Here is a 72,089-nt window from a genome sequence, read left to right as displayed (position 1 = left end):
ACCTGAATCTTGATCGTAACATCACGGAAAGCTCTGAAGTTTTCGCCTCAAAGATGAATCAAGTGAGAGGGCAGCAACCAAACTGCTACGACCATCAGAGCACCTGTTGGACTTAGAAGATGAGGAAAACTTGAGGTATTAAAATTCACAGAACCTACCTGCAAATTTGATATTCATACGCTAATGTGGTTTTAACGAGAACAACAAAATTGCATTATCTGCTAATGCTACGTAACGAGAACCTCTACAACTGTGGCCTGTGCAGCTACTCCTAATTCTTTGACTAAAACTAAAGTTTCATGCTGTTTATACACGACACTCGACAGTACAATGATTTCATCGCTTTGAGAACACCACCAAGATCAACATGGACATAGACATCATGATTTTAAACCGGAGGTTTCCCAAAAGTTTTGTCTTTCAGCAGCTGCAGCTCCACCGCCACCCTGCTGTAACTGATCTCTGAGCTCTTTCAGAGCCTTGTCTCTCCGCTCACCCATCTGTCGCAATGAATATGTTTCCAAGGTCATGTTAGTCCCAAATATAATGGCAAGAACAATTTAGCAAGGACTGAGAATTTTATTTTAAGTTGACAAAAACAGTGAAAAGAAAACTAACGATTACCCTTTGAAGCTTTCGTGTTTGAGCACGAGCTTCCTGTAGACAAAACTCTAATTTCAAAACCCTCTTTTTCAGTTCCTGATCAACTCGTCGTTGTTTCTCCAACTGTCCAGAAAATTGTTGAACTTCATTACAGATCTATTAACGAGGACCTTATAAAAAAACTGGAGGAAAAGAAAGCACGTGATGGATGTACCTGTGATTCACACTCCTTAGTTTTGAGCTTCCAATGAGCAGACATTACCCTGATTTCATCTTTCAGTTTTGCTATTTCTTCATCCTTCACAACTAAAAGCTTATTGATCTCTTCTTCTACAATATTCTTTGGAGATACCTCATCCAATATTTTCCCGCAGCTCACCAGGCCTTGTTCAGCCCCGCTTTTGCGACAGCTTGCATAATATCCTGCTCCATTCTCAAACTTCATCTTTCAGTTGCTTCTGGGAACACTCTCTAGCTTAAGATCCTTCGGGCAGATTATCTAATTGCTCTCCTAGCCTAATTACACGATCATCTTGCTCTTTTAACGAGCAGTTCTTTTCATCTAATTCCTTCAAAAGTGCTAAACACTGAAGCTGTGCCGATTGAGCTGATGCAGCACTAATATCCGCAGTTGCTTGAGTGGCTGAAAGTTGTGATCTCAGACCATCCAATTCGGTGAGGTACTGCATTCCATTAATAACATTATAGTCAGGGAAATGTGTGCACCAATAAAGTTCACAACCTTAACTACTGAAAACTATGATATGAAAGTAGTTATCTTGGTAGCTTATAAATTGATGCACTGTTCGGAGACAATAGCCAAGGGATGTTCCAAAATACAAATATGTCGGCTATCGGTTACACAATCATCAAGGTAAACTCATAAATTTACAAAATCCAACTATTTTCCAAATCTGTTTGACAAAGCTCTTTATAGCTAATAAATATGGGAGGTTTAACAAGACACTCCCGGTACTGTTCACTTTTAATGAAAAACCACATTTATACCTTTCCCTGGTACTATTCACTATACCTTTAAAAAGGGCTTTTCATTAAAAGGGAAGTTTTTTTGGACTTTTCGTTAGTTTTCCTAATAAATAATGGTGACAAGCCGACTCAAAACTTCACAATACGAAGACATGCAAAACAAGCTTCAAACTAACAGTTATTTACTTGAGTTATTTAACTTCCACACGTCTTAGGTTGGTACTCTCTACTTCTTAATGTCTAGTTATACATAAAAAGTATGTTATACCTCAGTCAGAAATTAACTAAATAAAGTTGAATTTGGATTTCTGCTTTCAGGACAAAAGTTACATGTTATGTCGATGTGTTCTGTTTATAAATGCAAGTACTATGCGCCAGCCTACATGTATATATGCAGAGACTACAAAAATAAATTAGCCAATTTACTAATTAGTTACTAAACGCAATTGTAATGATTTTACGCAGGCTGAATTATTTAACGTGTTGATATGGAAACTGAAACTAATTTGGCTTCTTTGAATTTGAACTTATTAAGACTTCGTCCATTTACAAGGCAAAAATAAAAGACGCTGTGTGTGCGTGAGTGTTATGGGAAGTAGATGCTTATGAGCACAATTTTAATCCCATTGGTTTCTCATTTGTAATGTATCACCGAAGGGAAAACAAATGCAGGCTTCTACTGGAAAACAGTAAGCAAGCCAGCTAGAGAAAACTAAAATCTAAAAACGAAATGGCCACCATACATGCTATAAACAAACCATAAGTTTGTACAGTTCAGAAAAGTAAATTATTAGGAGGGCGAACAACCGTTAGTCCTATATTCTAACACTCCCTCACTTTCCTAGCATACTAAGAAAACCTACTTGAATTGTTAAAGCTACCAAAAAAGAGGAAGCAAATTATACAAAAACATAAAGCCAAGGTCACCTTTTCTCCAATGGGCTCCGCCAAAAACAAAGAGGCAAAGCCAAAAGGCATCCTCAACAAGTCCGGCTTATTTGACAACTTCAAAACAATAAGATGCAATGCAAACAAAAATAATCAACTCGGGATAGAAAATCTAACCACCTTAATTAGTCAATCATGTCCTTAATTAGCCAAGCAATTAAAAAACTAAATGCAAAGTTATACATAATCAAGAAGCAGGAAGCGAGTGGAACCTTCTCGGCAGCAGATGCTGAGACCTCAAGCTGCTGATTTCTCTGTTCCAATCTCTTCTGCATTATGCTAATGTCCTCTTCCAAGTGTTTGGCTTTTGTCTCTGCTTCCTGTAATTAGTACAAACAAACCCAAATGACCCCACAATTAAAAAAACTCCTAAAGAAAAAGAGAAATGATTTCCGCACTCTCCTTTTCTCTTTCTGCTCTTGAATCAATCCAACGACCGCCAATAAATAAGGGCGAGCAGAAGAGAAAAAGGATGTGCAAAAATTAATTCCAAAAACTCGTTTGGATGTGCTTTTAAAATAACTGAAAACGCTTTTAGAGAAAATGTTTTTTGGTTCCAAAAGCACTGAAAGTGCTTTATGCAAGAAGCACTTAAAGTGCTTTATGCAAGAAGCACTTAAAGTGCTTTATGCAAGAAGCACCGGTTATGTGCTTCTTTCAGGAAGCACCGGTTATGTGCTTCTTTCAGGAAGCACCGGTTATGTGCTTCTTTCAGGAAGCATTAAGTGTTTTTCAGAATTTACTTGCATTTTTCGTAATGATTGATTCCAAAAACATTTTCACCAAAAACGCTTTCATTTCAAAAAACATCCAAACAAACTCTTAAAAACCATGTCATATAAAACACAAAAAGAATATTGAAATTAACAACCACCACATGCCTGTCTTGTGAGGGTTTCTTTAACAAATGATTGCTCCTGAGACGCTAACCGGCTCCGAACATCTTTCAACTCCGATGCCAACGACACCACATTCCGGCGAAAACTCTGCTTCCTCTCATTCAAATCTTTCAGCAACGGATCAAAATCATGGACCGACATCGGTGACAGTGATGAGGAAGATGAGGAAGGTGAGCACGGCCTTGATTTCTCCGAAATTGACATCGTAAATTCGAAATCTCTTCAGCTCACGTCAGATTAACGGTGAAGATCCGTGTTGCTTGAAGGACAGAAGATCACAGGTTTAAAGTCTTTGCAGTGAAAGAAGCTTATCCTCTTCATAGCTGCATGTGAAGAAGTCGTTGTGCATTAAATTTTTATGGCCTCCATGAAATTTAAATTTAAAAAAAAAATTGAATAAAATAAAAGAAGTTGTAGCTTTGAAAGAATGGTTTCACGGATTTAACCTCAAAAAAACTGAAAATATAATTAAAAATAATAATTAAGAAAGTTCTACAAGCATCGTTTACTTGAGAAAATCCAGTCCAAGAAAACTGCACATATTTTTCTAAAAAAACAAATAATCATGCAAATAAAACACCTCCTCTCACTATCAACCAAATTAATCATGCCAAAGATGTGTCAACTTCAACTAATAAATATTATTGAATTTAAGAGAGAGAGAGAGGATAGAGAGAGAGAGAGAAGGAGGCATCAACTGTGTCTACTGAATTTAGAGAAATCTGACCTCAAAGTCTCCAATTTGAATACCTTCATCTCTAAATTTCTTCAGAAAAAAAAAAATTAAATTTCTTTATTAAAAAATGAACCCAACACTCAAAAGGTAGAAGCAAATTTAAATTTATGGCTGACCCACAAATTCAATTTCCCCAAAAAAATCAACTTTAAATAAAAACAGTGAAAAAGTTCTAATCTTTTTATAATTAACTAATAATTTGACTACTTCCTAACCTCTGCATGCAAATGGATCCCCAAAAACATCCTAAAAATCCCGAAAAACAGATCCAACAATCTCAGCAAAACATCAACAACACCAACATAAGACCACAAAGAACATCTTTTTCTAGAGAGAGACGGAGAAAGGAGAGAGAGACAGAGAGAGGGGTACCAGGTGGTGAGCCAGACCAAATTCGAGTGAAGAGAGCTGCTGAGCAAAAAACCCACTAGGAAATCTGTCTTCTTCCCAAACAAATGACACAGACAGAGGGACAAGACCTGAGTGCTCTGTTAAATCCAAGGAACAGAGAAGGTAGATCCAACGGACGGTCAAGATTCAGCTCTCGGATACCATCCGACGGCTAGAAATGGAATCTAATTAGGCACCAATAATCCCGTAAAATTAGCGTTGCTTAATTATAATTTTTTTGTCTTTATCCAGCGGGAGTTGCTGCGTTTTGAGCGAAACGACAGAGGCTGATTTGGTTCGGAGTGTCCGAATCTTGGGTTCGTAAATATGACGATTCCCGAAGCCATCGCTTGGTCCTCGTAGGTTTTGAGTTTTGACGCACTGCGCGGCAAATCCAAATTTTCGCCACGGCTAATGGGTTCTCGCCACGTGGGGAATCTAGGAACCCTTTCGGATCTTGCTGTTTGTTTTAAATAATGATGGTCTCGGTTCGGATTGCGGCCCATGCTATTGTGGGCTCTATGTACTTTTCTTTCACCGTCGACTTGTAGATTGGACGGTCGAAAATTAAAACAAGTGTGTAGATAGTATTACATTTTATTTATTTTTTAATCAATACAGTTCACTAACATTTGCCTGATAGCTAGGGTGTTATGTCCGAGGTTCAGAATTGCTTTCTTTCTTTAGTGTGATTTAAAGTAGGATATCGCTTGAATTTTAAAATATGAAGCCAATTTTATATTTATCGTAGTCAATTTGTTTTCGCAATTTAATTTAATTTTAATTTTTATAGTATAAGATTAGATATCTGATAATAAAAAATAAAATAAAAAAGATTAGATAAGTCTTTTTAATATAAAAAACATTGCTTTTGAAAAATCTAATTTGATTAGATAAATTGATCCTCATAACACGTATACTATGGATAGAATTATAGCTCTAGTAAATTAAATTATCTTGGTTAGGGAGGAGAACCAAGTTGATGGCAACTAATAAAGTTAGATGTTGATATAAATAAGGGAATCCTAATTCTCGTCGGATCCTCTTTGTAAGTATTCTGGGAATTTGTGAATTATATTCGTTCATCGTACATTGTGTGGTCAGAAATTATTTTAAATATTTTTAAAACTGACAATAAAATGTATGATAATTTAACTTTTAATGTTATTTTAATCTATAAATTTTTTTACCTTTGTTATTAGGACCCCCTGAGTTTAAAATCCTAAATCCGTCACTGATTGTAGTTAGAATTATAGATGTAGTAAATTAAATTATCTTGGTTAGGGAGGAGAACCAAGTTGATGGCAACTAATAAAGTTAGATGTTGATATAAATAAAAGCAAGGTCAACATTTAACATGGAATGATAGGGATCATGAAAATGAAGCATGTTTGTGTTAGGTAACTTAGGTTAACTAGATTTTGATTTCGTTGCACTCAAGTTAGATATTTTTATTAAATTACATTTTTTGAAAGTGTTTTTAAAATAATTAAAAATATTTTTAGATTAATAAAGTATTTTTTATTGTGTTTGACCAAAAAAGGTGTTTGTGCGTTCAAAAAAGCTCACGAAGTGCAATATCGCTTATTTCAAGAAGCACTTTAAGTGCTTATAAAAGTGCTTCAAGTTTTTGTGCTCAAAATTTTTACTTCTAATAGGAATTCTAGCATAAACGACTTCTAATAGAAGTGCTTTTTTTTTTTTTTTTTTTTTTTTTTTGAACAAACGATATTTTCTATACTAAGGGGGTGGGGGAGGCTAAACCTCAAACTGGGTTAGCAATAATAATGTGGTTCAAATTCATTTTTGACGAGAATCAAACCTAAATCTTCTCACTTACAAATGAAGAAAAATACTATTAGACCGTAGTACCAAATTGAGGTGCTTTCTAAAGAAGTATTTTCAACCGACGCTAAACCAGTGACTTCTTGAAAAAGAAATTCATAAAATAAGTTTTTCGGCCGATGTAGGCCCAAGTCAAGTTGTAATTTATATGCCGGAGGAAGAAGAACAGAGCTTGACCTGATCCGGGTCCATCTTGTTGAAATACGGGTTTTCTTTTCCACCCGTTTCTTCGGAGGACTCTTTGTTTTTGGTCTCAATCTAATCTTGACCGTCCAATAGAATCCAACGGTCAAAAAGTGAACGCAGAGAGAGAACAAACCTCTCTGCATTTCTTCACGGCAGAACACAAACGCTCACATTGGATACAATCTCGGCTTCCTAGTCTTCTCCGAAATCCTAAGGTGTTAATCTACTTCATGTCGCTCTTTCCCCTCAGGTCAGTGATCAATCTTTCCTGAATTGTCGTTTACCATTCGAACAATTTTTACTTTTTACCGGAGTAAATAGTAAAAACTTTTTCATGAACTCTTGCAATGTTCATAAAGCTCCATCCTTTAACATTTTCCAAGAGAATCCCCACCTGGGTCTGCTCGAATGCATATATTTCTGCATCTTCCTGCGCAAAAACAATCGAAATTTTCTCGGGAAACAATCAGGACCCAGAATATTCATCCGACCTTGAACAAAATATCCAGTCTTTGAGGAATAAGCTTGTCCCGGATAACTTAATCCGGGTTCTGGATAACACTGATGATTTGAGCTCAGCAGTGAAGGTGTTCAAGTGGGCTTCCCTGCAAAAACGGTTTAATCACACCGCCGATACGTATTTTCGGATTGTTTTGAAACTGGGTTTGGCTGGAAATGTTGAGGAGATGGAGGGGTTTTGTCAAAATATGGTGAAGGATCGGTGTCCGGGTGCTGAAGAGGCGCTTTTGGCCCTGATTGATATGTTTGTCAGTCATTGCAGGTTAAGTGAGGCAATTAGGGTGCTTGTGAATTTGAAAGCAGGTGGCTTTAGGCCTTCAATACAGATATTTAATGGTCTGTTGGGTGCTCTTGTCAAAGATAAGAGAGATTTTCGAGATGTCTTATTTGTGTATAAGGAGATTGTGACGGCAGGAATCGTGCCAACGGTTGATACTTTGAATTATTTGTTAGAGGCATTGGTGGAGGCCAACCGCATTGAGTCTGCTCTGGATCAGTATAGAAGAATGAAGAAGAAAAGGTGTAGTCCTAATAGTAGGAGTTTTGAGATTCTTATAAATGCCCTTATTGCGAAAGACCGAGTGGATGAGGCTGTTATTGTTTTGAATGAAATGGTTGATCTTGGTTGTCAGCCTGATTTGAGTTTTTATTCCTTCATTATACCTTTGTTTTGTCAGGAAAATAAACCGGATGAGGGAATTAGATTGTTCGAAATGATGAGAGCTTCAAATTTTACACCGGATTCATTGGTTTATGAGGTTCTGTTGCAGTCTTTATGCAAGAACCTTAGATTAGATGATGCGATAAAGGTTTTAGAAGAAATGATGGAAACTGGATTGACACCACCAAATAATGTCTTTGTGGATGTAGTAAATGTGTTTTGTAAATTAGGGAAGGTAGACAACGCGATGAAATTCTTGGAGAATAAGAAAATCATGGAAACTTCTGCCTGCAATGTCCTGCTTGAAGGTTTCTGCAGTGTTGGTAAATTTCTTGTGGCGGAAGATCTACTAGTGGAAATGTCCGAAAGGAATGTGACTAATTGTAATTCTTGGAATATTGTTATCAGATGGCTCAGCGAGAACGGAAGGATTAGGGAAGTGATGGAACTTCTAGGCAGAATGGTGGTTTCTTCTTCTCTTCCGGACTCTGACACATACTCCGCTCTGGTCGTTTGCCACTGCAAAATGAGCAACTATAGAAATGCTCTGGATATATTTCATCAGACTCGTGCCAAAAGTTGGGTTTTGGATCGTACATCTTACTCTGAGCTTGTCAAGGGCCTTTGCCTAGAAGAAATGACTCATGAGGCTACTGAAGTGTTCTGTTACATGTCTAGTAATAGATGTTTCATCGAGCCTTCCTCGTTCAATATGTTGATCAAGGGTTTGTGTGAGACGGGAAAGGTTGAAGAAGCAATAAGGATGCAACAATTGGCCTATTATGCCGGTACTTCTTCTACCAGTTCAACTTACTCAACTGTTATGCTTGGATTGTCAAAATTAGACAAGGTAAAAGATCTGTCGGTAGTTTTCTCAAAAATGCTAGTGGGAGGTTGCAATCTTGATTTGGATGCCTTCTGCGTGCTCATACAAACCATGAGCTTGCAGAATCGAGTAAAAGAATGCGTATTGCTTTTTGATATGATGGTCGATGGGGGTCTTATACCTGATTCAGAGAGACTATTAAATCTACTCTCCTGCATAGCCAACCATTCTCAGTTGCACATGATTTCAGGTTCACTAAATAAACTTATTTCTGATAGTGAAGTTCTAAATTCAGCAATTTACAATGTACTGATTAACGGCTTCTGGAAAGAGGGTTATAAATGCGAGGCCTGTCAATTTTTGGATATAATGTTGGAAAGGGGTTGGGTCCCAGATGCTAGGACTCATGGATTGCTGATGGGGTCTGTTGTTGGCAAAGTAGATAGGAACAGGTTGGACTATGATAATTGCACTGTCCAAGATAGTGTTAGCAACATCCTTGCAGAGGGATTAGATGATGTAACAGGATAGAAACTTCCATCACAATAATCGTTTTATGACCCGTTGGCCGCTCAACTACTTTGGTGAACTGATCTTTTTGCCTCCGATGATCTCTGTTGAAAGTTTTTTCTCCATAATCATTCACACTGAGCCCTTTGTAGCTGTGGTGCTTGCATATATTGTGCAATGGATCAGGGGATATGATTGTTGCCTGCCATGTTCAATAGTTTTGTTCACCTTTACCGAGGTTCATGGATCTCTTCTATATATTCAAACCCTTAACCACGCCAAGAAAGGTACTTTCTTACACCATTATGTTTCTATAGATTCAAACGAAATTGTTTCTTATGAAAATTCTGTGGCGGTTATATTCTGAACAGTTAGTATGCTCAGAATTAACTTTAAAAGTGACATGTTTCAGCCAAATTTTTCGAGCAAGAGGAAAGACGGAAGGTAGAGCAGTGATATCCTATTTGAACTAACTCCTGGGGAAGCTCTGTGTAATCAGAAGTTGAAGCCATTTTAAATTTAGAAGAATCCCAAGTCAGAACCAGACACCAGTACTGAAGTTTTTCCCTGCGACATCTTCGGACCTGACTTCTGCAGTACTTTTCTTGCGGGAAAACGGTACAAGGATGTAATGAGAGGCAGAGGGTGAAGGCTTGGATCGAAGTGGTTGTAGGTACTTTTCCTCCTGTTTTCCTTTCTGTACTACAAATTCAAACTGATGATTTAGCCGGCGGTGTGGAAACTTCAAGTAGGCAGGGACATGTTTAAAGAGCCTCTGCTCGGTATAGAGTGCCTCGAAATCTCAGGGAAAGCTAGCTTTTCCGGGACAAGAACTTGTAGTGTGCGGATACGGTATTAATGGAACAACCCTATACTTTTTTGAATGGGGATGCTATGTTGACAATGGATCTGTTTCTTATATTGATGGCGCAAAGAGTCCAAAATGTATTGTTTCTGCTGCTGATGTTGATACATATCTTGGTGTTGAAGTCCAGCCTATGGATGATAGGGATTCGCCGGGAAAAGGTTGTTACGGCGGCCTTAGCTAATGACTACAAGGTCACTTATGAAAAGAAGGGTAAACAAGATTATCCTTCTCTCTTTTTTTCTTTTAAAGTAGAATATCGCTTGTTTCAAAGAGAAAAAAGTCAGCTCAATGATTTAAGGGTCAAATATATGTGTTTCATCCTTGCTCGGTTTTCGGTTTGTTGGTTTAGTTAGATGAATTTTGATTAGTTGTTCCCAATAATACCAGTCTTACCAGAGTTTGCTTAGAAATAGCTGACAGGGGAAAGAAGGTTAACACCAAATTAAATGCAGTGAAGTTCACTTATTTTTCTCTTCTTTGTTGTCGAATTGAAAAGAAGAGGAAACCCTAAACAAGACTAAGAAACAAGTTCTAATATCTAATGGATTCCGATGACGAGAGGGATGAAGTCCTCCGCAACATGATAGTGATCGGAGTCTCCTTCGTGGTTATTGCCGCGGTTGTGGTGATTGTCGTGGGTGGTGTAAAGAACCCCGATGAGGCCACAGCGCTTGATCCAAAGCCAAGGAACAACTCTGGCATTGATCTTAGTTTTGCCACCGTCTGGCAAAACTGATCACGGCCGGGACTTTGCCCGTCTACTCTCGGTCCCATTGGCAACGATTCAGACTCGGGTGCTGTAAACCATTTTACGGCCTCCATCGACGCAACCCTAACGGTAATGAAAAATGTACAAAAGGGTGCAGTTGAAGAGTGCATGGGATTGATAGACTTGGGGATCAAGCAACTCAAGTTTTTGCTAGCCGTTCGATCAGAAAACTACTTGTTGGGAAGCAAGTCAGGTGATGTTAGGAATGGTCTGGGTGATCTCGTACCAACAAAAATGCCTTAAGCAGTTGCCTTCTAAAAAATTCAGACGATAGGTTGTTAAGCAAGCTTTGGAGAAGGCCATTGAGGTTGGAAGAAATGCTTGGGGCATAATCTATGAGTACTCTGCAAGGCATAATAGGGCTTCCATCTAACCTTTAGGTTAGACTACGTACGCACCTGAAGACGGGATCCCCCCACCAAGGCACCAACCACTCCACCACCACCGCCACCACCAATGCCGCTCATCCCCAAGGGTTGGCATGTTTACAAGCCAAAGGCGGTCTCTGGGACGACGCTCAGCTTCGACCCATGCTCCTGTAATGGCTTTGTACATGGAGGGAGGAGGCGATCTTGGCCGTGCAAAGGCAAGTAAAAGGGAATATCTTCAAACTAAACGCTCAGCATCTTCGTATAAATGAATTAAACATTGGCCAGCTGACCAAAAGGATAATTTACAAGACAAAAAGACCAAACCTACCAAATGATTGGATGCCAAATTCCAATTCCAACTTCCATGGTACCTTCAACTTCAAGTAACTCTAACAACATCCGCCTCCTAATACCTTAATAAATTAACGTAAATCACACTCATTTACCAAAGTTAAACTACCAAATATCCCGGTTAGCAATACAACTATGAAAACGAAGAATAATTTACATAAGCATGTCTACTAAGTTACTAACACATACATTCAGGAACACATCCCACTATCTATTTGAGCTGCTTCTAGTACAGATGATGCCCTAGCCGTCGCCCTATCGGATGCAATCCTATTCACAGAACCAACATAAAAAGTCCATCAATTATTAAGGTATGCTCGAAAAAATAACGCAAACACATTTGCCAAAAATACATTGACGAAACAAATAAAAAGATGCAAAATCTCATAGGCATCGGGGGAACTCTACTTTATAGAATCTAAACGTAATGCTCGTGCAAGTTCATACAGATGACAAGACTATACAATGAAGGCACACCTAACTTACAATGCACTTGAACTTGAATACCAATCCACAGGTATACTCATCAATAAACCAGTGAAAACATGGACGAAATGAAACAACAGGGGTTTCTACTAAAGGTTGATGCTTACCCGACATCTAATACTCTACAATCACTCTTTGCAAGTGGACTTGTTGTGCCCAAGACCCTTGCATCTGCTGCACTGGAGTTGACGCTTAGCCATATCTTGTGATCCATATTTCTTAGTAGTAGGCCTGCCTGGTGGACGCCGGGTGGGCGGAGGGGTTACGGTCACTAGTACTTGAGAAGAAGCCTTCGTCACAGGCATGTCTACATTTGGAACAGGATATATTGGTTCTGAGTATGTCAATCTATAGCTCTCAGTGGTAAAGTATCTTGAACAATAATCATATGGGCTCCTGCCCATGCAACGAATGACAGCAATTGCATGACAGCATGGTAAACCAGTTATCTGCCACCCTCTACAACTACAGTCCCAGCGATCAACATCTACAACTTCAGTGGTGTCACCATGAACCTCAAATCTGCTACCAGTCGACAATAGCACTTGGAGGTTTCCGATGTTCTGAGTTTCCTTTTCTAGCTTTTCCTCCATGGTTGGAGTAAGCCTCGTCAACCATTCATTAGATCCTTCCCTTCTTGTGTAGATCAACTCCATAATCTTACCCCTGATCACATCAACCATCTGTGTTATTGGCAACTCGTGTGCATCCGATGCCCAACTATAGAACAGCTCACCAAAGTTGGATGTCATATGGTTATATCGAGCACCTTGAAAGAATGAATTCGCCCACTTCTGGGGCTCACTTTGTATGATCCAATTGTAAGCCTCCAGTGAGATGCTTTTTATGCTTTCAAGACAACTTTGAAAGTTTTCAGGCCTATGCGCATAAGCAGCACCGTAAAAATCCTCAATCATTAGCCGCTTGACCTCATGAGAAAACTGCCCTTTCAAGTCCCTGATAAGTTGCTCGGTCAAATATCGCAGGCAATAGCCATGATATGAGTCTTTAAATATTTCCGCAATTGATTCCTTCAATCCCTTCTGTCTGTCTGCCACAAATGTCACAGGACAAGATATTGACAATGCAGATTTCAACTGTAGTAAAAACCAATGCCAATTATCATCAGTTTCTGCATCCACCACAGTGAAAGCAACAGGGAATACCCCATCATCCCCAGTCAGCAGCTGTCGCAGCCAACAATGTGCCTTGATATTTTGATTTTAAGGGAATGCTATCCAGGAAAAGGAGAGGCCTGCAACCTTGCTGGAAACCATACAATGAGGCATGGAATGCGACAAAGAGGCGATGGAAACTGGAGTCTTCCTTGGTGGTAAAAGTAGCAAGACTACCAGGGTTTGTCTCCATTATCCTGTCACAGAAAAATGGTAATTGATTATATGCCTCTTTGTACGAACCCTGAAGCTGCTCCTTTGCTATTTCTTTCCCACGCCAGGCCTGGAAGTAGTTTAGCTGTATACCATATTCCTGCTTGATATCGTTCACAATATCCTTGGGCTTATAGTTGGGCATATATTTTAACTTCTCCTTGATAATACTGGCCACCCAACTCCTCGTCGCCTGATGCCCTGTAGTTGCAACAGCACCTTCACAGGAATGTGTTGGATTCATTTTCTTGATACATATTAACTGAGTTGTCGACAACCTTGATGCATGAATTCTCCAAGGGCAGCCTTCAGCCTTGCACTTCACAGTCACACGATGACTATCATTCTTCTTATACCTAAAGGCGAACTGATGCGCAATGGCATATTTGCGCAATGATTCACGAAATTCATGAACGCTGCTGAATCTTTGGCCCACACCCGTAATAGCATTCTGCCACTGGTGTGCACCTTTAGCATGCTTCTCACCGCTAGGGCCAACAAGAGGAAAAATGGGTGATATTTCAGTGGGTATATCAATATGTGCATCAATAGGGCTGGCACCAGTCCACAACATCAAGAGAAGCATCAAGTGGGATATCAGGCTGAGTGGTATCACCCACAAAGTCCACGACATCAAGAGATGCATCAACAGGAACCACAGTTTCTGACAGAGTTGTTCTGCTTGACCTGAAAAATCCATGAAATTCATAAGTCTCATAAAAAAAGAAATTTTTTTTGAAGTGGTATCTAAACTACTAGCTTACATATCAAGAGAACTACCTACTGGGAGGCATGTTCGAGACATCAGGAGGAGCTACTTCCTCCATGACATAAATATCAATGGTTGCAAAATCACCATGAAATTTGATCATGCGCTGGAGATCCTTGTCATTGGAAACAGTAATCAGGGTCTTCTTGTTGCCAGGGAGGAAGTACTTGATAACCATGTTATTGTAGCCTGCAACCAAACATTTCTGTGACCTTCCAATTTAAACTCATCAAACTTCATCTGGTCATCAATGTCAATAGCATGAGCATCTTTGCCCCTATATGACAATGTACCATCTTTCTCTGTAAAGAATTCACCCCCCGACTGACAAATTGCTATGACTCTCTTCACCTCCATGATCTGCCCCAGTCATAGCAAATCGGTAAGCAACATGTTATTACAGTACATTTTATCAGTCAACTGTATACAAATTTCATAAACAGCATAGATCCTCTCTCACCAGACCTCATTTCACTTCACATTACAGCAATCCGTGGGAATTTACCAGCGTAAACTCAAGATTTCACTGCGACGCAATTTCGTTGAGCTTAAAATCAATACGCACTAAACATAAGCTCTCGGACTTTAACTTCTAGTTAGATTTTTCAAACTGATTATGTCATATTTATTTCTCAAGAAAACCACAGAGTAAACCCAAAGGGCTTGTGGCTAAGTTGGTTAAAGGCATTCACTGCTGCACCAAAGCTCCCAAGTTCGATTTCCCCCTCCCCCAATATCACTCGTATCAAAACTAGTCGAACCCAATTGCTCCAAATGCAAGCAATATTTTCAATACAAATACATTATTTACTCTAGTCTCTGAGGTCCCAAGCAGCAAAGGATTAAGCTTAGGCTTTGTTGCAAGTGCAAACTCAGAAAGTCAGCAACTTTCAGACACCCTCAAAGGGGTTCAACAATAAACGAAAAAAAAAAGAAGCAAATGGGTACCAAAATTTCGATCAAAACAAACGGAAATAACACCAAAAATTCAGACTTTAAGTAAAAAAATTCAATCCTGCAAAAGCGTACTCTGAAAACCCTAATTTCCCCAATACCAACACATCAAATCGCGGAAAAACAAGCGAAAATTTGAGATGATTACCTTTCGGAACTGAGATTGTCGTCTGAGTCTCCAATGCCCAATTCGAAGTTGGGATTTTGACCGTGGAATTTGGCTTGCAGCTCTGAAATTTGGGGATGTTTACGCATACGTAACCTACCCAATTTAACCCCAAGAGAGAGAAGAGAGGGGTATGTGGCTATTTGGTTTCCCACCAGTTCACCATACTTGTTTTCCTTCACAATCACAACCCATCCCAGTTTTTTTTATTTTTTATTTTTATTTTTTTTAAGAAAAAAAAAAAAGAAAATTAATTCATTATTATTTATTTTATTTCCATCAACGGCTCAGGTCAAGACACATGTTGAAGCCATTGGGATTTGATTTCAATTTTTTTACTGTTGAAAATCCAACGAACCAAAAAATATAATTGTTGGAAATTTAACTAACTCAAAACGTCCCTCGTCAAGTGTTGTTATCAATTTATAGAGAGTCAATTTTGAGAGAGTCTCTTTTGCATTTCTCATTACAAATTTTCATTAGTGTTGAGGATTATTTTTGGGAGTTTAAGTTGTATGATAAGCTTTGTGCATGCATACCATAAACAAAAAGCAAGAGAAATAGTTTTTGTGTCAAAAGTTAATTTCATGTAACTCGTAATTTTTTTTTTTTAAGGAAATGATACTTTGCAATAAATTATTCAAATATACAGAAGAAAAAAAAAATTCAAGCTCAAGATTACAAAGGCAAACAAATTACTTTGATCAACTGATCTAACTAACATTATCAAGTTGACCTATGTGTTCAAATTAACTGATTTTTTTTTTCTTTTTTTCTTTTTTTCTTTCACAATTGATGCCATATTTGCACATATAAAGTTTGTAAAGTCATGTGCCATTTATGCCTATCAACGGTCACACACAACCTAACTTTTCAAATCAGTAACGTCTTCGTGCACAAGCAAACAATACAGTCACATCGTTACACAGTATTATAACTAAATGTTAATATTGATAGACGATATGATTGATAAAAATGAGTGGAATACTAAAAGCACTTCAAACACAAACGTTTGTGAGCATAAGTACTTCCCATGCCGCCTCATTCTAATCTTGATGAATTGGGCTATTTGCGTGGTTGTGTTGTACTGAAGTAAATAGTTCGTACTCAGCCACTTCTTATTCTCAACAGGGTTATACAAAATCTTAAATGCTCTTATGTACTTAGTACTACGGATGTTTTAACCTGCTAAATCTTAGTTTTTATATTTTTAAAAAAAGCACTCTATATATTTTATCCGGTACTCCGGAGCACCCTATTGTGTAGAATCCTGCGGCTGAGCTCATGACGTCTCAATGGTTGTCAAGATTCTCATGACAGAGAACAACGACCAAACTCGCTTATTTTACCACTAAACTTGTGTGTTTTGTTTCAAAATTTTGGACCTTGGTAGGTTTTAAAAAATATAAAACTAACATATTCTTACATTCACTTTTGACAAGCAATGTTCTAAAATGCTTTTAGTACAAAGAGGAAGATTCAGATCTCGATACAGAAAGATACGCTATTCTAATCAACCCGTCTAACCCACAACAATATTCCACTAAGTTGTAAATAAACTCAGTGAGTCAAACAAAACTACCAACCGTGGACGTAGCCCAACTCGGTTTTAACACTAGATGGAAAATTGACATCGACTGGTGACGGTGCCAATAGTCTATTTAAAATTTGAGAACGTGTGCGGAATATGCCACAAGAATGTCAATCACAAACACGTACTACTTCACCAATTAAAGGTGACTAATACAACATGTTAGATCATGATCAAAGAATAGATATACATTAGTAATACATGATCAAAGAACAAATATACATTAGCAATATCACAAGTGAAAGGAAACCTAAAATAATTACAATAAAGAATTACATTCCTATAATTACGGAGAAGGTTTCAGATGAACTAAATCTATTACGATCACCTGTAAGTCATCGTGATTGTGATCATACATAACAATGATCCTATATTTCAAATGACGCATCAAAATAAGTAAATACTTTTAACCACTTAAGTTATACGTCAAAGAGCCCACAACTCTACTAATCTAAACCACGCATAAGGGAATTCAAACTTTTGTGCAAAGAAGAAAGTACACAGCTCTAGCCAACTTGATTATGCCCGAGCTTGCATCAAAAGTTGTTTCTACAAAGTATTCGTACTTCAAATTCAAGAACAGAGTGCAAATTTTTGGAAAAACATAGGCATAAACGCGCCAGCCGCCAATTGGTGTAGGAGAAAATGAAATGTGGGAGAACAAAAATAAAATTTCAAGCTCAAGCCCCCTTTCAGAGAATAAGAATATGAAGAAGAATCCAGAGGAATATGAATATGATCAGAATAAAATCAGCATAACCCAAAAACAGAAAGTAAAATAGTGGAGAATTTGGAAACACAATCTTTTCTTTGCCTTGCCTTCTAATATTTCAAGATTCTAAGACAAGTTACCTTCCAGATCCATAGCAGTGGGGCCCACAAGGAAACCCTCATCCAAGACTTCTTTAGTTCTTTCTCAAGGTGCAAAAATTTCACTACATAAGCATACCCTAACTAAGTCACGGTCAGGCACAATCGTTTCTAAAAAGTCTTATTTCGATTTAAGTTTTCTGTTTAGATTTTATGAGATAATTAAGCATGCAAATGTCGAAACATTCATTAAACATTTACAACAACAACAATTCCGACAATGCTCAACAGACAGTTATTAACACGTCCAGGAAACCAAACACCAAAACCATGAAGAAATTTGTTTCTGCTTTGATACATGCACTTAGCAGTTTGTTTCTCTACAAGTTTTAGGGATTAATGGTACCGAAACCATTTGCAACTGCTGAGGGATGCAGGCAATGCAGATATAGCCATGGTTGTTATTCATAGAAGAGCTTCTTCGGTGCTTCATTGGACTACAATATGCAGACAGTTACATGTCAAAAAACAACTTACTAATAATTAAATCATGGTAATAACTAAAAGAAACATGGCCCCTCCTTGCTTATCATAAACTGCAGATACATCAGGCAAGAAGTTTATACACAACAGAACTATTAATCTATAAGATTCATACTACATTGAGCTTTTCCATGGACGTTTCTAAACCGGACAGGTGGGAGGAGTAACCTTCTTCCATGGCCACTACAAGTTGAAACAAACATCTTGACCACCCAATGAAGAAACGCAGCTAACCATAACTAAACTTCTGGAAATGGTTGTAAGAGCACTTGGATTCATCACAAAGTTTAACTTGCATTTCAATCACAGTATGAGAAGAAAGAAAATCTGATTACCACACATTTCTAACTAAAAACCATAAGAATGGATGGAAGCAGAGCATACCTCATCAGTTAGAAAGTTGAGCACAAGTAAACCCCTCAGAAACAAGTTGATTAATTGCGTCTCTGAACTTGTAATAGTCATCGACTTTGTTGTACACTTGATGAGAAATTCGACAATACCCATTTATTGACTCAACCTCCCCATTCTTGGGTGGTCGGAAATATATCGGAACTTCAACACCAAACTTCTCCCTCAAATGTGTCCTTAACTTCTCAGTATCCGTCTCATTCAAGATCCCCAAGCAAGCATGGCAACCCAATCATGATCATACTGGCGCACATCTCCGGAGGGCACCCGAGATGTGTTCCCCATGCCTTGGCCAACATCTGCCCCATCTCAACAACAGCCTCATGATTCCTCTTCTTGATCCCCTCAATACCTCCTTCAAACCTATTGATGAATTCCAAAACTGAAGGCACTACCAATTGCGGGCTATAATCCCTATTCCCAACCGAAGCACTTTCTATAGCCAACCCGTTACCATACTCATGGGAAACAACAGGATGGTGCAACTCTGGGCACTTGGGAGACTTCCTACAGTACAAAAACGCAATAGACGGGGGGCAAAAGAGCCACTTATGCAAATTACTAGTATAATAATCCGCCCCAACTCGCTTCATATCGACATCAGTACACCCGATACTATGAGCAGCATCTACAAAAATCTGGTCAACATCCTCTTCCCTACAAATCTGAACTAATTCTTCAACAGGTATAACAACACAGGGCATTGAAGTAATATGATCAATCACAGCTAACCTAACCCTCCTACCATTAGCCTTCCCTCTCACCAAAGCTTTCTTAAATTCAGAGATAATTTCATCATTTGATTTCAAAGGAAAAGGCAAAGGGACTTCAATCACATACCCACCGGCACGCGTCACATATGCCTCAATCGACTTCTTCACGGCGCCATAAGCGTAATGAAGCATCACCACAGCATCACCTTTTTCAAATTTGCTCTCCGAAAACCCCCAGGCCGTCTGCTGAAGCACGATGGCGGCGGCGGTGGTGGCGTTGTCGACGAGTGAGACCTCGTCGACATGGTCGGCATTGATGAGCTCCTTGATAATGGTTCTGGAATGGTGGATTCCCTTCTTAAGCTCGTTGAAGTAGAAACTGGTCGGGCTGGGCGAGGTTTTTGATCTGCCACCGCCGCTGGGCTTCGATCAAGGAGGCGGGGCAGGAGCCGAAGCTTCCGTTGTTGATCCGGGCGACGTTCGGGTCGTGGTGGGAGAATTCGGCGGCGATTTCGGCGGCGGTGATGAAATTTGGGGAAAGTTTAAGTTTTTTGGAGATGTGGGTTTTGGTGTCGCCGTTGATGTGGTGGTCCGGCCAGGAGGCCATTTGAGAATTTAGGGTTTGAAGGGTTAGGGTTTGCGGAGGTTGATGATGAAGCTGAGGAAGAGCATGAAACGTTCAGAGTGAGAGAGAGAGAGAGAGAGTGAAGGGAGGGAATGGTTTCAGCCTTTGGGAGAGCGAAAGGGAAAAGAGAGAAATTAATAAAAACTTTGGTGGTTAAAGTATAAATTAATTTTGGGGTGAAATTAGAAAATGGGAAAAGTGTTTTTGTGCCCCCGTCCGGAAGGGAGGATCGGGATTCCGCGATCGTAACTGTTCATCGTATATCATGCAAACAGTTTTCGTTAGGTATTATTTATATTTAAATTTTAAATTTTAAAATGATTTTTAACCACATGATATATAATGAACGATCACGATTGCAGAATACCTAGAATCCCCAGAAAAAAGGTGTGGCGTTGGAGGTGCCATTAACTGAATAAACTAATCAGGTGGCACCAAATAAGACGCACTCGCTCGAAGACTGGACGGACCATTTCCATTTTGTTTGTGTTCGGTCACGTGACACGCACGTGATTTCCAACCTCCTATTTGAGATAATTTTCATTGTGATGGAAATACCGATGGTACATCACGTGTTTTAATGTAGGTGATGAAAATTTTATTTTTTAAGTTATTAACATTTTAATACACATATCCTATCATTTGTATAGTAACACGTGGTGTACGACCTCGTGTGCTGGTCACATTGAAAAATTTCTCCTCCTATTTAGTATGTCCTTTCATTACGTTACACAGTTACTTCTTTCTTGATTTTCTTGTGATTAGACTAATTGCTTTTCCCTTTTAGTCTAAATCAAGAGAAATGCTCACGAGATTCTTTCAAAGCGGAACTCTTAATGAATTCTTTGACACCTCACAGTCTAAAGTTAATTGTAGTGTCAATATTATAAAATATTGTGTAAAAACTATGAGATGACAGACAGTCTATAAAGAGTCCTAGAGTCACACTTATGAGAGTATCTCCTTAACGTTTCTCTTAAATCAATTAGGCATTGCTACTTACTTTTTCAACTTTATGGAAAGTATAGTTGTGGCCCTGTGGATTAGTGAGTTGTGTTTGCGTTAGTTGCACGCATGAATCGATAATATGTATCAATGGTTGAAAGTTATTAATTTCGCCTCTCATAATGCAAAACTGAAAAAAGTATAATAATCATGACTCTTGAGTAAAGGAGAGGACACATACTATCATACTATGAATCTATGAACATGGCTATGAGGATTGGCTTTATGGGTCTACATATAACTTATAATATATGATGAACTGTTAATTTAGTTTCTGAATTATCACCTAAGTGAAAATTAGGTACCTAAACTATTTTTTTTTTAGAAAAATCAGTCTTTGAATTATAAAATTATGACAATTACATCTCTAATATTAGATTCGAAGCTACTATATTCAATTTTTCGTCCATTTAAGTCACGTTACTTGCATGTGATACACATTAGAGGGTAGATTAGTAATTTTTCATAAAGAAATAGTGTATGAAGTTAACTTTGGAGAGCAAATTAAATGTTAGATTCGCAACCTATATAAAATGTTAATGACTTATAGGTGATAAAATGATGGTATTACATTCTAAAATGTCTCAAGTGACTTAAGTTGACGAAAAATTGGGTAAAATAACTTTGAATAAAATAGTAAGTATGAAATTAGCAAATTTTAATGAATTTAGGGACATATTTTACTAAAAAAAAATTAATTCAGTGACCTAATTTTCACTGAGGTAATAGTTCAAGGACTAAATCGGCACTTCACCCTATAATATATGTTCTAAATGCCATATATTTAGGACTAAAACTTACATTATATGTTTCAACAAATAAAAAAAAAAACAACTTGGGTTACGTTATATCTTCAATTAATTAGGATAGCTTCTCATATTGAGCGTTACTACGTAAGGTCAGATACGACCAGAATACATAAAATTTTATATTTTTATAGATGAGACCGAATTACTTTAAAAAAAATAATAATATATATATATATATATGTATATGTATGCATATGTTGAATTCTCTTACCTAAGTTTTTCTCATGTCTTCGAATGTATCTCCTATATATATATATATATATATATATATGCATTGTATGCGATTAGAGAGACAATTGAACCGATCTTGTTTGCTTCCTATTTGTTGTTGATCCCACGACATTCAATTGCCAGTGTTCATGTCAGTATAAAGTTCAATTAAATTGTTATTTTTTTGGAGAGATTTTTCAGTATGTCACGAACATGGTCATGCCATATATCATTATACAAGTGGAGAGACACTTAAAAAAAAAAAAACTTCTTTTCATTTATATAATAACATATATCGTACTGCACCGCTCTAAACCCGGAATCGAAGTGGGAGACCCCTCTACTGCCTGTGTCAGGGCCTATCTGAAAGAGAATCCAATACTTCTTGGTCGTGAATATCTGAACAGAACGAACCGTCTCGTGGATATCTTTTCTAAGACCATACCGAAGGAGCATGGGGTTTCAGGGAGGGGGAAGGGAGGGACTTACGCTTTTATTAAGCTTAAATATTCCTTGTCTTAGGCTTTCGTAGAAGCTAACATTAGGCTATTGGCGTTTTATCCGCATCTTCCCGACCAAGACCCGAAAGAGGTTCGCTTTGCTTTGTTTGGGATGAACTCGCAAAGACTCAACCCTCGTATTTGTCTCCCATAGAGATACTGATAACCCCCTTAAAGTGCATTGATGCAAACTCAATTAGTTGTCGTTCTAACTGCACATTCTTCCTACTGGGCACATTAAAAATCTCTCCATTTTTGGTCATGAGGTTCTAAATCAACAACTATTTAGCTTAGTCAGCATAAAGAGAGAGAGATAGAGAGAGATAGAGAGAGAGAGAGAGAGAGAGAGAGAGAGAGAGATAAAGACATCTATTACAAGAAACAACATAATCGGTACATTAACATATTTTTGTTTGATTACTACCATCAATAGCTAATAATGTTGTCATGTCAAATAATTTGACATGTTATGTTTTCTTAATTTTCATTACATATATTCAGTTTTAATCAATGACTTAGACCAACACGTCAAATCATAATTAATTATACAAATATGAATTTCAAGCGTATTTCGTGTTTTCTCACTTCAACTCATCTGCACATCTAAAACCACGTTTAAATGATGTAATCCACACAAAGCAACTAATTAGTACATGATTAGTACTAATTTTAGGACAATTGGGATTAACATTTCTATGGAGTTCGTTGTATTATTTTTGCCATATTGTTTTTGCAGTTGAAATTCCGATGTCAATTTGCCAAAACATGAAAGGAAACAATGTCCTTATTCGTCTTTACACTTTAGAGGGGATTTGCAATTCTGCATCGCAAATGGGACATGTAAATTGGGTTGCATAATGCAATTTGGTTTGGGTTGGGTCCCAAATCTCTTTCAAAATTGGAGAAATTTTTTATTATGACGGAAACACGGGGTACATCACGTGTCTTTATGCAAGTAGTGAAAATTTTTATTTTTTAAACTATTAAATTTTTAATACACATATCACACCATTTATATAGTAACACGTGGTATACCATCCAGTGTTCCAATCATACTGAAAAATCTCTCCCAAAACTGACAGTTTATTTATAGGATGGTGGAACAACGGCAGCTATGTGTACCACATGTCATATCCTTACTATCTCCAATAATATGGGCTACTGACCCAAAATTAAAATTTATGGGTTGTATGCAATCCATACAAGTGTCGAGGTCTTTTCTTTCTCCTTGAATTGAGTTTTTTTGGGCTCTTTTTCTTCACGTGGAGACCGAGACATGCATTGTAATTCTTTTGGGCTCGTTTTTTGGTCATGAGTATAACTTCTTTATTAGTATAACTATCACGGTAAGATACCGTTTGGAGATAAAGTATCATTTGGCACGTCAATTTCATTGTACATTTATGAAGAGCAACTTAGATATGTCGGGTACATCGTTATTCTATGCTGTTTTGGTCTAATAATACAATATTACGTGTTAATTTCACTTCACATGACGTTGTGTTCGGACACCACCACGATGGTGTACCCTATCCATCTACGCCCTTCTTCCATTTTTGTGTCAATTCCCTACATCAGACCTAAAAGTTAAGCAATTTACTACTGTAATAAATCAAACTAAGTTGAAATTAGAAAATGGGAAAAGGGGTGGGGAAAGGGGGGGGGGGGGGAGGGGGGAAGGATCCTCGTTATATTCTTTTTCTGTGGATCTTAGGGATCCTGCGATCATGACTGTTTACATCATGTGATCAATTTTCGTTAGGTATTATTTAAATTTAAATTTTAAAATTTAAAATGATTTCTAATCATACGATATACGATGAACGATCACGATCGCAGAATACCTAGAATCTCCAGAAAAAGGGTGAGGATCCTTTTCCGGCGCCCCGGGGGACGAGGGCGGCATTGGAGGTGCCATTAATTGAATTAACAAATCAGGTGGCGCCAAATAAGATGCACTCACTCGAAGACTCGATGGACCATTTCCATTTTGTTTGTGTTCGGTCACGTCACACTAAAAAATATCTTCTCCTATTTAGTATTTCCTTTCATTTACATCACACAGTTACTTCTTTCTTGATTTTCTTGTGATTAGACTAATTGCTTTTCCCTTTTAGTCTAAATCAAGATAAATGCTCACGAGATTTTTTCAAAGCCAAACTCTTGATGAAATTTTTGACACCTCATAGTCTAAAGTTAATTGTAGTGCCAATATTATAAAATATTGTGTAAAAACTATGAGGTGGCAGACAATCTATGAAGAGTCCTAGAGTCACACTTATGAGAGAATCTCCTTAACGTTTCTCCTAAATCAATTAGGCATTGCTACTTACTTTTTCAACTTTATGGAAAGTATAGTTGTGGCCCTGTGGATTAGTGAGTTGTGTTTGCGTTAGTTGCACGCACTAATTGATAATATGTATCAACGGTTGAAAGTTGTTAATTTTGCCTCTCATAATGCAAAACTGAAAAAAGTATAATAATCTTGACTCTTGAGTAAAGGAGAGGACACATGCTAACATACTATGAATCTATGAACATGGCTATGAGGATTGGCTTTATGGGTCTGCATATAACTTATAATTCAGGATGAACTGTTAATTTAGTCTTTGAATTATCACCTGAGTGAAAATTAGGTACCTAAACTATTTTTTTTAGAAAAATCAGTCTTTGAATTATAAAATTATGGCAACTACATCTCTATTATTAGATTCGAAGCTACTATATTCAATTTTTCGTTCATTTAAGTCACGTTACTTGCATGTGATACGCATTAGAGGGTAAATTGATATTTTTCATAAAGAAATAGCGTATGAAATTAACTTTGGAGGGTAAATTAAATGTCAGATTCGCAACCTATATAAAATGTTAATGACTTATAGGTGATAAAATGATGGTATTACATTCTAAAATGTCTCAAGTGACTTAAGTTGACGAAAAATTGGATAAAATAGCTTTGAATAAAATAGTATGGATGAAATTAGCAATTTTTTATGAATTTAGGGACTTATTTTACCGAAAAAACAATTCAATGACCTAATTTTCACTGAGGTGATAGTTCAAGGACTAAATCGGCACTTCACCCTATAATATATGTTCTAAATGCCATATATTTAGGACTAAAACTTACATTATATGTTTCAACAAATAAAAAACAAAACAACTTGGGTTACGTTATATCTTCAATTAATTAGGATAGCTTCTCATACTGAGCGTTACTGCATAAGGTCAGATACGACCAAAATACATAAAATCTTATATTTTTATAGATGAGACCGAATTACTTATATATATATATACACACATATATATATACACGTATGCATATGTCGAATTCTCTTACCTAAATTTTTCTCATGTCTTCGAATGTATCTCCTATATATATATGCATTTTACGTGATTAGAGAGACAATTGAACCGATCTTGTTTGCTTCCTATTTGTTGTTGATCCCACATCATTCAATTGCTAGTGTTCAAGTCGCTATAAAGTTCAATTAAATTGTTATTTTTTTGGAGAGATTTTTCAGTATGTCACGAACACGATCATGCCACATGTCATTATACAAGTGGAGAGACACTTAAAAAAAAAAAACTCCTTTTCATTTATATAATAACATATAACGTACTGCACCGCCCTAAACCCTAAACCCGGAATCGAAGTGGGAGACCCCTCTGTTGCCTGTGTTAGGGCCTATTCGAACGAGAATCCAGTATTTCTAGGCCGTGAATATCTGAACAAAACGAACCATCCTGTGGATATCTTTGCTAGGACCGTACTGAAGGAGCATCGGGTTTCGGGGAGGGGGAAGGGAGGGACTTACGCTTTTATTAAGCTTTAATACTCCTTGTCTTAGGCTTCAGTAGAAGCTAACAATAGGCTATTGGCGTTTTATCCGCATCTTCCTGACCAAGACCTGGAAGAGGTTTGCTTTGCTTTGTTTGGGATAAACTCGCAAAGACTCGACCCTCATTTTTGTCTCCCATAGAGATACTTATAACCCCCTTAAAGTCCATTGATGCAGACTCAATTAGTTGTCCTTCTAACTGCGCATTCTTCCTATTGGGCACATTAAAAATCTCTCCATTTTTATGGGTCATGAGGTTATAAATCAACAACTATTTAGCTTAGTCAGCATAGAGAGAGAGAGAGAGAGAGAGAGAGACATCTATTACAAGAAACAAAATATTCGTTACATTAACATATTTTTGTTTGATTACTACCATCAATAGCTAATAACGTTGTCATGTCAAATAATTTGACATGTTATGTTATCTTAATTTTCATTACATATATTCAGTTTTAATCAATGACTTAGACCAACACGTCAAATCATAATTAATTATACAGATACGAGTTTCAAGCGTATTTCGTATTTGCTCACTTCAACTCATCCGCACATCTAAAACCACATTTAAATGACATAATCCACACAAAGCAACTAATTAGTACTAATTTTAGGACAATTGGGATTAGCATTTCTGTGGAGTTCGTCGTATTATTTTTGCCATATTGTTTTTGCAGCTGAAATTCCGATGTCAATTTGTCAAAACATGAAAGGAAACAATGTCCTTATTCGTCTTTACACTTTAGTGGGGATTTGCAATTCTGCATCACAAGTGGGACATGTAAATTGGGTTGCATAATGCAATTTGGTTCGGGTTGGGTCCCAAATCTCTTTCAAAATTGGAGAAAATTTTTATTATAACGGGAACACGAGGGTACATCACATGTTTTTATGCAAGTGGTGATAAAATTTATTTTTTAAGTTATTAACTTTTTAATACACATATCACGCCATTTATATAGTAACATGTGATGTATCACCCTGTGTTCCAGTCACATTGAAAAATCTCTTCCAAAACTGACAGTTTATTTATAGGATGATGGAACATCGGCAACTAGTACCACGTGTCACACTCTTACTATCTCCAAAAATATGGGCTAATGACCCAAAATTAAAATTTATGGGCTGCATGCAATCCATACAAGTGTCGAGGTCTCTTCTTTCTCCTTGAATTGAGTTCTTTTGGGTTCTTTTTCTTCATGTGAAGACTGAGACATGTATTATAATTCTTTTGGGCTCGTTTTTTTAGTCATGAGTATAACTTCTTTATTAGTATAACTATCACTATAAGATACCACTTGGAGATAAAGTATTATTTGGCACGTCAATTTCATTGTACATTTATGAAGAGAAATTTAGATATGTCAGGTACACCATTATCCTATGTTGTTTCTGTCTAATAATACAATATTACTTGTTAATTTCGCTTCACATGAGGTTGTGTTCGAACACCACCACGATGGTGTACCCTATCCATCTACGCCCCTCTCCCATTTCAGTGTCAATTCCCCAGATGAGACCTAAAAGTTAAGCTATTTACTACTTATAATAAGTCGAACAAAGTCGAACTATAAAACTAATCGACAATATGAGGAGTAACTCAATTACTCATAAACACATGTAAAATTCCTCTTTTCTTCGATCTGTCATTCATACTCTCGACAGTGTGCAATTTGACTCTTAATCTTTTAATTTGTTTATTGTATTTCTCACCAAATTTGTTAGTTGTAGTTTGGAAATTGATGATTGCCAGATTGGTTGTTGAGTATTATCTGCAAAAGGACAAGAGTTTCAATTTTGATTCCCACACCCCCACCACCCTCCTTCGTGTCCGCGTCTCGTTATCTATGAAACTTCTCGGTAGCTTCTCATCAGAAACAACTGCATGGCCATGCCCGTAGAAACGTACGTACTACCTTTCCTTCCACCCAAACTCTTTACTCTTCCTTTGAAATCCAGTTTTTTTCACTTAATTTTTCTGTCTCTTTTTGTTTCAATCAGGTTATTATGAAAGAATTGCTGACAACTTTCTTACTTTAACTTTCCTTTTCAATTGTCTCATTCTTTTTTTTCTTCTTGCAATGTTGGATCAGCACGTTTATCAGTTATCTAATAAATAAACCAATTATGTATTTTTTTTCGTTAAATATTGAAATTATGACATCGGTAGTTGAACGATCTTGAAATTGCTTTTAGTCCATGCTAAGGGAGAAAACCTTGTGTGTAGAGCTAACCTGACCACATAATTGGTTGTTTGGATCCCTCACAAAATCATAAAATTCCTTATATTTTGGTCCTATTCAACGCCCGCAAACTTATCTAGTGTGAGAGTTGCCATAATCCCGTAGCCCTCCCAATTTATTTCTCCAAATTACAAATTAGCAGGGTACTGTTGATTTTCACGAGCATGGAAAGGCGCGTGGCCTTGTGAGTAACCAATGGTGTTGTCTCTGTATGGACCACTATAAGAAGGAAAGTGATCTCCTACCTTTGTGGATTATATTTTCATCTTCTGGATGCTTCTTCTTCTTCTTGGCTCATCATCTAATTGCTGATCAAGGTTTGAGCACTAATCACTAAATCTTCATGATCATCGTGACCATCTGCTTTAATTTGTGGTTTCTCAAGAAATAACCAAAAGAATTAATCAAGTTATTTCATCAGTCACATGAGTAGTTCATGATTTCTTATGCATATATAGCAGTAGCATCTTGTGTAATGTTTTGCTCAGTTTCTCGAGATGGGGTTTTTCCTTCCGTTGATAAGGTGATATTCTATTCAGGTCAATATTATTTTATACCGTCTGACCAACTGGTCTAACTCGTGTCTATAAAGATGGGTTCGTTTTGTATGTGTGTAATATTATCTTACAACAGAAGTGAAGTGATATGATTATAATTTCAGCTTCGAATTTTTACAAGTGATCTTTCTTACTTGGTCAGTAACCCTAGCTTGTTCTGCTTCTAAGTTCCTATTCTACTAACTTACATTTTAGCTTACCCAAAAGCAATTTACTTCTTGTTCTAGTTAAACTCATTGAAATTGGAAATTATTTTCGTACAAGCGATATTGGAGAGGGGATTTGAACACAAGAATTTGGTGCAGGGTAAACACTTTTTAACCATTTAGTTGAAAGCCCTTTGAAATTGGAAATCATAAAAACTCATCAACTCCCAACATGTTCTTTAACGACTTGAGTTACAAGCCTCTTGATGATCCTAACTGTGTTGATAGATATGGTGGCTGTAAACATCTTACTAATTGTTACTTTTTTTCTACAGGAAGTCTGTAAACATGCGGCACAAACATCTCTTGGTGGCTGTCTACTTATGGGCCTTAATCTCTTCACTTCTTCCTTCTTCCTCCAATGGACTAGTCAGAATTGGTCTGAAGAAGCGACCGTTGGATCTTCAAACCATCAAAGCTGCAAGGACAGCAAGGATGGGAAAGCCTCAGGATTTGGGTAGTTCAGACGAAGGTATCGTACCTCTGAAGAATTACTTGGATGCTCAGTACTATGGGGTGATTGGAATCGGCTCACCTCCTCAGAACTTCACTGTCATATTTGACACTGGAAGCTCCAATCTTTGGGTTCCTTCTTCAAAATGTTACTTCTCTGTAAGTTGTGCTTACTCTTGGCTTATCAATTTCCATAATTTGGTTTGCAGAAAATCACGTATTGTTTCATAATTTCATGCAGCTTGCGTGCTATTTCCACACTCGGTACAAGTCAAGCAAGTCCAGCACATATACCGCAATTGGTAAGCGTGGTATCAGTTTAAAGTTGTTTCCTTTTGTGAAATGCAAGATCAGATTGTAATGGTTTCCTTGTGGTTCAGGGACGTCTGCTTCAATAACATATGGAAGCGGATCAATTTCCGGTTTCTTCAGTCAAGACAATGTTGAAGTTGGAGACCTTGTCGTCAAAAATCAAGTGGGGTTTTGCTTTTGTTTTGTTCTTGGTTTTCACTTTCAGATTCGGTTTCTATCGTGCCTAAGCTGCAATGATTGTAACCATTATTTACTGACTTTGTAAACGCAGGAGTTCATTGAGGCCACAAAAGAAGCAAGTCTCACATTCGTTATAGCAAAGTTTGATGGACTTCTTGGCCTTGGATTCCAAGAAATTTCTGTTGGGAATGCTACACCAGTGTGGTACTTTAATGTTTTCCCTATGAATAAATCTTAATTTAGATGTTTTCTCTCGAAAATATACAGTTGCACAGATTATAGTAGATTAATCTTAATATTACAGGCAAACCATGTCAGAACAAGATCTTTTAAGCGATGATGTCTTCTCGTTCTGGCTTAATCGAGACACAAATTCAGATGTAGGAGGTGAACTTGTTTTCGGTGGAATGGACCCAAATCATTACAAAGGGAAGCACACCTATGTTCCAGTTACTAAAAAGGGTTACTGGCAGGTGACTAAAATTATGTTTTTAAACTCTGTATATCTTATTTTGTTATGTATTCTTGTAGTTAGAAATCTGATAAGTAAACACATTTTCTTTGTTTTCAGTTCGAAATGGGTGATCTTATAATCGGTAACCAGTCAACGGGTGAGTCAGTAGCACCGTGTTTTGTTACCTTGTTTGATCATAAAAAATTCCCATCTATTAGTTTTGGAGGAGAAACTTAGCAGTATTTTTCTTGTCATTGATTGTTCTTGTTGTCCGATTTTAGGTGTATGTGAGGGCGGTTGTGCTGCTATTGTGGATTCAGGAACGTCCTTGCTCATCGGTCCAACAGTACGTGCTTCCATCTTTGTCTACTATAGCTTAATTTTCGAAAATACTCAAGGCTTGGTTTTACATTTGCTCTTTTTGTTTTGCAGACTACTGTGACAGTGCTTAACCATGCTATCGGAGCTGAAGGAGTAGTGAGTGCAGAATGTAAGACAGTCGTGGCTCAGTACGGAGACCTGATATGGGATCTTCTGATATCAGGGGTAAGTTGCTTTTTATCCTTAACTTTGATTTAAGGTTTAAGGATTACCGAAGGTCGGATTTAAGGATCATATCATTGTCTGCAATCTGCAGGCACAACCTGGCCAAGTTTGTAAGCAGCTTGGTTTATGTATTTTCAATGGGTCTAAGTATGTGAGGTTAGTATACTCTTCATAGTTTAAATTATCTCCCTTGTTTTCCATGTTTTGGCGATAATCTTCTGATCCCGTCAGCCATACACGCATTTTAAACTATGTTATGCAATTTTTACAGCAAATTCTTAGGGAAAAAAGCTTTTCTTGTTTAAGTACACCAGAAAAGCTGGAACTTGTTATATCAACTGGGTTTGGATGAAGGGTTTTGACAGGAAACCCTTCATCTGGATCTGCATAGACATATAACGCACGTGTCAAAACCCTTCATCTGGATCTGCATAGACATATAACGCACTTTGACACAATACATCTTTTAATGGTGAAACCGAATTTTGGGCAGCACGGGGATTGAAACAGTGGTTGAGAAGGAAAGCAAGGAGGGATCATCTGTCAGCAATGGTGCTTTGTGCACAGCTTGTGAGATGGCTGTTGTTTGGGCTCAGAATCAGCTGAAACAAAAAGGAACAAAAGAGAAAGTGCTTAGCTACCTTAGTGAGGTGAGCATGAATTGCTAAGAAGCCAAAATTTGGAATAAATTTGCGAGTTGTATAACTTGTATTGAGTTTTGGTTTCGGTGTCAATTGTAACAGCTTTGCGAGAGCCTCCCAAGTCCAGCAGGAGAATCAATAGTCGAGTGCAGTAGCCTTTCGAGCATGCCAAACGTTACCTTCACCATCGGAGATAAACCTTTCGTTCTCACTCCCGACCAGGTTAGATTTCGACAGTCCTACAGATTTTACTCCCGTAATTGATGCTTTCTTGCGCTAGTAACATTATCACGGACTTGGAGCTGTTATCGGAGAACTAATTATTGGTTAAACTCTGCAACCATTTCCCATGTTTTCTGCAGTATGTTCTGAAAACTGGTGAAGGCGTCGCTGAAGTCTGTATCAGCGGGTTTACAGCTTATGATATCCCTCCTCCAACCGGTCCTCTGTGGTATGTTAGCATAAACCTTTACCAATTATCCAGCTTAACTGCATTTTCAGTAGGGTTTATGTCTTAGCTGACTATATGCCTGCAGGATTCTCGGAGATGTATTCATGGGGCCGTACCACACGGTTTTCGACTTTGGTGACCTTCAAGTTGGATTTGCCGAAGCTGCCTAACGCTGTACCGTTCTGGTTCTGTGTATCTTGTTAGCTTCAGAAACTTATAAGTTGGAGATTTGTATTAGATCAAAATATTGTCATGTAATCCGACTCCGATGCTTTAGTAACTTAATAATGTACAGACGGATTTTATCTAATCTCGTTTTCTATTTTTTGTAAATCCATTTTTCGCTTCGATTCAATATATTTGATTTTGAAAAGTACAAGAATAAACAATCGTTACAAACCAATCGTTGTTCATAGGCATCGATGTTTTTAACTCCGATTGGTAAACCTATAAAAATGATCTTACATCTCATGCAACACAATTGCGTATAACTGGTTTCGTAGGCCACATAATTTAACTGGATAAATGGTCCCTCAACTTCAACCCAATTGGAGCATTGGTCCCTCAAACTTTAACCCAATTTTAGCAATGGTCCTTCTAACATAACTCATTTTGACAAAATTCTGACGAAGTTGACGAAAAAGACCATAACTACACATTTTGATGGGTTGAGGGACCAATGGTATTGAAAGAAGTATGTCAACTAGGGCTAGGTTGTATGTTCAATGTACAAAGTTGTTAACCTAGTTTTAGGATTATAGTGTGATGTACCGTGTAGAGTGGCTGGTTTCTGCCACCTTGAGCATAGGTATCACCAATTGTCCCTTGTTGTCAATTCCCTTAATTCAAGGGATGTGTATCTTACTTGTTTTGTTAGCTTTTAGGCGTAAATCAAGGAAGGGTAGGAGGTCTTGTTTCTTCCCTCTAGCACATATATATTGGTTGTCTCTTGTTCTTTGTTCTTTTCATGATGAATATACAATTCACAAAATTCAGTATGGTATCAGAGCAGTGACCCTAATCGGACTGTCTCTGTGGTTTTTCTTGAGAGATTTGTGAGCTTCTTCTTGTCCTCCAAACATGACTGAAGAGAGCTCAGTGAATTTGGAAAGAGACGGCTCCCATGTTGCTCCATCATCACCACATTCAGATGTTGATATCAACCCAAATCAACGTCTTAGTTCTGTCTTGCTAAATGTATTTAACTACCTTCCATGGGAGAGAGTAGTTTCTCTTGCTCTGGGAGGACGATCAAAGCTTGGTTATGTCAATGGTGTTATCCCAACGCCTGAGATTACCTCACCGGATTATGATGCTTGGCTATGCAAAGACCAGTTGGTCATGTCGTGGTTACTCAATTCCATGGATAGTAAGATTGCATAAATTTTCAGCTATGCTGAATCCTCCATGACTCTTTGGAAAAATCTCAAGGAAATGTATGGAAATAAGAACAATGCGGCTTGTGTGTTTCAGTAGAAGAAGGATATTGCTGGCTTGCAATAGGAAGGGAAGCCATTTGTGCAACATCTTGGAAAGCTGACCACTATGTGGAACAAGTTGAATGTGTATCGACCACACACCATCGATGTTGCTGTGCTAACTAAGAGAGTCGACGAGGACAAAATATTCCAACTCCAAGCAAGCCTGAGCCCTGAATTTGAAGATCTTTGAAGCCAGATCCTCATGAATCCCAACTTGCCTTCTTTTTCAAGTGTGTGTGCCACAATTCAAAGAGAAGAGGTTTGAAGGAAAGTCATGACCGTGGAAGTAAAGGCAAATATACCAGAAGCTAGGGCTTACTTCTCTAACCACAAACTTGGTGAAGAGATGGGCTATAAAGGAAAGAAAATTGGCTTAAAATGTAGCCATTGTGATGCTGGTGGGCACTCAAGAGACCAATGCTGGATTCTTCATCCAAAGCTAAAATCAAAGTTTCCTAGGGATAACAATGGTGTATCTAAAGGCTCGTACAACCCTTCTTACAAGGCAAATCATGCTGCCACAACTTCTTCCGAATGAGCACTGAAGTTCACCACTAATCCAGCTGCACTGATTAACGAGTTTGCTGCATTTCTTCATAAGAAACAAGGCCTTGGAGATAGTGAAGGACCACCAAATTAGTGTGACAATAATCAAACTGCACTACTATGACAATTTGCTGGCTTCCTGGTTAGAAATGAAGGCGTGGTACAGTTGGACATCCCAGGTATCTTACACTCCTTCTCAACTGCTCTTAACATTGGTAATGTGCATGATTATTGGATTATAGATTCTGGAGCCACTGATCATATGACTAACAAGTTTACCAACTTTCATAATTTTGAAAAACTTTCAATTCCATCTCAAGTGTCAGTTGCCAATGACAAAGATGCTATGGTTGTAGGAAAAGGAAAAACGCATTTGATCTCAAGTGATGTCGAGTCTGAGGCTCTTTATGTTCCTTCATTCCCTTTTCAACTTTTATCTGTTGGCTAGATCACAAACTCATTAAATTGTCTTGCTATTTTCTCTAAAAAAAAAAATGTGATTTTTCAGGATTTAGTCACCAAGAAGACGATTGCTGAAAGATTTTTCTTAAATGGTCTCTACTATCTTTCCAAGCATATTCAAGTTCCCAAGTTTTTTCAAGTCACTTCAAGCTTAGCTCAAGAACAACAACTTTGGCACCAATGACTAGCACATCCTTTTGAAAAGTCATATCCACCTTGTTCCTAAACCTCTGCAAAGTTACAAGTCCTTGTGATGTTTGTCACTTCTCTAAGTTTACTAAATTACCATATACTCCCTCTTTGTCTAGGGCTAGTAATCCTTTTGAAATCGTGTATTCCGATGTTTGGGGACCAATCCTAGAGTCTTTTGATGGATACAAATATTTTGTAACTTTTGTGGATGATTTCATAAGGATCACTTGGTTATACCTTTTGAAATTTAAAAGTGACGTGATGGAAGTTTTTCAAGATTTTCATAGACTTGTAACCACACAATTTGCTTCAAAAATTCATGTTTTACGATCAAATAATGGCACCGAATATATGTCCCATAACATGTCACACTACTTGAGCACACATGGTATATTACACTATACAAGTTGTGTTGGAACACCCCAAGAAAATGGGGTGGCCGAGAGGAAGAATAAAGATCTACTTGAGAAGCTAGAGCTCTTATGTTTCACATGAATGTGCCCAAGAAATTTTGGTCCCTAGGAGTCCTTACTGTGGCATATCTCATCAATAGATTGCCTAGTAAAGTGTTGAATTTTAAATCACCTTATGAGGTCTTGAAAATTAGAAAGATCAACTTATCCCATTTGAGAGTCTTTAGATGTACATGCTTTGTTCACATTCAAGCACAAAATCATGACAAGCTAGACCATTGGTTGCCAAATGTGTCTTTCTAGGTTATTCATCTACCCAAAAAGGTTACAAGTGCTATAATCCAACAACTAGAAAAATGGTTGTTTCAAGGGACGTTAAATTTGAAGAACATGTTCCTTACTTCTCACAATCACTGAATTACTCTAGATAGGGGGAGCATTTGCTGGATTTATTTCCAATTCCATATCCAAATGGAGAAGGTCCAACATGCATTCCTAGTGATCATGTGCCAGATGATGTTAATCTTCTCTTGGTGGAACATCTTAAAGATGAAACCTCTTTTTCATCAGAGACTCAACCTCCACCCTCCAGTGATCCTTCAAACCATGATATTGTTCAATTACCTGCAGCTCAACCTTCTCCAGATCGTCACAATCCTGCACGTGAGAGGAAACTTCCATCCAAGTTGCATGATTACGTGACCTACACTACCAGGTATCCCGTGACTGATGTTATTGATTATAGCAAAGTCTCATCTTCTTTTGCTACATTCCTAAGTGCCATTAATGAGAAAGTTTTCAAGAAGCCAATCTTCATAGTGACTGGAGAATTGTTATGGCAGAAGAGCTTCAAGCTCTCCATGAAAACAACACATGGACCATAGTGAAACTTTCAAAAGGAAAAAAGGCAATAGGGAGCCGTTGTGTGTACAAAACTAAGTTTCATCCAGATGGCACGATCAAAAGGAATAAGTCTCACTTGGTTGCTCGAGTTTTACATAAACCTATGGGGTTGATTATAAGGACACATTTGCTCCCATGGCAAAAATGAACATTGTTAGGGTGTTGTTGTTAGTTGCAATTAACAATGCATGGCCTCTTTTTCAAATGGATATTAAAAATGCTTTTTTGCACGGTGAACTTGTAGAAGAGGTTTACATGAAGCTTCCCCCAAGTCATCCTCAATCAAACAACCCAGAAATGGTGTGCAAACTTCATAAATCCATTTATGGTCTCAAGCAAAGTCCACATGCATAATGTTGTAGAAAGGGTTGGTTTTTGTCGACGTATTGTGGATTCCTCCCTATTTGTTTGCTCTAGCTCGGTAGGTAAACTCATTGTGCTCATTTAAGTTGACGATCTAATTATGACGTGTGATAATATGTCAGAGATTAATGCTCTTAAATAGTATCTCAACAACAAGTTTGCTATCAAGGATCTTGGCACTCTTAAATACTTTTTGGGCATCGAGATGGCACACTCTCACAGAGGTTTCTTCCTCAACCAACGTAAGTATGTTATGGATCTTCTTCACGAAGCAAAAATGACAGATTGCAAGCCTGCTTGCACCCCCTTGGATAACAACTTGAAGCTGAAAACTCACAGTGATCATATTCCCAATTTAAGCTACTATCAAAGAATGGTTGGCAAACTCATTTATTTGACTATCACACCTCCTGATATATCATATGCCGTCAGCCTTGTTAGCTAGTTTATGCACTCTTTAAGCATGGATCATTTGAAGATTGTTCATCGTGTGCTTTGTTATCTCAAGGGTTCCATTGGTAGAGGAATTATTATGCGCAACAATAGTCACACTCACATCTCAGGCTATACCGATGCTGATTGGGCAGGAAATTCTCTCAATCGCAAGTTTACTACTGGATTTTGTACGTTTGTGGGAGGCAGCCTAGTTACCTGGAAAAGCAAGAAACAAAGTGTTGTTGCACGCTCTAGCACAGAGGCAGAGTATCGTGCTATGGCGTCGACTGCTTATGAACTTATTTGGCTCAAAAGCCTTCTGTTGAACTTAGGTTTTTCTCATCAGCAACCCTTGTCCCTACACTGTGATAATCAGGTTGTGATGCACATTGCATCGAATCCGGTATTCCATGAGCAAACTAAACATATTGAAGTTGATTGTCATTACATTCGAAATCAAGTTCAGTCCAAGGTGATCAATACTCACTACACACGCAGTCATGATCAACTTGCAGATATTTTCACAAAAGGATTGACATCTGCTAATTTTCAGCGTCTTTAGTTCAAGCTTGGATCAATTAATCCCTTTGATCTAGCTTGAGGGGGAGTATTGGAAGAAGTATGTCAACTAGGGCTAGGTTGTATGTTCACTGTACAAAGTTGTTAACCTAGTTTTAGGGTAATAGTGTGATGTACCGTGTAGAGTGGCTGATTTCTGCCACCTTGAGCATGGGTATCACCAATTGTCCCTTGTTGTCAATTCCCTTAATTCAAGGGATGTGTATCTTACTTGTTTTGTTAGCTTTTAGGCGTAAATCAAGGAGGGGTAGAGGTCTGATTGATGTTTTCCTTCTTCATGCTAGAATATGTTTAGTATAATGGCACAAGTAAGGGTGTCGAATCCACAGGGACTAATTGGACCTATATAATCACTTGTTTTGCAAGAACTCTTTACTAGAGAAATAAAACTAATCAATGTAGGCAGATTTGTTGTTGTACCTTGAAAGCATAAAGAAATGAAGTAAACACAAAATGAATGAATCAACAGCTAATAAAATGAGATAGTACCAATGGAGATGAAGCTAGGGATTCGATTTTACCATTGCTAACCCAAGGCCATGCTTGTTGAATCAGATTATACGCATCCATCTACCTATTTCTTGAGTTTGTTTCACTTAGATATGATCAACCATATGATGTGTGGATTTGATCAAATGTCTCTAATCATGAGCCTAATTGTGATGTGCAACTTTGGTTCCTAATCAAGAATATGTAGTGCACAAGAAACTTTCACAAAACCAAAGGGAACACTCGACAGGATGTTTGCAAAACATTCCCTTCATTCATTCACATATCCACCAAGATTATGCATGATGTGTGCTTTAATCTTGGCTAAACAACCTGTGGTTAATTCAAATGATGATCAAGCATTAAAATCAACACACTAAGTCACAATTAAATCGGAGAATGAAACAAGAAATAGATAGATTAAATGAGAATTCTGAATTAACTACATGACAATCTTGCAAGGCTACATCGAATCCCTAGAGAGAGATTAGTTACACTTCATGTTTACAAAAGGTTTGACATAAAAATATATAACATGAGTGAACATAGGATTAAGAAGAAAGAACCCTTGAAGCAAAACTGATGTCGAAATCCCTTAAGAGTTGCCTTCGGTGTTGGTGCTCCAAGTGTGTTGTAAATGAAGGTGGAGCGGCTAAGGTTGAATGGTTTCTGCGAATGGGAGAGTGTATGGAATGGAATGAAGCCGAGAAGAGATTGTGTAGAAATGGAAGGGGATTTGCGGCAAAAGGGAAAGATTGGATGTGTTTGTGGTGTCTTGTGTATGAAAATGAGATGTGTTTTTTGTGTATGAATGCATGGGTTTTTATAGGGGGAATGGGAGAATAAGTGGGTGATTGTTTAAGAGTGAATGTGGTTGTTATGATTGAGAGTGCATGTGGATGAAATAATGATGGAAAAAGAGCTAGGTTGTTGGTGTGTGAATGCATGTGTTGAATGATTAGAGTGCATGTGGGTGAATATGTGGTTGAAATGATGAAGTAGGAAAGTGGAAATGCATGTGTTGAATTGGTGGTGCAATGATGAAAGAGTAAGTGCATGTGTGTGTGAATGCATGTGGCTAAGGGTTGTTGATTGGGCTAGAGGTTTTGCATGGCTCAAAGGATTGTTTGATTGGGCTAGGCCCTTTGTTTTATGTCCAAAGTGCATACAAGGCTTTCAAATTCGTCCAACACTTTGGCTCCAAGCATATGCTATCCATTCCAAGCCCAATTTTGCTCCAAAATGCTCCAAAATGCATCTTTTTGCTTCCTTAGCCATATGAACCTAAAAACACACGAAAATGGCTTAAACTACTAAAACAACTATGAATTAACAACATAGATGCACGAAAACAAGCTAAGTAAGTCGCCTAAATATGCTCCTATCAAGGTCTTGTTTCTTCCCTCTAGCACATATATATTGGCTGTCTCTTGTACTTCGTTCTTTTCATGATGAATATACAATTCACAAAATTCAATAAATGGTAATAGCTTAATGAGAGATCATTGCTCCAATTTGATTAAAGTTAAGGGATCCTTGTTACAATTTATTCTAATTATTTTGTCAAAGTTCAGAGTGCGATATGCAGAGTTCCCGGTCTAATAGATAGAAAAGTGTTGACGGTGGCAGTAATAGTTTAAGTCTTATAGCCAAGCAATGAAAGCAAACAAAAGACATCTCAAATAACCACCATAAATCAACTTCCTCTTAAATCAAACTCATCTTCAACATGAACAGTTACGATCAATACGCGTCCCTTAGACTTAGAGGTGCCACCTTTAGAAGAAAACCCAAATTTCAAAGCCTTCCGTTGATCCTGATCTGCAAGTGTAGTAGCACTGTTCAGTTCAGTGGAAACTGGGGCAGGCCCAGATTCTTCTTGTTGCTGTTGTAGCTGCTGCTGCTGCTGCTTACGATCATCCGCACATATATATATACATATATATATATATATATATATATATTTATCCTGCCTAACTTCTGTGTGGCACTCATATATTTGCCAAATCCACTATTTTGTTTGCTTAATCAAGAATTAACGTGTGAACAATTACTTAACAATTTGGCACTTTGAAAATGAAGCATCATTCTCTGCACATAAAGAACTAAGGTTTTTATCAACTTCAACTAATCAATGGGATAACAACTTGTGAAGAAACCATCAATATTTTAAGGAAGTTTTAACGAAACACTTCTGGTACTGTTCATTTTTAACAAAAAACCACATTTTTACCTTTTCCTGGTACTATTCACTACACCTTTATTTGTCATTTTTTATTAAAACTAAATTTTTTTTTAGATTTTTCATTAGTTTTCCTTCTTGGGAAATGACTTAAAAAGCATGGTAGAGAGAAGCTGCAGGGAATAAATTGGTAGAGAGAAGCTGCAGGGAATAAATTGGTGGAGCATGCCAAACCCTGGCTTTTATTAGTAAGAGTTTTCAGATGCCTTAAAGCTAGACAGCTTGCGTGCTATGAGACAAAACTAGAAACTTTTACTGTCGCCATTTATACTTAACTGCAAATCGCAACAAATCACAAGTTGACACAAATATTGAAACGGTTATAAAACCAGCAAAAGAAAAAGTTTTTATACATGTGTCGGACTATGATTTGTTTGTACGAATGAAAAAAGGAAAGGAGGGGATGCCGACCTTTAATTATTAACCAATGCATGAACCAAAGCTATTTTTCAAAGGAAGATTATATTCACACACCCGAAATTACTTCTCCCACACCCTTTTAATTTTTTAATATTTTTCTATCAAGTGTTAGTGGTGTGTAGAAAATATTAAAAAAATTAAAAATGTATAGGAGAAGTAATTTGGGATGTGTGAATATAATCTGTCTTTTCAAAACCTATTGGGAAACTTTTTACAATTGTATTTACCTAATGCATTCTTGAGTATCTTATGAAGTTTCCAGTATTTCTCATTCCTTAAAGTTGATGAAGGCCAAATAATATTTTTTTTGGTAAACAAAACCCCATTAAATACTGATCAGCACACGCTTAATCTTAATCTAAACAAGTTTTAGATCACGAGGGATTACTCGTTCTGGTGACAAGATCATATGCATGGTATCTGTTAATTAAATGCGTCGTAAAATGTGTGCTAATCCGAAGCTAATCAAATAAAACTACAGAAAATAGAGGACCATAGAAAATGTACCTTCGGTTGAGAAAGATAATAATGGTATGAGCGTGTCTTGGTCAAGCGAGAAAGCAGAGGACCATCGTAAATGTACTTTCAACCTTTTTTTTTCTCTGGTCTCATTGGTGATCTCAACCATCCAAAATTAAATTACTTCCTTAGCTGCAGTTTGAGTCCTCCAAGATTCCTCACTAGGATCACCTCCTACTATAAATACACAACACCTACTTAATAGTCACAACAAACCAAAGTGAGTACTAAGAACTTTCTTCATCTCACTTAAACCTTTGTGTTTAATTATGTTTACGTGCCGAAAAAGAGTTACGGCAGGCAACAGGCAGAAGAAGTCCTCCATCTCATGCTTCAGCATGTTCAAATGGGGGAGGCCACGCGATCGCAGAGGAGACGACATGATGGAGGATTCCTACATGAGTGAAGGAAGGGTTTGGGCGGGCGATGAGGACAGAGGCGAGTGCGTGGCTGAGCCCGGGATTAACAACAAAGCTGCGGCTTTCATAGACAGAATCCGCAAGAAATTTGAAGAAGAAACTGTGAAGCCAGATGGAAAGGCCTAATAAGAAAGGAAAACCATGGATGCCTGCATCACTTAATGTACTATATGGTCTTACTTTACTCAATAAAGTTTGTATTTATTTGTAAATCACTATAATAAATGTAGTATCTGTTTCGGTTATGCATTCTTCTGTCTTGGTTTTCAAAATCAATTTAGGCAGAAAACTAATGGTTCTCAATATACCATATGCTCACAAACCATTAGCAACTACAAATGGGTCAACCCAATGGACCGAACCGTCTGTTGATTTGGTGGGTTTTAGTGAGAGACCACGCAGCCCAATTGACTTTGGTGACGTTGCTCGTTTGGTGTCTATCATTGATTTGGAACGAGTGTCTAATTTTAATTTCGAAGGTGAAACTTATCTTTTTGAATGATTAATCCATCTTGGATAATAGTTGAATTTCGTCTTGGGGTATGAGCTCATTTCTCAATTTCGAATAACGTATTTTGACTGCATAAATTTTATAATGGGAACTATTTAATTTCTTAATTTTTATTTGAAGATTATTCCTACAAAAATTCATTTCAATTGGAGATGATTTAGTTATTCAAATCTATAAAACAAATTAACAGTTCATGTACCAAGTAACATATTCATGATTAAAGAATTTCTAATTTGGATGATTTTTTTGTAGGAGTGAAGTGATATTTGAATAAAGATTAATAAATTGAACGGTTCGATTGTGATCGTATTCGGTCAAGATACGTTATTCGCAAATGGAGATATGTGCATCCCCCACATAGGGTGGATGCAAATGGGGATAAGTGCATCCCTCACAAATAAATTGAACGGTGCCAATCCTACATGCCAAACGATGACCCATGCTTTTATAATAGAACTGAAATGGATAACCTATTAAATTTAGGTATATTAAAAGGTTGAGGTGAACGCTTTTTCATTTTTTTTTTCGGAATTAGAGTAGGATTAGAATGGATATATTTCCTTTATAAGTAACTCATCTTCTACCTTCAAGTTGAATATAAGTTTTTCATTTCTTCCTTCAACATACGACTCGTTCCCATCCAAATTTAGAGACCAAACGGCGCAAAATTAAAAGTATTCCCAAACTGAAGGACCGATAAACAAAGGTTGAGTGCTTTCATAATTTTGTGAAATTGAACCAAAAACCATATCTCAGAATCTTGTGAAGATAATCAAATAATAAGAAACCCCAAACTAATACATCAAAAAAGGGGAGAAAAGTTGTCACTTAACCAACAAACCAAAACATTAGCACATTAGAAATAGAAAGCATACAATTAGGCTTTAAAAGTAGTCGACTAAACCATAAGTTGCTCGAGAAAACTTAAATACCTGCTCTATTTCTGACTTTTTTGGAGTAGTCTACCAAGCAAGCAGTAAGAAGTTTCTAGAGTATATACATATACATACATACATACATACATACACACAAACACATATATATATATATATCCTGCCTAACTTCTGTGTGGCACTCATATATTTGCCAAATCCACTATTTTGTTTGCTTAATCAAGAATTAACGTGTGAAAAATTACTTAACAATTTGGCACTTTGAAAATGAAGTATCATTCTCTGCACATAAAGAACTAAGATTTTTATCAACTTTAACTAATCAATTAGATTACAACTTGCAAATAAACCGTCAATATTTTAATGACATGAAAAGCATGCTTGGGGTTGTGGTGCCTACAATTTATTTGGAATCCAAGTCAGTTCCATAAATAGGGGTTGTGGTTTCTTCCACACAAATTGTTGTACATGGTACATGCCTTAATTTTGTCCTCAAATCGCATTTTACTTTAGATAGTTTTTTTTTCAAAGGAAAGCTAATGAAAAGGACTTGAAAACTTTGAGTTTTAACGATAATAACAAAATAAAAGGTAAGATGAATAGTACCAAGATTGATTTTTTAACGTAAAAATATGATTTTTCGCTAAAATGAACAGTACCGAAAGTTTTTTTTGTTAAAGTTCTATTTTTTCAAAAGCTGCTGCAACTTGTAAATGTAGCTAGGCATAGGGTTTTTTCTGTACGCTAATCCGAAGCTAATCAAATAAAACTATACATCTATGACAAAAAAGTAGGTTACATCCCTTAAACAGGTCAGATTTGGCTGATCATCATTGCTAATTAAATGATTTGGAAGATGAAAAGAGTGGAATGGTTATCAATGAACTTGAGGAGGAATATCACTATTTAAAAGATTTATCTGTAAATTTTAATGCAATCTTCATAGTAGTACTTTTTTTTTAAATTCTTGTGGGAAAGATAATTTAAACTCGAGTGAATAAGGAAGCTAGCACATCCCGCTCCAGGAGAAATTTTTCCAAGTGCCGGGTACACATGACACTTGGTGTTCCCTCACCTATTAGCATTTAGTTTTATTTATTTATTGAAAAATAAGATTGAAGGATATCCAAGATGTCAAATGCTAATAGGTGGGGAACACCAAGTGTCATGTGTACCCGGCACTTGGAAAAATATCTCCCGCTCCAGCAACATCTGCAGTTTCCATGGCAGTTTGTTCTACCTTTGTGTAGTCTCGGTCCACAGTGGAAGGCTCCGCACCTGAGCCTCGTTTCGAAAAATAAAGTGACAATAATCGTATGAGTCTGCTTTGGTCAATTGAGAAAGACAATGATTCTATGAGTCTGTTTTGGTCAGTTGAGAAAGTAGAGGACCATAGAAAATGTACTTTTCAACCTCCTTTTTTCTCTGGTCTTATTTGTGATCTCAACCATCCAAAGTCACTTCCTTAGCTGCAGTTTGAATCCTCCAAGATTCTCCACTAGGATCACCTCCTACTATAAATACACACCACCTTCTTAATAGTCACAACAAACCAAAGTGAGTACTAAGAACTTTCTTCATCTCACTTAAACCTTTGTGTTTAATTATCTTTTCGTGTCGAAAAAGAGTTATGGCAGGCAACAGGGAGAAGAAATCCTCCTTCTCATTCTTCAGCATGTTCAAATCGAGGAGGCCACGCAATCACAGAGGGGACGACATGGCGGAGGATTCCTACATGAGTGCAAGGAGGGTTTGGCCGAGCGAGGAGGACAGAGGCCGGTTCGTGGCTGAGCCCGGGATTGACAACAAAGCTGCTGCTTTCATAGACAGAATCCACAAGAACATTGTCTCAGAATATGAGTGCCAAACCTTAACTGTGAAGCCAGATGGAAAGGCCTAAGAAGAAAGGAAAACCATGGATGCCTGCATTACTTAATGTACTATATTGTCATATTTTATTCAAACAATAAGTTTGTATTTATTTGTAAATCACTATAATAAATGTCGTATCTATTTCTGTTAATCATTTTCTGTTATCTTAAGTTGCAGAGTTTTTTACTACCATTCTGGTGTATTTTTCAAAAAATAAAAATAAAAACATGGTAGAAGAGAGAAACTAATCAGAAGTTTCAGTATGACGGTCACTATAGGAAGCACTTATTCTCATAAGCACTTTTACCAAAAGTTATTTTAGTAGACATTCAAGTGCTTCGTGGAAAAGTGCACCTCTATGACCATGAAACAATGTTAGTTTTTCTGCCAAATGTAAGTGTTTTTGGTTGTCCTAAAACGTTTTTAGCACTTCCAGAGAAACCAAATTCCCAGCCAGCAAAAATGTCTCTGGCATTCCAGAAACACGAAAATTGAGCCAGAAACTGAACAACCAATACACAAAAAGCGAGTGATTTCTACAAATTGGTCCAAAACCCATTTCAAGAATCTGGTAAAGATGAATAATTTCGAATAGTTCAAATGATAATCAAGTAAAAAACCCCAAATTAGTAAAAAGAAAAGGCCGTGCTGAACCAGAAAAGTGGGCCATTAGTTTATAAATCAAAACAATAGTAGATATGAACAATTCAATTAGGAAAAGAGTACCTGGATTGAAGCAGAAAGTGAAAATTTCTGGCGAATGGAAGAACCGAAGATGCTCCGGAGCTCGAACCGGCTCTGTTTTCTGACCCTCTTCGACTGGTTCAACACGCAAGAGATTATGGTAAGTGAAATTGGGGGTTGAATAGCCCAAGTACAAATGGGTCAACCCAATGGGCCGACCCGTCTGTTGATTTGGTGGGTTTTAGTGAGAGACCACGCAGCCCAATTGACTATGGTGCGTTGCTCGTTTGGTGTCTATTATTGAATTGGAACGAATATCTAACTTTAATTTCGAACGTCAAACTTATCTTTTTGAATTTAATCCATCTTGGATAATACTAAAATTTCACTTTGGGAGATTAGCTCATTCCTCCATTTTGAATAACGTATCTTGACTGTACAAATTTTATAATCATAACTATTTAATTTCTTAATTTTTATTTGAAGATCATTCTTACAAAAATTCATCTCAATCGGAGGTTATTTAATCATTCAAATCTATAGAACAAAAATTGACGTTTTAGGTACCAAGTAACATATTCATGATTAAAGGATCTCCAATTTGAATGATTTTTTGTAGGAGTGATATATGAATGAAGATTAATAAATTAAATGGTTCAATCATGATTTTATTCGGTCAAAATACGTTATTCGCAAATGAAGATTTGTGCATCCCCCCATGGGATGAATGCAAATGGGGATAAGTGCATCCCTCACAAGATTAATAAATTAAACAATTCCAATCCTATATATCAAAAGGTAGAAGTGAACGCTTTTTCATTTTTTTGGAATTAGAGTTGGATTAGAATGGATGTATTTTCTTTATAAATAACTCATCTTCTACCTTCAAGTTGGACATGAGTTTTTTGTTTCTTCCTTCAACATACAACCCATTCCCATCCAAATTTAGAGACCAAACAAGGCGCAAAATTAAATTATTCCCACGCTGAAGGACCAATAAACAGAGGTTGAGTGCTTTCATAATTTTGTGAAATTGAACCAAAAACCATATCTAAGAATCGTGAAGATAATCAAATATTAAGAAACCCCAAACTAATATAAAAAAAGGGGATAAAAGTTGTCACTTAACTAACAAATCAAAACATTAGCACAATAGAAATAGAAAGCATTCAATTAGGCATTAGAAGTACTCGACTAAACAAGAAATTGCTCGAGAAACTTAGGTGCAACCGGAATACCTACTCTATTTCTGACTTTCTTGGAGTAGTCTAACAAGCAATAAGAAGTTTCTAGTGTGTGTGTGTGTATCCTGCCTAACTTCTTTGCTGGCACTCATATATTTGCCAAATTAATCAAGAATTAACGTGTGAACAATTACTTAACAATTTAGCATTTTGATAATGAAGCAGCATTCTCTGCGCATAAAGAACTAAGATTTTTATTAACTTTAACTAATCAATGGGATTACAGCGTGCAAAGAAAGCATCAATATTTTAATGACTTGAAAAGCATGGTAGAGAGAAGTTGCAGGGAATAAGTTGGTGGACCATATTGCCAAACCCTGGTTTTTACAAGTAAGAGTTTTCAAATACCTTAAAGCTGGACAGCTTGCGTGCTATGCTACAAAACTAGAAACTTTTGCGCACAACACTGTCGCTCATCCTTAACTGCAAATCACAACAAATCACAAGTTGACACAAATACTGAAGCGGTTTATAAAATCAGCAAAAGAAAAGATTTTTGTATATGCGTCGGACTATGATTTGTCTGTACGAAGGAAAGAAGGAAATGAGGGGATACCGAACTTTAATTATTAAAACTCTAGAGTACTTAACCAATGCATGAACCAAAGCTATCTTTCTAAAGAAGGGGAAACTTTTTACTATTATATATACCTTCTGCATTCTTGAATATCTAATGAAGTTTCCAGTATTTCTTATTCCTTAAAGTTGATGAAGGCCAAATAATATTTTTTTCTTAAACAAAACCCCATTAAATACTGATCAACACACGCTTAATCTTAATCTAAACAAGCTTTAGATCACGAGGGATGACTCGTTCTGGTGACAGAATCATATGCATAGTATCTGTTAATTAAATACATAGTAAAATGTATGCTAATCTGGAGCTGATCAAATAAAACTATACATCTCTCAAGAAAAGTAGGTCACATCCCAAAAACAGGTCAGATTTGGCTGATCATCACTGCTAATTAAATGATTTGGAAGATGAAGAAAGTGGAAAGGTTAACAATGAACTTTAGGTGGAATATCACTATTTAAAAGATTTATCTGTAAATTTTAATGCAATCTTCATAGTAGTACTTCTTTTTCCTTCTATCACTGCTAATTAAATGATTTGGAAGATGAAGAAAGTGGAAAGGTTAACAATGAACTTTAGGTGGAATATCACTATTTAAAAGATTTATCTGTAAATTTTAATGCAATCTTCATAGTAGTACTTCTTTTTCCTTCTTGTGGGGAAGAGAATTTAAACTCGAGTGCATAAGGAAGCTAGCACATCCCGCTCTAGCAACATATTCAGTTCCATGGCAATTCTTCGAAAATGAAAGTTACAATAATTGTATGAGTCTGCTTTGGTCAAATGAGAGACAATTATTCTATGAGTGTTTTGGTCAGTTGAGAAAGTAGAGGACCATAGAAAATGTACTTTCAACCTTTTTTTTCTCTGGTCTTATTTGTGAGCTCAACCATCCAAAAATTACTTCCTTAGCTGCAGTTTGAGTCCTCCAAGATTCTCCACTAGGATCACCTCCTACTATAAATACACACCACCTTCTTAATAGTCACAACAAACCAAAGTGAGTGTGAGTATTAAGAACTTTCTTCATCTCACTTAAACCCTTGTGTTTAATTATCTTTTCGTGTCGAAAAAGAGTTATGGCAGGCAACAGGCAGAAGAAATCCTCCTTCTCATTCTTCAACATGTTCAAATCGAGGAGGCCACACAATCGCAGAGGGGACGACATGATGGAGGATTCCTACATGAGTGCAAGGAAGGTTTGGCCGAGCGAGGAGGACAGAGGCCAGTTCGTGGCTGAGCCCGGGATTGACAACAAAGCAGCCGCTTTCATAGACAGAATCCACAAGAACATTGTCTCAGAATATGAGTGCCAAACCTTAACTGTGAACCCAGATGGAAAGGCCTAATGAGAAAGGAAAACCATGGATGCCTGCATTACTTAATGTACTATATTGTGATATTTTATTCAAACAAGTTTGTATTTATTTGTAAATCACTATAATAAATGTCGTTTCTGTTGCTGTTATGCATTTTCTGTTATCTTAAGTTACAAAGTTTTTTACTACCATTCTGCCTATCTTTTTCATTCTTCTATTTTGGTTTTCAAAATCAATTTAAGTAGAAAACTAATGGATATGCCATAAACTTAATTATAAGCAGCATGAAGCTAGTGGAAGTTGTCAATACTAATCAGCGTCGAAGTTTTCTGGTGTATTTTTTCAAAGAAAAAAAAATTAAATAAAAAAACATAGTAGAAGAGAGAAAACTAATCGGAAGTTTGAGCATGACGGTCACTACCGGAAGCACTTGTTCTCATAAGCACTTTTACCAAAAGTTATTTTAGTAGACATTAAAGTGTTTCATGGAAAAGTGCACCTCTATGACCTTGAAACAATGTTAGTTTTTCTGCCAAATGTAAGTGTTTTTGGTTGTCATAACCCGTTTTTATCACTTCCAGAAGCAGTCTTAGATATACCCTAGAATATTGTACGATTTCGTACCACCAGATATAGAATTATATAAATTACTTGCATCATCTTCTCCATGTTTGCAATCAACCATTCGTGGTTAAAAGAAAAATTCAGGTTGCTTTTGATCATTAGCATTATGCAGCAATTCCATAGCAGTCTTTGTGTGGTTTCTTCAGGTTTTTAAAGATAATGTTCATGATTTAATTGTATAATCGAAAATTGGAAATTTAAGAAAATTTAAAGAGCACATAGAATCCTTTAGATTTTATACTTTCAAGCAAATTTTCAATAGATTTCTGATAAAGCAGCTGTTTCATCAAGTTCTTTTTTATTTTTGGCCTATATATTGCTTTAAAAAATTATCGTGCACAAGGAGCGTATGTAAGTTGTCTAAAGATACAAGACCGAACTCTAGCTTCGTAATTCAAGCAATATACTCGGTTACTTTTCTTGCAAGATACTGGTTGAAAGTTAAAGTGCCTACAATTATTTGGAATATAAGTCAGTTCCACAAATAGGGGTTGTGGTTTCTTCCGCACAAATTGTTGTACATGGTACATGGTTTATTTTTGTCCTCAAATCGCATCTTACTTTAGATAGTTTTTTTCAAAGGTTGCTGCAACATGCAAATGTAGCTAGGCATAGGGTTTTTTCCACAGACAATAAGTACAGCTAGCAGAAACAAAAGCAATGGTAGAGAAAAAAATACCAGACCAACCCTCCAAAATAGGAGGAGACACATAATTAAGATCAATATGAACCAGAAACAAAGCATATTATATATGCATGTTGTGTGTCACATAACAAAATCTTCACTCCAGCCCGTGGCATTGAACCGAGACTCAAATCATGGCTAATCAGACAACTAGAGTAACTTGTTTTCAAAACATTCTTCACTAATGCTATTGGTTGTTTTGTTGTTTACAATCATGGAATTACACTTCTGATCAACCAAATTAAGGTCTCGTGTTAAAGCAAGCGGAGATTGTACTAATTTTCGTTAATCTGGCTGTTGTTTCGGTGTCTACAAGTATGCACGTTGTGTGTCACATAATAGCAGATTTTCCTTAAACCCTGAATCTTTAGTTCTTTACCCCTGTATTGAATCATAACTTGAATCAGCTAATCAAACAACTGGAGCAGCTTTTCAACATTCTTCACTAATTTGACTACTAATTAAATGCTATGATGTTGGTTACAGGCTTGATGAACTAATGTAATATCTCATATTAAAGTAAGTGGAGGTTGTACTAATTTACATTCATTAATTCGCTGTTGGTTCAGATAGATAACTTTTCGTTCATGAAGTTCTCAGTCATTTGCTGCTAGTTTCTGAATGTACTAATTTAGCAGTATTCGAAGGGATTATTTCTTTCTCTAGTCTGTCTCATATTTAAGTAAGAGTAATGTCAAAGAGATTAAATTTTTTAAATCAAATTTGCAAACTAAATAATTTGGTTGTAGATAATTGGATTAAAATATTGATTAACGTGCTTGTTTCTTATTAGTGACACATCATTTGGTTTAAAAAATTTGGTCTCTCTCTAGCATTGCTCTTAAATAATTAAGTAGAGATTGAACTGATTTTCGTTCATTAGTTGTTGGTTTGGATTACTAATTTTTCGTTTCATTAGTTCATTAAGGTCTCAGTCATTCGTTGTCGGTTTTGATTTCAGTCGTCCTTTGTATTCCACTTCTTTTTTTTTATCGATTTCTGAATGGCTCCGCCTCCATTAACGTACACATTCGAGACATAAAAACAAATTGAGACAAGTCACTAGTGATTCCAGCCTAGTTGTTGGTGCAGTGAGAGTTGGATTTCAGTTCATTAAGGTCTCAGTCATTTGTTGTCGGTTTTGATTTCAGTCATCCTTTGTATTCCACTTTTTTTATTATTTTATTATTTTCTTTTATTATTTTTTTATTATTTTTTTAATTTTATCGATTTCTGAATGGCTCCGCCTCCATTAACGTACACATTCGAGACATAAAAACAAAGTGAGACAAGTCACTAGCGATTCCAGCCTAAAATTGTTGGTTCAGTCAGAGTTGGATGCACTTCTGTATAGCTGTATTGAACTGTGATCTTTCTAAACCTGTATAAGTTTCACTTTTATAAGATCCCTGAGGAGTACCTTTTGATGGTTCATATGCATCGAATAATTGATTGTCTAGGGTTAACCCTTCAAAGTTCCACATAGAATAAGAACCTTCTTTACATTTTTCAAAGCACATTCCAGAGAACAATTTCAGATTCTTACACCATAAAATACAACTACACTGTGGAAAAAATATCTCACTTGCCATTTGAGGAATTTTAATTTCATATAGCCCTCTCCTTTAAGCTGTAACAAAAGATACTTGGAGAATTTCTAGGTAAAGAGATGAATGTAAAAGTTATTATCACCGTGTTTAAACTATTTACATGTCTTGATGAGTGATCACTATATATTAGGATGTTTAGACAAGAAAATTTGATGTAATTTTTGTTGGAAGATCACCTTGGAATTGAATAGGGCTTCTTATGATTGACAATTGTAAACTCACTTAAGGCAAACATCACACTGTTAAGCATTGCATGATTTTTCAAAAGTTTCTCACACAACTTAATGAGTCTTCCATGTTTATATTTAATTTGAATATCACAGACAGGTTACATATTAGATGTACATTCTAACTTGAACATACCAAGTGGAATATGCATTACGAAAATCTAACATTCAAAGTTTGCATGTGTAATTTATAAATAATTTGTAGAACTACGTAGGATTGTCGATGGTGATGGCTAAACCCAAGTGCCTTTTACATTTGATTTTCCAAAACATTTGTTTTCTTATTGCCGATTTCAATCCTTGTTAATTTAGTTGTTTTTATTGTTTGTCTTTTACTTTAATTCACAATTACAAATCTTTTCTAAATCTTGTGTTGAATAGTTAATTAACAGTGGGTTAAAATACAAGTTATTCATATCAATCCTTATAGAAAACGATTTTAATTGAGCTTTCTTTACTATGATAACCTTGTTATTTTGTAAATATTTTATGTTTTTGAGCTTTTTTATACTATGATAATCTTGTTCACGTATAAGTATTTTTAAATATTTTTTACCTTAATTTTGCAGGTGGTAAAAATTCTATGCAGTAGTACATAGGTAGTCTCCACATCAAATAATTATTACTTACATGATGTGGTTCGTGAGTGGGTTATATATTACAAACATATATATTAATTAAATATTTATTGTGCACAACCACGGGCAATATCTCTTTCGTACAATACGGCATCAGTTATATATATATATATTTTTATAGAAATAATAGTGTTAATGAGTTAAATGGTTAATTTTTAAAACAAAGAAAAATCAGTGAGAATCGAACCCATACTATAGCATTGATATGATTATTTTCCAAAATTGCAGTAAAGTGATGACATCTGCCAATATCAATTATATTTGGTTCCGCTGATTATTTTTCTTGACTACTTGTGGTTCTCATAACAATAACCAAAACAATAACTAAAATAAACACGGTTATATTTTCTCTCCGAAAGTGTTCTCATGATACTATAAAAATTATTATTCAATATGAAAAGTATGAACATTTAGAAGTCGTCTTTCAATATTTAAGTTGTTCTTTGTGTAAATGTTTTTGAAAATAATATAGAGAACTCTTTACGAAAACGTCTCCAACTACCTGCATGCACTTTTCTTGTCAAAATAGGTCATCTAATTTTGTTTACTTGTTGCTTAGTTGGTTGTTTGATTTTCTCATACCATATCAAGAAATTTTATATCCAAGAGGATCCACATTCAACCCTTCCCCCTCCCAGACATGTTTATATATATTTCCATGGATCTTGGAGAAACTATTTTGTATTAAAAGTATCATAGAAACAACATTGGATTATGGAGAAATTCTACAACACCATTAAATGGAGTAGCTTTATAAATCTTAGAACGCCACTGTACTCGACAAGTTTTATGTTAGTTCCAAGTACTCCATGTCTTTTCTCAAAGTCCCTTTGCAAGTCTTCCTTTACCCCTTTTACCATGAGCCTATCTCACAATCGCATTTTTTCACTGGAGCATTTGTAGGTATTCGGTTCACATGTCCAAACCACCTTAACAACTCATCTTATCTTCAATTGCAATCACTTCTACTTTACCTCCGATATCCTTAATCTTAATCTCATACTTTACATCTAACGAAGCATTCTCATCTATGTTACCTTATTTTTTACACGTTTTGATGCTTAACCATCCAACATTCCGTGCCATAAAGTATTGTTGGCTTTATTGTCGTCTTTTAAAATTTTACCTTAAACTTTAGTGGCATACAACGGTTGCACAACACATCCAATGACTATTCCACTTCATCCATTCAACTTGTATTCTATAGTTGAGATCCCTTTCCAATTCTTGGTTCTTTTGCAAGATAAATCCAAGGTAACAAAAGCTTTCACTCTTTTGTACTTCCTAATCTCCAGTCATCACCCCTATCATATTCTCACCTCAATTCTCATTGAACTTGCACTCCACTCTATCTTTGACCTACTTAGAATCCAGAACTTCCTTCCAAAGGTTAAGCTTCGCATTCACTCCGTCAAGCGTTTCATTTATTAGCACTACATCATCTGCGAAAAGCATACATCAAGAGATATCATCTTGAATATATCTCGTTAATTTATTCATTACCAATGCAAAAAGGTTAAGGCTTAAAGATTAGCCTTGGTGTAACCCTATGGTAATGGGAAAGCTTTTAGTTTGTCCTTTATGAGTTCTTATTACAGTCATTGCTTCATTATACATATCATTTATTGATTGAATATATGATACTTGTACTTCATTCTTCTCTGGAATTCTCCAAAGAATTTCTCTTGGGACCCTGTTATACGTTTTTTTCAAATCTACAAAGACCATGTGCAAATCATTTTGAATATCTCTATGTCGTTTCATCAATCTTAGTAAGAGATAAATTGCCTCAATAGTCGAGCGCCTTGACATGAATCCGAATTTATTGTTTGAGAAATGTATCTCTTTTCTCAGTCTATGTTCTATTATTCTCTCGCAAAGCTTCATTGTATGACTCATTATCTTAATACCTTTATAATTCATGCAATTTGTATGTTGCCCTTATTCTTGTAGATAGGGATCAAAGGACTTTTTGTCACTCATTTGGCATCTCTTTGTTTTCAAAATCTTATTGAAAAAGTTTATGAGCCATACTATACCCGTCTCTTCTAAGACCTTCCACACTTCGATTGGTATATCGTTGAAGTTTTCCCTTAAATCCTGTATATATCGTTGAGACCCACTGCTTATTTATGCTTCATCTTTTTCAAAGCTAAAATCACTTCCTCTTTCCTAATTCGGCGGTAGAAAGAGTAAATTTTACACTGTTCCAAGTTACTCAACTCACGTAGAGAAGTAATCCACTGCATGTCCTTCATTGAACATATTATAAAAATAATCTCTCCATCTCTCTTTAATTGCATTCTCCATAGCTAGAACATTTTCATTCTCATCGTTGATGCATCTTACTTTACAACATTCCTTTATAGCCTTAACCTTTTCTTGTACCTCCTTCTTCCACCATCATTATTCTTTTTGGTATAGAGCACAACTCTTGAACTCCTAAACGTATCATAAATCTTTACTGAGTATGACATTTGGATCTATAAATTTTTGAATGTCAGAAAGTTTCGAACTAGTAAACTTAAATAGATTATATATTTAGACACCAAAAGAATCAATAATTTATCATAATTTTTCCAATCAATCTACATATGCAATAATTTTACAAAAGTACTCACGGAAATTAGTCATCGATTAAATTCTTTCATATAATACACCTTTTTTTTTCTTGTTCAATATAGTACATATAAAAACAGAAAAAAGTTATAATTTGCGTTCTCAACGTTTTCTTACATTCTTTTAGTCCATAAAATTAGATTTGACTAATGGGTGGAGGTTTGCCTTCTAATGTTATAAACATTATTCAATAAGAAATGGTACAAACATACATTAATTAGTAGAATTCCTGTCTTTTTTTCTTTTGTCAAATAGTAGAATTCCTCTTCAAGTTATAAGTTACTAGCATTTGCCTACACATTTTGTGTGTATGAACATATTTTTTTAGAAAATGAGAAGGAGAGAGAGAGAGAGAGAGAGAGAGAGAGAGAGAGAGAGAGAAAGAGAGAACGTGGGGGGGGGGAGTTGTAGGTTTTTGTTTTTGGTCTTTTTTTTTGTTTTTTTAATTTTAAATATTAGAAATATTTTAACATCACATGTAGGTGAGGTTTCAATAAAAAACAGTAAAATTTGGACCTATGAAATTACATTATTGCCCATCATTTTTATTTTATTTTTTTGTGATAGAAGACTAAATTATCTTTTCACCCTCTTTTAGTTGACAAAAAGATTTTCATTAATTAATAGAGATTCTTTGTGTAAAGTATTTTTTATAAATAAATATAAGAGATCTATTTTTGAAAACATCCAACTCCATGGACCTTTATGATTAATTGTATTTTTTTTATAAATAAATATGAGATCAATTTATGAAAATATCGAGCTCCGTGGACCTTTATGATTAGTTGGTCCTATGATTTTGTTTGCTTGTTGACTGGTTGTTATTTCTTTGATTTTCTCATTAACATATCAATGTATCTTATATCCAGCAGGACCTACAGAATATGAATACAAAACAAACGGCTCTTATATAATTAATTTTGACTGCATAAAATTTAAGAAATAAAAGACATAAAGACACTCTGGTTTTGATGTCAAGGTAATCATGCATCAAATTGGAAACAACTTAAAACACTGTTTGAAACAAAATAACATAATACAAAACTACTTAAATAGTTTAAATAGTTGGACGGAAATTAAAGGGGCGGGATCTGATCATCAACATAGCCGAAATGTTGGTTTGACCTAAGAACCATGGAGCCGTCTGCATGGCGTCCATGTTGTTTAGATCAAACGTTTGTGTTTCCATTGCTGCATGCATGTTCTGATCAGTTGAGGGTGCTAGCACTTGTGTACGTGAAACTTAGGGTTGGTTCCTCTCCGCCAGATTCTCCTCCTTCCGGCTCTTGATCTGTGCGACAATCTCAGCTGTCACGCACTCCTTGATCATACACTCCATATCGTTCAAATCGTTTAAGTCCAAGCCAGTCAGGGGCCTTCCAGTAAGGCACTGGTTCATGAGCATCCGAATTTGCTTCTCCCGGTTCTCTTTCTTCAGATTGTTCAGCTTCTCCTGCTGCTTTTCAATCCTCTGCTTCAAAAACATTTCATGCGTCACCATCTTCTTATTCCGCTCTGCCTCGGGCATGCTCCTAAACTTGGTGATGAGGCGTTGCGATTCCAAAAGATTGGGCCAGACAACAGGTTGAGACTCATATGGACTGTAAATAATACCACATACTGGAACATCACAAAGAATATTGATTTCATGCATCTTCTTAATGAAGCCGTTCTTCCTTTTATTGTATGACGTTTTTCGACTTGCGTCGTTCATGATGTAGGCTAGCTTCACCTTCTTCCTCCCAGCCATGATTTTTTCAAAGCGAGAAACTTTTGAGAGAAACGGAAACTAGGGAAAAAGGAGGGAAGAAAGCGTTAGTGACTTTTTAGGGTTTTAGTTGCTGTGCTTTAACGCTAAACCGCCGATGCTATTTATAGTAGTTTGCAAGGGCTTACCTTAGTCAATCATGGAAGATTTTATCCTGAAAAATAAATTTAATATTTTTACAATGAAGAAATACAATAATTAATGTAGACTATTTTGGTATATATGTACATGTTTTGATGAATTTTTGTTTGATATTATCCAACCTTTGGTTTTATATGGAAGTTTGTCTGGAAATTTTCATACATAGATGCATGTATGAAAACGCAAATTTTTCTGTATGACTTAACCATTCATTAAATAGAGTTATTTTATCGCTATGCATTTGGTAATTACCACTAATAAGGTAAATCCATTTTTTAGGGAATTTTTGTTTGTCTCTCTTTTCTGGCACACATTACGAATATACTATAAAAATAAAGACAGCTTAAATTTCTAATTTTACCTTTTTCGTATTTAAGAGAGGGAATCAAAACATCTTAAGCTAAAAACTCTCAAGCGCGCCGGTCATGTTGGCCACCCATCCCTCCTCTGAATGCTAACCTACCACTCCGAACGAAATGATCTACTTGAATTTTCACCGTGACTAAAAAGAATATTAGGAGTGAATTTTGCTTGCTTTGGATTTTGAGGAACCTAAACGGTACGACATGAAATTATTAATCATCGAAATTTTTTTTGGAGGCGGCGAAAGCCTGACACCAACTACAATAACATGGTGTCCTGAATTAAATTAGAGCGCACCTCATGCCAAACAAAAAGGCAACCCAAAATAAAGAAAATTTGGCGTCGATGGTTCACCGTTTGCTTCACGACGAATTTAGGGTTCTAACAAAGCCACAAAAACATTAATTGTCCTCATATTACAAACATAGCCAAAGTTTTGATAATTAAAACATGTAATAGCATGAATAACTAAGTAACACTACGTAACTTATTATTTGCGAAAATGAAATTTTCCCTAAATAAATAACATTAAGTACATCATTCAAATTGCTATTAGCAATTGTGATTGTTTTACCCACTGTTCTAAAAATCTCTGCCTAGCACTGCTTAGGCCCCGCCTAGGCACTAGGCGGTTGGACATCACCCCGATTAATGCTTAGGCGTTTGAAAATTAAGAAATGGCGCTTAGACCTGTTGAGGCACCCGTCTAACCCGCCCAGACCTACTTAGACATCTACCTAGGTTGCAACTCACTTAGATAGAAAATAGATAACTTTCCTTTTGTATTTTATTGTTTCCATGCAATAAATTGTATGAGACTTATTGAACACTTAAATAAACACACATTATACGATTGCTCCCCATATTTTCATTATGTTCCAATACTTCATAATATATGTCATTCTAATTTCTAGTGTATGATAAAATTATATATATTTTAAGTATAAACAAACACTTATTTACACGAAATACAATAGATTTACTTAAATCTGCCTAGTCCACCTAGGCGCCCGCCTAGGCTCCACCTAGCCACCTAGGCACTAGACCCCAACCCGCCGCCCGACTAGCGCCTAGTGTCCACATGAGTGGATATATGGGAATCAAAATATGTTGAATAACTCATGTTATGCTCATCTACACCTCTCATAAGTTCGAGCTTGATTGCAAGACCCACCTGTAGAGCAAGGACAAAAGTCGGCCTTAGTGATCTAACAGTGCCGAATGGAATGACCATCGCTCAACGGATAAAAGTTACACTAAGGATACCAGGTTGATCTTCCACAATAGCTCATATCGACGAGAAGGTTTGGCACCTCAATGTGATCATAACCACTGCCTACATTCCACGAAATTGTGCACCACAAATAGGAGCTAATAAAAAGACATGTGATCCCATAGAAAGAATCATTGAGTCTTCATCTTTCCGGACAACACATACAAAGAGACCTGCCAATAAATAGTTAAGTAATTAGTGAACTTATGAGGGATGTTTAGACTTAGTTTTTTTTCCTCTTCCATCTCCCATTTATCAATCATAAAATTAGTTCCTTAAAAAAAACACGAAAGGGCTACCACTTGATACAATGGTAATATGATTTTAGATATCGGCGATTTTTTTTATAGAGATAATTTTCGAGGAAATATCTTAAAGATATATAGGGAGTTCGATTATTGAAATACACTGAGCACCACAAGAGTCGCTCAAATGATTTTCTTTGAAGGATTCTTCAACGAGAGAGGATTTTATATATTTACATTAAGAGGTGAAAAATAAATTAATTTCAAACTCATCATTCATAAGGTACAAACCTATTATATCTTAGTAAAAAGTAAAGAGGAATCCCATTATAATGTAGCACTATTGGCTGAATAATGTGAAATACAAACCAAAATTACCAAACAACTCTTATATAATTACACAGAACTACCTCAACTATTGGTCATGAACAGTTTCATACCTCATCTTTAAAAAGTTTCAATGTCATACCTCATCTACGAATTTGTTACAATTTCATACCTTCCGTCAGTTGTCTGTCAATTCATTCGTTAAATGCTAACGTGGCTTGTGACGTGGCATGTGACGTGGCACACTTTCTATTAAAAAAACTAATAAAATATTATTAAAAATAAAAAAAAATCATTTAATATTTTTTAAATATAATAATAATTATTATTATAATTAAAATAATAATAATAATAATAAATAAATAAATAAATAACCCACCCATGTTCATCTTCCCCCCCCTCCGCTCCACCACTTTCTCCCCCCACCCCCTACAACCCAAAAAGAAAGAAGAAGAAGAAGAAGAAGAGAGAAAAAAAAAAAAAAACCCATCTTCATCTTCATCTTCCTCAACCCCCCATTCGCTGCAACCCACCCCTTTCTTCCCCTTCCTGTTTTCCTCTTCCCTCCTCCTCCGCACCCACCCTCTTCCCTCCTCTACACACCCCACTCCTTAAATTCACACCCATTCCCCCTATTTTCTCCGTGCCCAATTTCTCCACTCGCGGAATCGGCGAAAGATGGGATTTGGGTTGTAGGGAAAGTGGGATCGGGGAAGATGAAGATGGCTTTTTTTTTTTTGGGTTGCAGGTAGTGGGTGCGGAGGAGGAAGGAAAGGGAAGACAGGAGGAGGAAGAAATGGGTGGGTTGCAAGGAAGGGGGGTCGGGGAAGATGAAGATGGGTTTTTTTTTTTTTTTTTTTCCCTTCTTCTTCTTTCTTTCTGGGTTGCAGGGGGTGGGGGGAAGACAAACATGGGGTGGGTGTTTTTTTTTTCTTCTTCTTCTTTCTTTCTAGGTTATAGGGGGTGGGGGAAGAAGGGGGTTGCCCGGGGGGGGGGGGGAAGACAAACATGGGGTCGGTTTTTTTTTTTTAATTTTTAAATAACTTTTCTTTAATTAATTATTATTTTAATAATTAACAATTATTAAATGATTTTTTTTAGTTTTAAATAATATTTTATTAGTTTTTTAATAGAATGTGTCACGTCAGCATTTAACGGAGGAATTGACAGACAACTGACGGAAGGTATGACATTGCAACAAATTCGAAGATACGGTATGACATTGAAACTTTTTAAAGACGAGGTATGAAACTGTTAATGACCCAATAGTTGAGGTAGTTCTGTGTAATTTATCCTTAATTTTTCCTACGTAAAATTCAAGAAATTAAAAGATAGAAACTCCGTGGTTTTGATGTCAAGGTAAACAAGCATCAAAATAGAAGCTTAAAACACGGTTGAAGCAAAATAACGAAAATAAATACAACAAAAACTTCTTAAATAACTCAAGGGAATTTAACGGGGTTATAAGACCACCTAACACCATCTAACATGGTGGTCCTAATCCTTAAACCAACATGATCCATATCACCAGATTGTGGGGTCGGCACGTCCCCAGTGGACCATGGAACCACCTGTATGGCGTTCTGAATGTTTTCATCAATTGTCGCTGAAGTCACTGACGGTTGTGCACCTAAGGGTTGATTCATCTTCGCTAGCTCCTCTTCCTTCTTCTCTGAATCGCGACAACTTCCTTCAATCTCCCGTCGATCATCCACCCTATTTCCTGTATATCAGTGAACGCCAAGCAGTTCAGGGGCTTCCCAGTGAGGCACTGGTTCATGTAAAGATAGCTGAAATCTGGTTTTAAGAAAAGAGATAGAAGAGATAGAAGAGATGAGATAGAATTGTATTGATTGAGAGAACGTTTTTCTTCATTGGAGAACATATGATTTACATAGTTCACTTATATAGAAGTTTACAAACTTGCAGCCCAAGTACTCTTCTTTAACTACCTCCTTATACCAACTAACTCACTCTAGCAATATTCTAACTAACCAACTATATGTATAACCACCTATTTAATCTTGTGACAAGTGGCTTTGTCTTGACCATACATAACTTCCTCACATGGATCATTTTTATTCTTCTTACATCCCCCCTCAAGCTGATGCTCGAGAACACTAAGCATCAGATTGTGGCAATGGTGTTGAAATAATGGGGCAGACAGTCCCTTGGTTAGAATATCAGCTGATTGATCGGTCGAAGACACATGATGAACTTGAAGATCACCCCGAGTGACTCTCTCACGGACAAAATGATAGTCGATCTCGATGTGTTTGGACTTGGCATGAAACACAGGATTAGTAGAGAGGGCAATAGCTGAGATATTGTCATAATAGATCATCGGAGAGGCATGTAAAGGTATATGCATATCACAGAGTAATTGGCTAATCCAGGCAAGTTATGCAGCTGTGATTGCCAAAGCTCGATACTCAGCTTCTGTGGATGATCGAGATACCGCGTGTTGCTTCTTTGATGCCCATGAGATGGGGTTAGAACCAAGAAAGACAACAAAACCTGAAGTAGATCGTCGATCATTTGGATCACCTGCCCAATCTGCATCACTATAAGATTGCAGATGCAATGGTCCAGGTTTAAAATGAATGCCATAAGTTGATGTCCCTTTGAGATAACGGAGGATTCTCTTAACGGCAATAACATGAGAAATCATAGGATTGTGCATAAACTGACAAGCTTGATTGACAGAAAATGCAATGTCAGGTCTGGTGAAAGTAAGATACTGCAGAGCGCCAACAATACTTCGATATTGAGCTGGACTGTGATATGGCTGCCCATCATCCTTGAGAAGTCTGTGGTATGGGAGACATGGTGTAGCACACGGTTTAGAGTCCTGGAGGTCAACTTTATCAACTAACTCATTAATGTACTTTGTTTGAGACACAAACAAACCCTCTGAGGTGTAACTGATCTGCAAACCCAGAAAGTAGTGCAGAAGACCCAAGTCCTTCATTTCGAATTCTGCAGTGAGAGCAGTGATCACTTGGTTGATCAATGTAGAGCTGCTACCTGTGAGAATGACATCATCCACATACAACAGCAACAACACCGTGCCCTTGGAAGACTGTTGTATAAACAGTGAGGGATCAGCCTGTGAGACTTGAAAACCCAAGCTTGGTAAGAAGCTAGTGAACCTGTCATTCCAGGCTCGAGGAGCCTGTTTGAGACCATATAATGATTTGTGAAGCTTGCAAACATAGTGTGAAGGATGTGTGACACTCTCAAACCCTGGTGGCTGGGCCATATACACTTCCTCTTGAAGGATACCATGTAAGAAGGCATTCTTGACATCAAGCTGCCTAAGAGACCACTGGAATTGAGCAGCTAAGGCAAAAATCAACCTTATAGTTGTAGGTTTGACCACAGGGCTGAAAGTCTCCAAATAATCAACCCCCTCCTCTTGACTAAACCCTTGTGCAACAAGTCGGGCTTTATACCGAGCCACAGACCCATCTGCATGTGTTTTGATTTTGTATATCCATTTGCATCCAACTAGGTTCTTATTGGGTGGTAATGGAACCAAAGACCAAGTCTGTTGAGAATGAAGGGCCTCTATTTCCTCTTTCATGGCAATCTGCCATTCAGACACTTGGGAAGCTATTTTGAAAGTCTTTGGTTCAGAAGCAATTTTAGCTAACAAAGCTTTCTTTTTTAACACCCCATTCTTGGACCGTGTTTGCATGGGATGCACATTCATGGGGATAGGCAGAACCACATTTAGTCGCTCAGGGTGGAAATCAGGATCCACAGGGATAGGGTACTGTGGACTGGAGTTGGGTGGAGATGAGTGTTGTAAGGATGATGCACAGGGTATGTGTAATGCAGGTGTGACATGAGTAGGAGAAGCAACAAAATCTGGAGATGCAACAGGTTCCAAGGATTCTGAGGCTCGAGATGCAGAAGAGAATTCCGAATCAGGAGATGAATGCATAGACAATGATTCAGTAGTGGGAGATGAGATGGAATGCAATGAAGGTGTGACTGCTTGATTTGTGGATGTAATTATTGGAGATACCACGGGTGAATGCAATGAAATAGGTGATACAGAAGATGGCTTTGGAGTGTGTGACACTGTGAAGGTGGAGTAAGGGAAGCTGGCTTTATCAAATAAAACATGTCTGGATACTCTAATTTTCCCAGTGGCAATATCTAGACATAGGAACCCCTTGTATTGACTGGCATATCCCAAAAACACACAGGTTGCTGTCTTAGGTTGAAGTTTAGAAGAATTATAAGGTTTGAGCAAAGGAAAACATGCACACCCAAAGACCCTGAGATGATTAACCTCAGGAATAGTGTGATAGAGCATTTGGAAAGGAGACTTCATGTGTAAAGAGACACACGGCATCCTATTGATCAAGTAGGTAGCTGTAGCACAAGCATGAACCCAAAATTGATTAGGGAGTTTGGCAGTTTGAAGAAGGGTGACAGTTGTTTCTACAATATGCCTGTGTTTCCTCTCTGCTAAACCATTCTGTTCAGGTGTATAGGGACAGGATTTGTGATGTAGAATTCCATGGTGTGCTAAAAATTGTTGGAACTGGGTACTTGTATACTCACCACCACCATCACTTTGAAAAATCTTAAATATAGCAGAAAACTGTGTAGTCAAGTAGGCATGAAATTGAACAAAAGTAGCAAACACTTCTGATTTATTTCTTAATGGAAAAATCCATGTGTATCGAGTACAATCATCTATGAAGGTTACATAATACCTAAATCCTTCATAGGATAAGAAAGGGGCAGGTCCCCATACATCACTGTGAATTTGTTCTAAAGGATGTACAGATCTGGTTACAGGGAATTGAAATGGTAATTTGGTGAATTTGCCCTCTAAACATGGTGTACAAATGTATGAACATGTGTCTAGTGATGCAGGTACTTGAGATTGATGTAGGATCGCAGAAGTGATGGCATTGGATGGATGCCCTAGCCTTTTGTGCCATATGCTTGAGTGAACAGGTTTTGCAAGGAAACATGAATGAAATGTAGGTGATGCATCTGGCTTCTATGAAATGGGGAATGGTATAGGGTAGTGACCAGCTCTACACAGCCCCTTGAGTAGGATTGTCCCTGTGGATTTGTCCTGAACCCAAAAAGACACATCATCACAAATGAATCTGCAGCTATTGTCTTTGCATAGTTGATAAACGGATAACAGATGCTGAGAAAGCTTTGGAACATGTAATACATTCTTAAGAGTGAGGGAATGATTAGGAACAACCAATTTAGACGTGCCAATATTGGAAATATGCAAACCTGCACCACTGGCAGTGGTAATTGTATCTGTGCCTTGATATGACTGAGAAAGATTCAAATTGGCCAAGTCAGAGGTCATGTGTGATGTAGCACCAGTGTCTGCAAGCCAAAACTGGTCAGATGATGCTGAAGTTTGATGATCTACATGCATAACACTGAGATTAGTGGTTGGAGGCCTTCCTTGATACGCAAAATTACTTATGTGATAGCATTGAAGAGCTGAGTGGCCATATTTCCAACAGATCTAACATTGAATAGGAGAACTCGAGGCAGTGTTGGTATGTCTTTGAAAGCAATCTGCAGCAACATGACCCTTTTTGTTGCATATTTGACAAGTGGGAATCTCGGAAGGATGATCCTAGCAGTGAGATTGATACGGCTTTGGAGTACCAAGAATGCCTGGATTACCATTGGAAAATCGAGGACCTGAATTATACTGAAATCTGCCTCTCCCTTTGCCCCTGAAATTGTTACTCCTAAAGTGACCAAAGTTGTGAGAACTGCCAGTGTGATATGAGCCAGGAGTCTGATTGGAATTAGGAAGACTGGAACCTCCATTGTGCCTAAAGGATGAATCAGAAGAAGGTCGAGGTTGATCTTGATCAAGAACCAGTGCTTTCCCTTTGTCAGAGTGGATTCCAGTAACCATAGCACTACCAAAAACCAACCCAGAAGAATGATCACAAGACTGATCAATGATGGCTTCTTCAGCCAGAAGCTGAGACCTGAAGTCTTTAAGAGATATCCCATTCTCCTTGCCTCTGATCACACATCGAAATGTGTTAAATTCTGCAGGTAGACCTTTTAAGGCAAGAATGATAATGTCGTCATCATCAAAAATTACCCCAGCTGCAGCAAGATGATCTCTGGCATCCTTAATCTTTTGGAGATACACAGACACCGATTCTGACCCTTTCTTGATATTCTGAAGTTCGGTCTTCATTTGAAAGATCGTTGCTTTTGTCACAGCAGAGAATCGCTCAGTGAGATTCAACCACATCTCGGCAGAACTGTTGCATCCAATGACACAGGAAATGGCAGTGGTGGATAAGGTTGCAATGAGCAACTGCATTAGTGCACGATCGTGCATTTTCCAAACCAGGTAGTCATCATTTTCAACCCCTTCAACATCAGAATTGTCATTGAATCGTGGAGGGCACTTTCTTGAATGATCAAGAAATCCCATAATACCATGGCTTTCCAGAAGCAATCGGACCTGAAAGCTCCAAGTGAGATAATTGGAATCATCAAGCTTTACTGTAACAGAAGTGGAGACAATGGAGAGAAGACTTGTAATCGGTGACTGAACAATCTGTAACTAAGCTGCAGTGACCATGTTGCAAATTTCGTGAACAATCGTTCTCTGAGACTTTTAATCAAACAGTTGGTGGGCAGACGGAAAGAAACCAACTTTCGGAGCGATTTGTATGTTTATCGTCGCCAAAAATTATCACAGATATATGCAAACTAGAGGGTAGAGGAGAGAAAGAAATCCTTTAGATGTTGAGCGGAAGCACCGGATCGGCCGGCGATGATACCATGTAAAGATAGCTGAAATCTGGTTTTAAGAAAAGAGATAGAAGAGATAGAAGAGATGAGATAGAATTGTATTGATTGAGAGAACGTTTTTCTTCATTGGAGAACATATGATTTACATAGTTCACTTATATAGAAGTTTACAAACTTGCAGCCCAAGTACTCTTCTTTAACTACCTCCTTATACCAACTAACTCACTCTAGCAATATTCTAACTAACCAACTATATGTATAACCACCTATTTAATCTTGTGACAAGTGGCTTTGTCTTGACCATGGATAACTTCCTCACATGGATCACTTTTATTCTTCTTACAGTTCATGGCCAGCCAAATTTCCACCTCTCGGTTCTCTTTTTTTTGCTTGTTCACCTTCTCTTGCTCCTTTTCAACCATCTGCTTCAGAAACATCTCATGGGTCACCATCTTTTTATTTCGCTCCTCCTCGGGCATGTTCTCGAACTGCTCAATGAGGCGTCGCGCTTCTGAAGGATTAGGCCAGACATCAGGTTGAGGCTCTTCTGGACTGTATATGACAGCACATGTTAGAAAATCACAAAGTTTATTGATTTCAAACATCTTCTTCATGAATCCCCTCTTCTTTTTCCTGAATGTCACTTTTCGCGACGAGTCGTTCATGATGAAGGCTAAATTCACTTTCCTTCTAGTCATAATTTCTCAAAGAAGAGAGAAATGAAAACTAGGGAAAGGAAGGGAAGAAGGCGGCTTTAGGGTTTCATACTCTTAGACGGTGTGGTTGAACCCTAAATAGCTAATCCTATTTATAGTAGAACGCTGCTTAACTGCTGAAGTTTCAGCAGGAGCTCCTGCTTACCTCCAATCCTGAACTTGGACACATGTTCACCTGAGATTGGGTGTAAGCAGGAGTTCCTCCTGAAACATTCAGTAGCCAAGTATTTTCCTTTATAGTATTTTGCAAGGGGCTACTTTAATTAATTATGACATATTTTGTCATCAATAGAAATTTAATACTTTTGAGGTGATAAACAAGCACAATTTTAGTTTCTCAGCATTTTTGTTTAATCATGTCCGTTATTTCTATTTGATTTATTAAATCCGATGATAAAAAATAAAATGAAAGTGTCAAAATTATCTCACAAATATTTATGCGACTAACAAATTTATAATATGAAATCTAGGCTGGAGATTTATTAGCATAATAGAAATTTATTTTCATGAGCTTGTGTTGGATTTTTGTTTGATATTATCCACCATCTGGTTTTATATGGAAGTTTATTTTGAAATTTCATTCGTAGGTGTAGGTATTACAACTTATCATTCTCCCGAACTTACACCACCCAAGTGATGTTTAAATCTAGAAATTGAACCCATCATTTGTGGTTAAAAAAAAACACAATAGAAGTGCTTGGTGACAGGATCCAAATCTTTTTGTCCATTGCCAAGCAAAATCTTTCGTAGAAGAAGAAGCCATATTCTTCAATGCCTAAACAATAAACATTCGATGCATACAGTTAAGGAACCAACAATCTATTAATTTATGCAACAATTACAGTGATGACCAATGACCATACTCAATTACTTTTTTGAATGAGATAAAGCAATCCAATAAAAAGCTTAATAGAACACTTTGAGAAGTGGACATCCAACAAAAATTGTTTGGAAAATGACTATTGAATAAGAATCAAATAATGTTCATGAACACGTACTGATTTTGGCATATATGCAGAGCAAAAATGTCTAAGACTGAACTGTTTATGACGCCTAAGCAAAAATTGCCACTAGCTCTTTTGGATCAAAAAGAGGTAATGTCTTATAGCATCTCATCTTTCCATAGCATGTGGCTATTATTTACCTCCTGATTTAATTACTTGGACTTATTTGTACATTAGGCTGGTAAAAAACTTCTACTCATTACCAGCTTAGATTATCATTAAAAATTCACATGAGGCATATTAGAGATGCACCACATAATCATGAAGAAACAACCTCATTAGTAAAAAAAAAAAAAAAAAAAAATGGTATCACATACAGTTGAAGTTTTCCAACAATAGTACAATACTAACATGGGACTAATTTTTCAATTATTTTTATGAAACACCTACAGTCCAATCCCCTTAAGCCTTTAGCCATAATCCCGAATCCTTCTCCCATCCCCTTAAGCCTTTAGCCTCCTCCCCTTATACCTCCACTCCTCTCTATTTTTCTGCTTTCCAACTCCAAGGCTTCACACCAGTTAAAAAAAAAAAAAAATTCAAAAAAATCAAATCCCTAACTTTTGCAGAATTTCAGAAACCTTAACCTTTAAAATAGGGGATTTGATTGTGGGTTTGCTAACAGCGCTGGGGTGATGACGGCAGGGTGATGACAGTGTGGCGACTGGGAGAGGACGATCGACTGGGGTGATGCGGCTGTGTGTTTCTGGCACGGGAAAAGAGGGTGAAGAAGGAAGTGGTCGAATCTGTATTTTGAAACTGAAAACCCTTACCCAAATAGTGTCGTTTTGGTTTGGGTGGTATTTTTTTTTTTTTAAAAAAAAGGCCAGACAAGGTGCCTGAGACGCCTTGAGGCGCGCCTCCACCGCCTAGGCGTCTCCGGCAAAGCGTTTTGCCCACTTCAACAAAACAGAGGCGTTAGCCTCATTGCCCGGTCTCAAAGATGCCCTAGGCGCTCCCCGAGGCTAGTTTTTTAAAACATTGGGTGTAGAAAGATGTTATATAGTTCAAATAATAATTTTCATATTATGTCTCTCGCACATTTCTTGTTTCTCTTTTCCGTGCCTCTTCGCACAGTCACGTTCTCTCTCTTCCTCTCTCTCACCTCCGTTTGCGCCAACTCTGACTTTACATGCGTCAGGTGTTGTAGCTGCCATTCACCTAGACTCTCTCGTGCCATTTACATATATTGATTCATTGAATATTGATTAAGATGAAAGATGACCTCAATTTTAGATTATGGAATTATTGAGTTGTCGAATTTGGTTCCGGGTTTTCTTATTTTTGATACATTGGTCTGTGACGATGTCAATGCCATGATTACATAAATTTTAACTTTCCTAAATTCTTAATGCAAGTATTTTTTTGTAGAGTGCAAGTAGGCACCTATTTATATGTTATATAGTAAATTTCATTAAATCCTCCTAGGTCCAACCTAGCCATCCAGGCATGAGGCCCCATATTGATGTCCGGCTAGAACTTAGCATCTTTTTGAACTTTTAAAAACATACGCGCGCGCACACACACACAGATATATATATATATATATATAGCAAAACTATAACACACACACACACACACACACATATATATATATACACACACACATATATAGGCTTTGATTAAACCGTTGGGCATTGCACAATAGTTTAAATGAGTGTAATGTCTATATGTAAGAATCATGCAACCTAACTTTGATTTGTGTTACATTATTGTCATAATAATGTGAGTTTGATTTATATATTAAGGAAAGAAAGATAAATTGACTCCACCATCCATGAATTACAGACCTATGACCTCTCACTTACAAATAACGAGAAACACCACTAGATCTTAATACCAATAAGTAGTCTAAGAATGTTGAATACAAACCAAAGTTACCAAACAACCTTATATAATTAATTTTTTCTAGATTAAATGCAAGAAATTAAGAGGCATAGGAACCATGTGGTTTTGAGGTCAAGATAAGCAAGCATAAAATTAGAAATAACTTAAAACAACGATGAAGAAAAATAACATAAAAATAAAATACAAAAACTACTTAAATAGCTCAAGGGAAATTAAGGGGGTTCTTAGATCATCCAGCACCACCGAACATTGTGGTCCTAATGCCCAAAAGTCGACACATTATCATCCACATCAAGAACTTTTGGTCGGCACGTCCCACATGGACCATGGAACCATCTGCATGACGTTCTGAATTTTCTCACCAGCTACTGTAGGTTGTGCACCTAAGAGTTGATTCATCTTCGCCAGCTCCTCCTTCCAGCTCTTGATATTCGCTTCAAATTCCTTCAATTTTTCTTCGATCATCCTCCTCATTTCCTTTAAATCAGTGAACTGCAAGTCGTTCAGGGGCTTCCCAGCAATGAAGTGGTTCATTGCCATCCAAATTTCCAATTCTCGGTTCCCTTTCTCCAGCTTGTTTACCTTCTCCAGCTCCATTTCGACCATCTGCTTCAGAAACATCTTAGGTTCACCATCACTTTGTTCCGCTCCTCCTCGGGCATGTTTTTGAACTGCTCGATGAGGCGTCGCACTTCTGAATGATCAGGCCAGGCATCAGGTTGAGACTTATTTGGACTGTACATGATAGCGCATGTTAGAACATCACAAAGTTTATTGATTTCATACTTCTTCATGAATCCCTTCCTCTTTTTCCTGAACGTCGCTTTTTGCGACGAGTTGTTCATCATGAAGGCTAGTTTGACTTTCTTTCTGGTCATGATTTCTCAATAGAGAGTGAAATGGAAACTAGGGAAATGAAGGGAAGAAGGCAACTTTAGGTTTCAGACTTTCAGTCGGTGTGCTTTAACCCTAGATAGCTTATGCTATTTATAGTATTTACAAGAGGCTACTTTAATCAATTATGAAATATTTTGTCCTCAATCGAAATTTAATATTTTTAAAATAATAACACGAACCATTTTTAATCTCTCACGCAACTTTGTTTAATCATGTCCATTATTTTTATTTGATTTATTCAATCCAATGGTGAAAAGTAAAAAAGAAATGTGTACACATCACCTCCACTAATATTTGCGCTGAAAATCAAATTTAGAATATGAAATCTAGGCTGGAGATTCATTACCATAATAATATTTTGTTTACATGACCTTGTTGGATTTTTGTTGATATTATCCACCATTTGGTTTTATATGGAAATTTATCTTGAAATTTTCATACATAGATGCATGTATTATAACGCAAATTTTTCGGTATGGTTCATTCATTCATTAAAAGAGAGTTATTACATATAAATACATTTGGTGATTATCACTTACAAGATAAAATTCATTCTTCTTTAAGAAATTTTTGTTTATCTTTCTTTTCTGGCATACATACGGATATACTTTATATAACAAGACAATTTAAGTTTCTGATTTTTACCTTCTCGCATTTAAGAAAGAAAAACAAAACATCTTAAGAAGAAAATCTCTCGAACGAGTCAAACTCCAATAGAGATTCATGCCTCATTTAAATGCTCACCCACCCTTCTGATGCGATAATGAATTTATAATTTATTTATAAAAACATATCTCTTTTCTCGTGTGCCCATACATCCAAACGAAACATTATCATCTTTGCTGCATTCATTTTTTGCACGTATTGGTGTTTGGCTGTCCAACATTCGTGTTGTAAAGCATTGTTGGCCTTACTATGCCCTATAAAATTTTATCTTGAGTTTTAGAGGCATAAGACGGTTGCCCAACATACTTGATGCATTCTTCCAGTTATCCATCTAGCTTGTATTATGGATGAGAGATCTTCATCTATTTCTTTGTGATTTTCCAAGAAGATCCAAGATAACTAAAGCATTCATTCTTAGGTACTTCATGATCCCCTTGTCTCATTTGAACCCTCATTTCCACTGAACTTGCACTTTATCTACTCTGTCCTTGACCTACTTAGGTTAATATCTTTTGATTCCAAAACTTCCTGCAGAAGGTTAAACTTTGCATTTACTCCCTCATACGGTTCATATATTTCATTGTATCATCTGCAAAAAGCATACACCAAGGGATGTCATATTGAATGTTCCGTTAACTCATCTATTACCAATGCAAAAAGGTAAGAACTTAAAAGCTGAGTCTTGGCATAACCCTATGGTTATGGCAAAGCTTTCAGTTTGTTATTCATGTCATAGTCCTTGAATCCTTGAT

At 36.9% G+C, this 72,089-nt stretch overlaps 5 protein-coding genes, 1 long non-coding RNA gene and 2 other non-coding genes across 9 annotated transcripts; 2 read left to right on the top strand and 6 right to left on the bottom strand.

Annotated features, from left to right (window-relative positions):
• Nucleotides 1–120: 120 nt before the first annotated feature.
• LOC103955852 lies at nucleotides 121–4,704 on the bottom strand. Its single transcript, XR_007255315.1, has 6 exons — nucleotides 4,546–4,704; nucleotides 3,420–3,760; nucleotides 2,751–2,858; nucleotides 818–1,286; nucleotides 625–726; nucleotides 121–500 (listed from the first exon to the last, which is right to left on the bottom strand). It is a non-coding gene; the product is annotated as a nuclear envelope-associated protein 2 (transcript).
• Nucleotides 4,705–6,742: 2,038 nt separating this feature from the next.
• Nucleotides 6,743–10,300, top strand: LOC103955851 (pentatricopeptide repeat-containing protein At1g64583, mitochondrial). The gene is made up of 2 exons (XM_009367753.3): nucleotides 6,743–9,397; nucleotides 9,523–10,300. Exon 1 carries the CDS (start codon nucleotides 6,942–6,944, stop codon nucleotides 9,129–9,131), a length of 2,190 nt encoding a protein of 729 aa, XP_009366028.2. The 5' UTR covers nucleotides 6,743–6,941; the 3' UTR covers nucleotides 9,132–9,397; nucleotides 9,523–10,300.
• A 1,052-nt stretch (nucleotides 10,301–11,352) lies between these two features.
• LOC103955850 lies at nucleotides 11,353–15,419 on the bottom strand. Its single transcript, XR_007255313.1, has 4 exons — nucleotides 15,215–15,419; nucleotides 14,128–14,472; nucleotides 12,063–14,030; nucleotides 11,353–11,739 (listed from the first exon to the last, which is right to left on the bottom strand). It is a non-coding gene; the product is annotated as an uncharacterized LOC103955850 (transcript).
• Nucleotides 15,420–17,817: 2,398 nt separating this feature from the next.
• Nucleotides 17,818–19,922, bottom strand: LOC103955848 (probable L-cysteine desulfhydrase, chloroplastic). The gene is given in 4 exon segments (XM_009367751.3): nucleotides 17,818–18,130; nucleotides 18,561–18,807; nucleotides 18,809–19,678; nucleotides 19,680–19,922. Coding segments are annotated over 3 exon segments (1,341 nt in total). The 5' UTR covers nucleotides 19,908–19,922; the 3' UTR covers nucleotides 17,818–18,130; nucleotides 18,561–18,564.
• An 8,564-nt stretch (nucleotides 19,923–28,486) lies between these two features.
• LOC103955847 (aspartic proteinase) lies at nucleotides 28,487–32,647 on the top strand. Of its 2 annotated transcripts, none has more exons than XM_009367750.3 (14): nucleotides 28,487–28,854; nucleotides 29,576–29,912; nucleotides 29,995–30,055; nucleotides 30,134–30,228; nucleotides 30,337–30,449; nucleotides 30,550–30,718; nucleotides 30,817–30,856; nucleotides 30,981–31,045; nucleotides 31,132–31,245; nucleotides 31,337–31,401; nucleotides 31,739–31,895; nucleotides 31,989–32,108; nucleotides 32,249–32,337; nucleotides 32,423–32,647. In XM_009367750.3, exons 2-14 carry the CDS (start codon nucleotides 29,589–29,591, stop codon nucleotides 32,505–32,507), a joined length of 1,497 nt encoding a protein of 498 aa, XP_009366025.2. In that variant the 5' UTR covers nucleotides 28,487–28,854; nucleotides 29,576–29,588; the 3' UTR covers nucleotides 32,508–32,647. The 2 variants fall into 2 exon arrangements, with proteins under 2 accessions (XP_009366025.2, XP_009366024.2); XM_009367749.3 differs by lacking the exon at nucleotides 28,487–28,854 and adding an exon at nucleotides 28,920–29,060.
• An 11,845-nt stretch (nucleotides 32,648–44,492) lies between these two features.
• LOC125471870 lies at nucleotides 44,493–45,949 on the bottom strand. The gene is made up of 2 exons (XR_007253980.1): nucleotides 45,803–45,949; nucleotides 44,493–45,100 (listed from the first exon to the last, which is right to left on the bottom strand). It is a non-coding gene; the product is annotated as an uncharacterized LOC125471870 (long non-coding RNA).
• A 10,597-nt stretch (nucleotides 45,950–56,546) lies between these two features.
• On the bottom strand, nucleotides 56,547–57,053 carry LOC108867840 (agamous-like MADS-box protein AGL80). Its single transcript, XM_018649568.2, has one exon. The coding sequence runs from the start codon at nucleotides 57,051–57,053 to the stop codon at nucleotides 56,547–56,549; it is 507 nt and encodes a 168-aa protein (XP_018505084.2).
• Nucleotides 57,054–70,065: 13,012 nt separating this feature from the next.
• On the bottom strand, nucleotides 70,066–70,652 carry LOC125473893 (agamous-like MADS-box protein AGL80). Its single transcript, XM_048577311.1, has 2 exons — nucleotides 70,467–70,652; nucleotides 70,066–70,380 (listed from the first exon to the last, which is right to left on the bottom strand). The coding sequence occupies exons 1-2, from the start codon at nucleotides 70,650–70,652 to the stop codon at nucleotides 70,066–70,068; spliced, it is 501 nt and encodes a 166-aa protein (XP_048433268.1).
• Nucleotides 70,653–72,089: the final 1,437 nt, after the last annotated feature.

This window comes from the organism of the source record quoted next, unplaced genomic scaffold, assembly GCF_019419815.1.
Source record: "Pyrus x bretschneideri cultivar Hongxiangsu unplaced genomic scaffold, Pyrus_bretschneideri_v1 Contig11, whole genome shotgun sequence".
NCBI classification, from domain to species: Eukaryota; Viridiplantae; Streptophyta; class Magnoliopsida; order Rosales; family Rosaceae; genus Pyrus; species Pyrus x bretschneideri.
Note: the sequence above shows the minus strand (reverse complement) of the source record. Positions and strands in the feature narration are given on the sequence as shown.

Coding starts and splice junctions, on each gene's coding strand:
- LOC103955851 (XM_009367753.3), top strand. CDS start 6,942: ATGTTCATAAAGCTCCATCCTTTAACATTTTCCAAGAGAATCCCCACC.
- LOC103955847 (XM_009367749.3), top strand. CDS start 29,035: ATGGGGTTTTTCCTTCCGTTGATAAG. Junction 30,056..30,133: donor CAGCACATATACCGCAATTG/GTAAGCGTGGTA, acceptor CTTGTGGTTCAG/GGACGTCTGCTTCAATAACA. Junction 30,857..30,980: donor AATCGGTAACCAGTCAACGG/GTGAGTCAGTAG, acceptor GTCCGATTTTAG/GTGTATGTGAGGGCGGTTGT.
- LOC108867840 (XM_018649568.2), bottom strand. CDS start 57,053: ATGGCTGGGAGGAAGAAGGTGAAGCTAGCCTACATCATGAACGACGCA.
- LOC125473893 (XM_048577311.1), bottom strand. CDS start 70,652: ATGACCAGAAAGAAAGTCAAACTAGCCTTCATGATGAACAACTCGTCG. Junction 70,381..70,466: donor CCTGGCCTGATCATTCAGAA/GTGCGACGCCTC, acceptor TTTCTGAAGCAG/ATGGTCGAAATGGAGCTGGA.